Raw genomic sequence first — 72089 nt, forward strand, 5'->3', positions numbered from 1 at the left:
AAAACAAATTCGAGGATTTATTGGCCGGTTGCAATACATAAGTAGGTTCATATCTAAGCTAACAGCAATATGTGAACCAATATTCAAGAAACTCAAAATGAATGTGCCAATAATATGAGATGAAGAGTGTCAAAAATCCTTTGAAAAGATCAAAACCTTTCTTGAAAATCCTCCCATATTAGCACCAGCCCTTCCAGGGATTCCTCTTAGGTTGTACTTAACAGTCACCAAAGAGACAACGGGGGCTATGCTCGCACAAGAAGTAGAAGGAAAAGAAAATTCAATCTACTATTTAAACAAGAAAATGCTCGAGTATGAAGTACGCTACACACCACTTAAGAAATTGTGACTCGCATTAGTGTGGGCCACAACCAAGTTAAAACATTACATGCTCGTGCGTACAGTCTTTGTAGTATCTCGAATGGATGAACTCAAATACTTATTTGAGAACTCTACCCTTAATGGGCGCATATCAAGGTGGATAGTCAACCTAGCCTAATTTGATGTGAGATTCATGCCTTAAAAAGCCATTAAAGGATCCGTGGTCTCGGACTTCTTAGCAGATTTTCCAATAGAGGATTCGACGCCAATAAATGACAATGAATTTCCGGATGAAGACTTGATGGTCACATAAGATGATACTTGGACTTTATAGTTCGATGGAACCTCAAATCAAAAGGGATGTGGTGTTGGAGTGCTATTAGTATCACCTAAAAAAGAGCATGTTCCAATCTCCATAAAGTTAGATTTTGACGTTACCAACAACGCTGCTGAATACGAAGCATGCGTGGTAGGCCTCGAAACAGCTTTGGCATTGGGAGTAAAGAAACTTTGAATATTCGGAGACTCTTCTTTTATCATCAATAAAATCTCCAAAAGATGGAAAGTAAGGAGTGAAGGTCTAGCCCCTTACCAAATTTATCTGGAACCTCTCACCAACTAGTTGGAAAAGGTATAATACACATATCTACTTAGAGAGGAAAACCAATTTGCTGATGCCTTGGCAAGACTAGCCTCAATGGTTAGAATTTCTACAGAAGTCGAGCAAATGCCTTTAACCATAGAAAAAAGGCATAAACCGGCTTACATTTAAGCCATAAAAGACGATGAAGTGGTCCAAGAAGAAGAGGAATAAGAAGAAGAAGAACCATGGTATACATATATACTCAACTATGTCACCAAAGGATAATATCCTCCTCATGTTGACAAAAGAGCAAAACGAGCATTAAGACTCTTGGCTTCCCATTATGTACTCATAGAAAACGAGTTACACAAAAGGGTACCTAAGGGTCAAGTCCTCTTATGTGTAGGGAAAAAGGAAGCCCAAAGAGCTATGAGGATAATCCACGAAGGTGTTTGTGGAACTCATGTTAATGGCAAGATGCTAGTTCAAAAGATAATGCGAGAAGGGTATTATTGGACTACCATGAATAGGGATTGTCATCAATACGTAAAAAGATGCCCTAAATGCCAAATATACGCTAACTTGCAACATGTTCCTCCATCTCTACTATACATTTATACTTCACCATGGCCATTTTCAACATGGGGAATTGATATCATTGGTAAAATTACCCCTCCAGGGATAGGAGGTCACGAATACATTCTAGTAGCAATCGGTTACTTCACGAAGTGGGTTAAAGCATAGTCATATACTAAACTCACTGCAAAACATGTAGCACTCTTTATCGAAAGGAGCATTATCTGCCGATATGGAGTCCCGCATGAGATGAAAAGTGACAATGAAATTCACTTTCAAGCAGCATGTGAAGAATTCCTGCAAAAATATGGTATTCAACACCATCATTCCTCTCTTTATAGACCTCAAGCAAATGGAGCAGTTGAGGCAGCTAGCAAAAATTTAAAGACTATTATCGAGAAAACGACAGAAAATTACAAGGACTGGCCGGACAAACTCCATTTCGCACTTTGGGGTTATCGCACGTCAATCCGTACATCATCAGGAAATACGCCATTCTCCTTAGTTTATGGAATGGATACCGTTCAACCTGTAGAGTTAGAAATACCTTGTCTATGCATTGCATTAGAAAGTAAACTCGATGAAGTCGAATGGACTAGGACAAGATATGAAGAGCTAATTCTACTTGATGAAAAGCGACTAGAAGCTCTACATTATACTCAATCCTATCAAACCCGTATGGCTAAACACTTTAATAAGAAGGTCAAGACAAGAAACATCAAAGTAGGAGACTTTGTGTTATAAGCACTAAGGAAAAATGTTTTGGATCCAAGAGTCAAATTCAGGCCTAATTGGTCTGGACCATATATCGTCAAAACCATCCTATTAGGAGGTGCAGCAAAACTAACTGATATGGATGGTAATGAATTCTCAAACATGACGAACCTTGAACAACTTAAAAAGAACTACCCTTAACTAATTGAGTAGGACACTCAACAGAGCTACGTTTGGCCTGATTCCTTAGGAAAGGATACGTAGGTGTAGACACCCATTTGTGTCTTCCCAAAACCAAACCCAGTGATGAGTACCTTTCACGTCGAATCATAATAGAATGAAGTAAAAGTGTGGAAAGTCTAGTGTTGCGGATAGTTTTAAGTTCTTTTCTCTTCTCTCTGTTTTTGAAAACCTATTTTAATAAAACATCCAATCCAGTTTGGTTGGTCCATGATATGGGTCCAATAATAGTGTAGTTGGATAGGGCTTTAAAAGGGCTTTCCAACGATATATTATAAGCCCAATTCCGATGAATAATGAGGAAGTTATGGCAAAATTACTAAACTAGGCCCGATTTGAGCCTTATATGCGGCCCAATGATCTAGAGGAGGGCCTAGTATGGATTTATCATTCCTAAAGCAATTAGGAATGGTTTAAGTCTTCTAGATTCTTCTAGAAAGTTCTTTTCATTCCCAATTCAATTAGCATTGATAAATTGACTTTTGTTGACTTTCTGGAATTTTAATCAGAATAAAATAGTGTTTTGAGGAAAATACGATTTTATATCAAAAACACTATTTTATCCTCCTGTACGGTTAAATTTTATCTGATTTTAGAAAACGCGTAAAAAAAACTAGTTAGCGCCTAACGGCAGCATTAGCGCATGGCTCTAGCGTAAGCGTCTGGCGCTAATGTAAGCGTCTGGCGCTAACTTCATTTTTTCACGTCAGAACTCTGGTTTGTTTTTCTATCTTTTTGGCTGATTTTCTCTATAAATAGCCTCCTAAAAGCTCCATTTTCAATCATCTACAATCTACAATCATCTTCAACCTCTAATCTACAACTCTCTAATTCTCTCTAAGCTAAAGCTTTCTTTCTCTCTCTTTTCTAAACCACCCTTCATACAAAATTCCGCATTCACAAGACCTAGATACACCTAGCATAATTCGAAGTTGCCTTCGCCCAAGACGTGAAAGGTTTTAATTTCTAAGGGTTTGGTCCCAAATCTCTATTTCAATTATTTAATTTAATTGTTTGATTTTATATTTTCCTTGAAGTTACTAACGTGTGTATTTTGTTATTAGAAAGAGATACGAGGCATCCAAGTAAGTACTTTAATTGATTTATTGATATTATGATTTAGAAATCATGTTTAGGTTGTTATTAATATTCCTAGCGTCATGTTAGGGCGTTTTGATCTTCCTAGTATTATGCTTAGGGAAAAGGTTATAATATCAAATATGCTTATTATGATTCCTGCGATGCTTCCTATTTTCTTTCCTAATATTCATGGTAGTATCATGTTAGGGTTAATATTTGATCTTTAATGTTTAGTGACATGCTAGGATTTGTTAGTATCATGCTTAGAATCTTGCTATTATCATGCTTTAACATGACTATGGCTATTTTAATTATTATTATTATGATTATTATAATTGTGACGATTATTATTATGTTGCTTGATTATTTATTTTTATTGCTTGATCACGCCTTTTATGCATGTTTAAAGGGAATTAGTACTTGTAATCACGCTTAATAAGATAATTGATAATCTTATTTAGGGTTAATTTGATTATAATTCAAGTGATTTCCAATAATAGGTTTATTTGTGCATTAATATTCAACCAACATACATAAACAGGTTTAGGGTTAATCCTATTGATTGCATGTTAGTCAGAAAGCGCACATGAATACGATCAGAATAAAGTAGAGGCCTATTATTAGGGCAGGTTCAATCTGTTTTAGGTTGGATTTGTACCTTCATCCTCGAACTACCAGTCATGGTTCCAGACCTATTGGAGTTGACGATTTCCTGGATCGTTAAGGGGTGTAACCTTCACCCTGTGAACGGCTTACAAGTTCCTAAAACTTTTTGGCGACTCTTTTGCTCTATCTTCTTTCCCTTTGGACGCCACCGTACTTTAGTGTATGATCACAGTGGGGTTCAAGTTTGGGATAATGTTTGAAATATTCCCTACAGTTTTTGGCGACTCCACTGGGGAGGATTTCTATTTTAATTCCTGAAATTTATTTCGGCAATAATTTAGAATGAGTAGATGAGACTCGAAAAGTTCTAAGTATTTCATGTGCGTAATTTTGATTAAATTTATTTTCATATGCATTAAAAAGATCTCATTGGAATGACCATCCGTAATGAGTTAAAACATAGGATTTTTACACGTAGGAAATTTGAGGAACATCTATCACAACTAGGATCAAAATAATGCTGCGCGAAACTGGAAAATTTTATCGAGCACACAAAGCTGCTTAGGCATGTAGGAACTAGCGTCAAGAAACAAAGTCTAGCGCCACTTATTTGACTTTAGCGCTAGGCGACAGCTTCTGTCGCCAGGCGCTAAAGCCAAATTGTGGCGCCGACCTCTGTTTACTGGCGCCAAGTTCTTTCAATACCGAGCCAGAAATATGCGTTCTAATTTTGACCAGTTTTTAGCACTGTTTGCTCGATCCTACTTCTTGATTGAGTTTTTCTCACTTTTCTGAAACCCATATGTGTTCTACATATGGACATAACCCTCTGGGAATTCATGCTCCATCTACCTGATTGAACGCTCTGAGCAACAAAGGGTACATCCGAGAATGTTTAATTCATCAAACCATGGAAGCAAGTTTTTCTAAACTTGCGGTGTCCCATTTACTCGCGCCCACCCTTCACGGTTAGGCTTCCGCGCGGTGCATCTAAACAATTAACCATGGACCCTCTATTGTCTAACCCATATCCTGAACTTTAGAGAACTAGAGCCATGGTTAGGTTGCAAACTCATTGCATCATGTTGTGCCTACTTGACTAATTGTGCATTATTGGTTGTGCATACTCTATGTGTTTTTCCTGGCCGTTTGTTTGACTTGTGCTAAGATTAAATAAATTGATTTATGACTAAAAAGTACTTTGCCTAATCAATTAATAATTGATTTGAATAAATAAAGTTTAATATTTAATCAGAGTTGACTTAGTACGACTTTAGGCATACCCTGTAGAGTAATAATACTCAAAACAGTTTCAGATCGACGCTCCAGTAATGGCGCCAAATTTTAAACTGTAGAGCCACTCTGTGGAGTGTAGCGCCTGGCGACAATCCTGTCGTCTGGCGCTACACTGCAAAGAGAGGCGCCAATCCTGTCGTTTTGACGACAGTTCGGTTTATTGCTCGAGTCATCACCTTATGTCTAATTGAACAGTTTTTTTAGTCGATTTGGTTAATTTTTACTGGTAATTATACCTTGTTAAGTCATTAATTGAGTCTAAGCACTAAGTCCCATAGTGTTACACAAGAGTCAAAGCATGTCACCTACACTCACCATATAAAGCACACACTAATACACACTTTGACCATGTTTAAAGGAGTATTGTATGTGTGTTTTTCCGTCATTTTTTTTAGTGGGGTAAGTCGGATATTAATCCTCCAAATAAATCAACTTGTTTAAACCCTATACTTAATTGCCAAAAATATATACCTTATTTTTGCCAAAAATATGCACCTATTTTTTACTTTTCCTCTTTTAAATCTTAAAGTCAAGGTCAATTTGAGTCAAATAATTAAAACAAAAAATGGTTTGATTTACAGCGCGTGGTCAAGAAAAGAAGGGCGCTTAATCAAAGACGACCTTTTTATCCAAGTCCAACTTTTCGACAAACCCATCGCTCGTAAGAGGAAAGCTAAGACAATAATGGAAACTTAAGAAGAAGTCAATTAGCTCAGGAACCAACTGATTACCGTGACTAAGGCATTAAAGGTTCTGACCCTCAAGATTGATGATCCTGTGAAACAACAACTGTTGAACCTCATGCAAGAGAGTGTGAGCAAACTGTCTAGCGACTACAAGTTTTAAGGGATTAGCTCACAAGGGGTCTCGGTGGAAAAGGATCTTCTTCCGCGGAAGTTCAATGCAAACGACATCCCGAAATTCAAAGCAACCGACAACCCTTACTTCCATTTGATTGCCTTCGAAACAATAATGAGTATTAAGGGTATCAGCAAGAAGGTGTTTCCCTCTCTGTTCTCACTATCTCTCGAAACCGTTTGCCAACAATGGTTCTTTTCTCTCGAGAAATAAAGAACCTCTACTTGGGAGTCCATAGTAAACGCTTTCATTGATAAATACAAATGCAATATTCAAGTTGAGACCGACTATAGGGAACTTGAAATCCTCAAGTAGAAGGAGAATGAAGTTTTTACCTCTTTCTTCAACAAATGGAGAATAAACTCTGCTAAGATGATTGAGATGCCAAGCAACAAAGAATCTGTGAGGTTATTCATAAAAAACCTTCAAGAGAAATACTCCAAGCATCTCAAATACCAGAATAATCTCCATACCTTCAGGGCCGTCTACGACATTGGAATTAATATTGAAGACGACCTGGCTAAGCTGAAAGCTACTAACAATAACTCTAACAGTGTCTGGAAAGGCAAGAAGAATGACAATCCTTCTTCTTCCAAAACCACCTACTTAAAAAATGTTGGCACTTTTAACTTAAGTGAAGTCCTTGCTATGAATAATCAAGGACAAAAGAAATCAGTTAGGAGGAACTTTACTCCTATTGGCATGAGTTATGACACCGCATTTGACCGATTAAATGCAAAAGGTCTTATAACTCCTATTGGACCGTTCGGGGACCCACCAGTCTAGAAGAGGACGGCTAATTGGAACCCTAATGCGCATTGCAAGTATCACCAAGGTAGGGGCCATCTTACCGAGAACTATTGGAAGCTTAAAGAAGCTATCCAAGACTTAATCGACAATAACAATCTACCATTGCCCCCTGCCAGTAAGAAGCCAAGTATTGATAATGTGCCTCTCGCTCACTCCTTGGCCATCTCTGATGAGGAAAATGAGGTTGATCCCTCATCTCTCACCAAACCCGTCGAAGAAATCCATGCTATCGAAGAAGAGGAGGAGATCTTTTTCGACGCCATGGATAACCTTCCAGAATTAGCAAGTAAAGAGGACATACAATTGCTTACACTGTCCATGTTGGAAGGATCAAAATTGCTACGTGAAGCCCTCGAAGTTGTGAAGGAACTTCAGAAGAAGTATGACGAGGTTCCACCCTCGAAAAATAAACCTTGGAAAGAGTTCACACCCATAGGAATGACCTACGATGCGAAACACTTTCCTTTGCAAGTAATCGATAAACCCAAGAAGAGTAATAGACTCTACACTCCAATTGGGATTCCATAGGAACAAATGTTCAAAATACTCTCCGAGAGTGGTGGGATCAAACCTCTCGAACCGAGACCATTTGAATCATTAAAAAGGACAGATAGATTTTATTGTCAATATCATTAATCAGGGGGTCACACTATTGAAAGCTGTTTTAAATTTAAGGATTTAATTCAGAAAATGATTGATGATAAGAGGCTAGTCCAAGTTCCACAAGAAGAATACGTAAATATTAATGGAGTTTGGGACAGCGACGAAGAAGACGTTTACTTGAAAGACAATTGTGGGACTTTTGGGTATAAGAAGATTCATCCATAGACATCCTCACAAGATCCAGGATAATGCAACCTCCTGTTTTGACACAACCTATGCCAACCACACAACAAGTTCCCGTACCTATCATAGAAGACAATGACATTGTCAAACAGTTCAAGAAAACCAAGGTTGAAATGAACGTATGGAAGCTTCTGGCAACATCTCGAGAACACAGGTTGGCCGTAATGAATGCCTTGGATAAGATAGGGATAGATTCTGACACCACTCCTGAGGGGTTGGCTAATTTCCTTACGAGTGATCTCCCTAGTCCTCTCAACTTGATCACTTTTTCTGACAAGGATTTACCTCCAGAAGGTGACAAGCATTATAAAGCATTAAACCTCACAGTGGTTTGCAAGAGAATGAACGTCCCTATGACTCTTGTAGACAATGGATCGGCCATTAATGTCTGTCCACTTAGAACTGCGAGAATGCTAGGCATAAGGGATGAAGACCTAACCCCGTCAACGCAAGGAATAAGAGCTTACTACAATACTCGTCGTCAAGCTCTTGGGAAAACTACTATGAACGTAACGGAGGGAGAGATAGAACATGCTACTACGTTCCAAGTAGTAAATAAAAAAGCTTCGTTCAATCTATTATTGGGACGCCCTTGGCTTCATGACTTAAAGGTTGTCCCCTCATCTCTCCACCATCAGGTAAAAGCCATACTTGGAGGAATTCCCATTCCAATCGATGTTTCACCCATGAAGATTAAAGCTATAGAGAATTCAATAATTAATGTGGAGCACGATGAAGACAATGAAGATCTGTGGAGCTTTAACGAAGAGGGTCTCCTTAATCGAGGAGGATGAAAGGACCCCTCTCTGCCACGACCCCCACTCCAATATGATAGTGAATACTATTCTAAAGAACCAAGGAATTTTCCTGGGATGACCCTAGGAAAGAATAAAAACACTACTACAAAAAACCCTATCGAGTCGCCTCTAAACCATCTTACACAATAGGTACCCCTTTACGTGTCGCCTATGACCTGACGCGTTAGGTTAGTTTATGAGTCGCCTTTTTCATTACAGGTGATGTGTTAGGTTGGTTTATGAGTCTCCTTTTTCATTACAGGTGATGCGTTAGGTTGGTTTATGAGTTGTCTTTTTCATTACAGGTGATGCGTTAGGTTGGTTTATGAGTTGCCTTTTTCCATATCGGCGACGCGTTAGGTGTATTTTACGAGTCCCCTGCTTTTTATGAGGCGACGCGTAAAGTAATTTTTTGAAAAGTATAATTCTTCAATAGCGATGCCAAAAATACATTTTTTTTTCTTTTTTCCTCATTAACATTCACAATTACTGCTATAATTACAACCTATGTAGGACTTGAACCTACATCTATGTGCAATAGCACATTGCTCTACCATTTGAGCTAATAGGCTTTTGAAAAATTCTATGGAAAAACTTCTACGGCTAAACTTCTGTAACACTAGCATTAGAAGTATCAACATAAACATAGACATCCTAGAATAGCAAAGAAAAGTGACAATAAGCTTTGACCATCATGCACCAACAATTGCAGAGAATTGTACCCACTATACCTTTGATAAGACTTCATTACTGTTAAAACCCTTAATTGATTTATTCAAATTCGTCAAACCCAACTCCCGTTGTGATTAAAACAAAGGATTAATAATAATACCAATTATCCCTAATCTAGTATTGGCATAAGCATAATCAATTAAGCATATCAATTACAATTATTGTTAGAGAATTTAAAGAATTAAAACATGCATCAATTATATTCGGGTTCCGCTAGATCTTGGAAAAAGAAATCTACTCACACATATTAACGAAAGAGAAAACAATATTCAATGAAAAAAACATGATTAAAAGGAAATTAAAAGTAAAAGAGAAAGTAAAGATGAATACCAATTACTTGAAAGAAGAAAAGTACCAATTGTTCATGAACAAAGATTAAAACTTGAAAGTGCAAATTAATCTAGATCTAGAGAGAATATTAGGGTTCTAAAAGTGTTTAAAAGCTTCCAAGATAATAATTAAGTATTTTTAGTCGGGATTTACAACAGGTATTTATAACCCCTAATATAAGAAAGCCCGAAAAAAAATAGGAAAATGTAGTCTTCGACACTCCGCCCGGTCTGACCGGGCAAAGCTGCCCGGTCGGGCGCGAGAAACAAAGCCGGCTCGCCTCTTCATCTAGCTTCTTCATGTAATACCTCGTTTTCCCGGGCTGCCCGGGCATGGTTGCCCGATCCGGGCGAACGGAAGTTGAATTCTTCATATTCTCCTCATTTCTCTTCCTTCCTTCGCCCTGGATGCCAGGGAAATTTTTCCCTCCAGGGCGGACCCGGGAAAATTCTCTACCATCTTTGTAAGCTCCCATGGCTATCTAAAATAAGTCCAAATCATCCAAAAATCTTCATGTGCCTACAAAATCAATTAAATAGACCAAGCCACACTAGAGAAGAGAATATTAGCGAGAAGTAGCTCCGTAGAGCTCAAAAACCGTACGGAAATAACTATAAAATAAGGGTAAAACATGGTATAGAACGTGTACGTCACATTTTCAACGCGGAATTCAGTTTTTAATAAAATTAAGTCGTAAAGTCCGTACGAAGGTATAGACACCCATTTGTGTCTCCCCAAAATCAAACCCAGTGATGAGTAACTTTCACGTCGAATCATAATCAAATGAAGTGAAAGTGTGGAAAGTCTAGTGTTGCGGATAGTTTTAATTTCTTTTATCTTCTCTCTGTTTTTGAAAACTTATTTTTAAGAAAACAGCCAATCCAGTTTGGTTGGTCCATGGTATGGGTCCAATAGTAGTGTAGTTGGATGGGGCTTGACAAGACCTTTCCAACGATATATTATAAGCCCAATTCCGATGAATATTGAGGAAGTTATGGCCAATTTACTAAACTGGGCCCGGTTTGAGCTTTATATACGGCCCAATGATCTAGGGGAGGGCCTAATATATTTTATCATTCCTAATGCAATTACGAATGGTTTTAGTCTTCTAGAATCTTCTAGAAGGTTCTTATCATTCCAAATTCAATTAGCATTGATAAATTGACATTTGTTGACTTTTCAGAGTTTTAATCAAAATCAAATAGTATTTAAGAGGAAATTATATGATTTTATCCTCCAGTACGGTATATTTATCTGACTTTCAAAAATGCGTTAAAATCAGGCTTGGCGCCTAACCCCAGGCCTTGGCGCCTGGAACCAAGCCTGGCGCCTGGCGCTAGTGTTGGTGCCTGGCGCCAGCTAGCCAAGGGTGGCGCCAGCTCTGTTTTCTGTGCGTCAGACTCTGTTTTGTTTAATTTATCTTTTTGGCTGATTTCTCTATAAATATCGTATTAAAAACTCTGTTTTCATACACCAATTCTTACGAATATTCACTTACAATTAGTTTTCAATTCTCGATTCTCTCATTCATTCATCAATTCTTTCTTTCTCTTTTCTAACTTAGCTTTTCATACAAAATTCCGCATTCACAAGATCTAGATACACCTAGCCATAAACGAAGTTGCCTTCGCCCTAGACGTGAAAGGTTTTAATTTCTGAGGGGTTGGTCCCAAATCTATACTTCAATTATTTAATTTAATTGTTTGTTTATTATTTTCCTTGAAGTTACTAACGCGTGTATTTTGTTATTAGAAAGAGCTACGAGGCATCAAAGTAAGTGCTTTAATGGTTTTAATTGATATTATAATGTAGAAATCATGTTTACATTGTTATTATGATATTCCTAGTATCATGTCTAGGGTAATTTTAATATTTAATATGATTGTTGCGATGCTTCCTATGTTCTTCCTAATATTTATGATTGTTAGTATCATGTTAGGGTTAAAGATTTTATTTTTATTGCTTAGTGACATGCTAGGGTTTGTTATTAATCTTGTTAGTATCATGCCTAGGATCTTGCTATTATTATTATTTTGCTTTAATATTAACATGAACATGATTATGATCATAATTGTTATAATTTATGATGATTATGAATATTATTATTATTATTATTTTCATGATGATTATTTTATTTATGATGATATTATTATTGTTATGATTATTATAATTATTATTCATGATATTGATTATTTACTATGTTGCTTGATATTATTTATTTATTGCTTGATCACACCTTTTATGCATGTTTAAAGGGAATTGATACTTGTAATCACGCTTAATAAGATAATTAATAATCTTGTTAGGGTTAATGTGATTATAATTCAAGTGATCGCCAATAATAGATTTATTTGTTCATTAATATTCAACCAACATAGATTAAACAGGTTTAGGGTTAATCCTATTGATTGCATGTTAATTAAAAATTGCACATGAATACGATCAGAATAAAGTAGAGGCCTATTATTAGGGCAGGTTCAATCTCTTTTAGGTTGGATTTGTACCTTCATCCCCGAACCCTTATTTGGTTCTAGACCTTATGGAGTTGACGATCTCTTGGATCGTTAAGGGGTGTAACCTTCACCTTGTGAACGGTTTATAAGTTCCTTAAAAAACTTGTTAGTGACTCTTTTGCTCTATCTTCTTCTCTTTTGGACGCCACCGTACTTTAGTGTATGATCGCAGTGGGGTTCAAGCTAGTGGGATTTTAAAGGCTTGATAATATTCCCTATAGAAGGGTAAAATTGTAATTTCATTCTATTTGAATTAGGGATTTTAAACATAATTATGAATACTAATCCAATTAGGATTTAAAAGAACCTTCTAGAATATTTAATAAGACTGCATTCAATCCTATTTGAATTAGGAATGATAATTCATAATAGGACCTCCTCTCGATCATTAGGCCGCATATAAGAACCAAACCGTGAAAGGAACTGTGTCCTTTGAACAAGTGTACTATTCCATTAGTGGGTTCAGAATTATTAGAAAGCTTATATGTTCAGTAAGGTCAAGTGATCAAAATGCCTAGGTGGAGGCCGCTTCCGATCAGTAATATTAATGCATAATTAATATTACAGCTTAATCATGACTGAACTCTTCGGGTCACACCATTAGCAGTAAACAAACCGACTCGACGGTTTAATTTGGAAGAAATTAATTCGTCGCCCGAGTATTAAATATTTAGACGTCGGTAATTCGAGTTTGGAGCGTCGAAACCGAGAGTCGGAGAATCTCAAATGTCGTGCCAAAATTTAGGATTTGGCGAGACGGGAAAATGCTTCAAGTAACAAGTAAAATCCTAGCCACTCGAAAGGCTAGGAAAGCGTGCCCAATAGGAGCGTGCCACGTGGCAGCAAACATGGCAAAACGCCATGTGGCAGCCACGTTGGCAGCGCGCCACTGTGGCGACACATGTGGCAAGGGCCATGGACCTGGGGCGATGGGTCATTGACACGGGCCAAAATAAAATGGCCCAACCGAACCCAACTTGGGGCTCAAGGTTGGGTGACACATGGTTAGTTCACATTGCATGTGAAATGCCTTGGGGACCAAGTGGGAAAGTGGTCTTCACCTAACCATGTGACACTTGTTACTTGTTCCTTGGTTTATTTAACTAAGGATTGAATTCATCAATCTTTCCATGTGGGATCTTTTTATGAAAAGTCCCACATTGAAAGATGAGTGGAATTCACAAGCTATCCTTCCTTATAAATAGCCAAAGCATGGCATGAGAATTGCTTGCTTGAGTAGGAGTTCAATACAGAATTGCATTGGACAAAACTCTTAGACTCATATAATACTCGGGTTTTGGTCGGACCTCGCTAACCTCGAGGAAAGTCACTAGTAGTTTTTTGCGGGTGGATTTTCGTAGGAGGCTCGTGTATTTTCGGAGCTAAAGCTTTCAAGTAAGAGCCCGACTTTGAGGGCGAAGCACGCTTCTAAGGTAAATTCCGATTATATCCTTTTATGTCTATTTGTTATGCTTTATGGTTTTATTAATTGCGAGTGGTTCTTTGGGTCGGGGTTGTTTCCGCGGTAAGTCGGACTTACCAAACCCCAACAGCGGTATCGGAGCCTCGCTCGTTTATTTTTAAAATCATAATATTTTTCAAGGTGTTTTTATGGCTTAATTTTTCAGGTTTTGAGTTGCTAATTAGATTAGTAGCTCGTTTTATATATTTGAACCTCGTATTAAAGCTATCATCAGCCCCGAACCCAGATTTCGACCCAAAAATAGTGAATTTTTGGTGGAAAAGGCGTTCAGGAAATGGTTTTATCCTTTCGCGGCTCGATTTTTAGCCAAACAAAAAACCAAAAATGCACTTTTTGAGGGATTTTTCGTTTTGACGAAATTTTTTTAGTCTTTCTAACATTGAAAATTAATTGCATATTTATGGTGGTTATGTAATTGGTTCAATACATATTTTATATGCAATTTTAAACCTCTTTAGGTATGATTACTTGGTAATTTGTGCTTGAAAGCTTGGTTTTATTTTTCACATAATTGCAAACTAATTGCATTAAGTGTGAAATTGTTTTTCTTTGAGGCTTCCAAGTACTAAAGATTCAATCTTTAATTATGTTAAGTGATTGAAACTTTAAGTTACTAAATTCGATGAATTTTTGTTAAACATTGTTGATTTAATCATTTTTTAGTTGATTGGAATCATAAAGTTTTTATGATAGAAAATTGTTTATCTTCACATTGGAAGATATATTTTTTCAAGGATTTACAAGTATTAAAGTTGGAATCTTTATTGAACTTATGTTCATTTTTCCAACTCCCACTTATTTTGTCAAAAAAATCAAGATTAATTTAAATTAATTGAATTAATAGTGAGTAATTGCCCTCTTATTTTTATTGCACCAAGTTAAACCAATTTAATTAAAGAATGGTTCTTGGGAATTATTTTAGTTGGATGCACTTTGAAAATTTTATTTTAAGTTAGACTTGTTTAAATTTTCATTTTTGCTCAATGAATTAATTCTAAAATTAATTTAGAATTGATTAGAGATGTCACACAAAATCGGGAATTTATCCCGAGGCACAAGCACGCAAACCAAGGCACAATAGCCATGTGTATCCCTCGACCAGCTGGGCTGCTCTTACAACCCGCATATGGCTGCCGAGGGACGAGGCAGCTGCGCTTGGTGCGTGTGGTGCTAGGTGTGTGCGAAGAGTTGTGTGCTGACTTGGTGCATGAGGAGCGTGCGAGTTGGATGCAAGGCGTAGCAGCAGTGCCAAGCTGCATCACAGCACGAAAGGCCGAGGCTACTAGGCAAGCGCTCAGCACTTACGTGCGTGTGAGCGATCAAGGGTGCTAGCCTTGGGTAGTAGATGCATTTTTTCTCTAGTTTTAATTTTGCTTTTTGGCCGTTTTGTTTATTTTAATTTATTTTAATTATTTTAATTAAAATTTTGGAAGTTAGGCCTTGAGTTTTGAGCGACATTGGCAAAATTTATTTTGAAAAATTTTGGGTTTTACCGGCTTAATTAATTGGATTAATTGAGTTGGATGCGGAATTTAGTGGGAGCTTCAAATATTAATTGCGCTTATTTGCATAACCGGTTAAAACAACTTTGACTAGTTTTAATTAGGCGTGTTAATTGAATTAACCACCTAGATTAGTTACTAGTTCTAGCGTGTTTATGCATTGTTACTTGTTTATCGTTGTAAAATGCATGGGCCATTCACAAATAGTGAAAGGATGAATGGAATGTATATTCTCTCACAGGTTTTATGAAATGGCAACTAGTGGGGCCCGATTAGGATAGAAAATACGAACTGTGATCCGTGATGTATTTTTGTAAATCTAAATACGGTCTGCGAACCGTTGAGTATTTTTGTACCTTAATATTTAGATTAGTCCTAATCGTAGATACTAGTAGTTGCATTTAATTTTGGTCAAGTCTTGGAAGACGAAGCCATGAAGTTGCAAATGAAGACGTTTTGAAGATTTGAAAATCTCAAGGGGTCATGCTAGTTGCCAAATGCATCTCTATTTATGTTTTTCGATATATATATGTTTATGTATATGAATTATATGTTAGATGCATGTTTAGGATTTCGAATGTTGTGATGATTAATTAAGTTCACTTAAATCAACCAACATAGAAATCCTAGGTCCCTAAATATTGAGTAAAACTTGTCATTCCAAAACAACACTTACCAACCGAATGAGGGTAGTGGTGGGCTAAGCCAAAGCGAGGCATCACTACTTCTCCAAGAAACGTAAGGCATACTGGGTATGCAAGTTGGTTTTGGTTGTACTCAACGATATGAGTGATGGAGTCCTAACATGCCGTGGCAGAGTGAATAAATTGCTGAGAGAGCATTAGATGCGACAATTAATTCAACCAAGAGTGGCTTGGAGCCATTAGAAAAGCATTTCTTACCTTTGGAGATTGAGTTTTAAGACAAGCCAAAGCATGCTTAACCACTCTTTGTTTCTTCGGATCTTGGAATCGAGTTATTCTCGCCAAATGGGGACAATTTTAATGCGTGGATAAGACGTTTAATAAGATTGAAGATTTGCACGAATACCTTTTTAATTTTCAAACTTATTAATGTTATTTACTTGATAAATGGTTATACTTTGCACTTATATTTGTAGAATTTCAATTCAAACTGTATTGCTTCCCATGATTGGTAAAGGAAATCTTTGAAAATGGTTCTCAAAGAAAAGTAAAGCATTTCTAAAATACAATTCTCATAAATGACTTTTATAAAAAAAAAGTCCAAAAGGACGATTGGATATCATGTATTCAAGATACTAGGTAGTTTTGATAAAACATGAAGTATTGAGTTGCAAACTCAAATTGTCAATATTGACAACCAACATATCTTTTCGCTTAATACATAGATGAGTAGGACTCATTGATGTAGTAATTCAAGCGTGAATTAAAGGAAAAGATGGAACTTTGTTTTACGGCACATTAGATGCTTAATTATGCATAACAAAGTATAAAAGTCAAAGACTCTTAAAGGAATAGTTCTTAAAAGATTATGAGATAAAGTATGATAAGAAATATAGGAAACGAAGAATGAAGAAAAGGAATAAGATTCCATTTCAACCCATGAGTTCATATTATTGTAGTTAACTTAGCAATTCGTTATCTTCACAAGTATCGGATACTGCTTGAGTGTTCCACTTTGAAAGTGACCTCAAACTATTGAAAATAAGCTAAATTATCGACTTACAAGATAAGAATGAAGCAAGTGGTGCTACATCAGTTGTGTAGACGTATGCTTTGTATAAAGACCTTTAAGCTAAGGTCGGAACAAATAAATGGTTATTGTGTTCCATAATCAGCAATTGATCCGTTTACACACGGAAAGACTCGCATTCAAAGCAATGAGCAATAGTTGCAAATTTATTTGAATGTCATGGTTGTCTAAACCATAAGTCAAGAATGCTTGATTATAAACAAACATTTTCTTAACATGATAAACTGGCAAAAGCTCAAAGTCACGGGCATGATTTGCGTTCCAAACATCTATAGCAATGTCACATTGACAAGAACATACTCAAGGCTCTATTAGATAGGCTCTTGATAGTTGATCGATTCGGAATCGTTTTAAGACAAGCAAGTCTTACTTGTTGAAACCGACAAAGTAAAGAGCTATTGTTCTTGGTATAGACAATTGACTCCGAAAGCTAAAGAGGATTCATTTACTTCAACGTTTCACAAAGAATTTGAAAGAATATGGCTATATTCATCAAATGTGAACAAATTTGACCTTGAATAGTTCAAGAGTTCAGTGAAGTACATAATCAACTTGGCAAGATACCAAAACGTCTAGATTAGATCGAGCGATGTTTGCTTGAGCCAAGCGTGACCATCACAAAGTTATGAAATTGAAATTTTCATAAATAACTCCACAAAGAACATAGTGTGTTTTCACGGAGACCTCGATGCCATTTAAAAATGACTCGAACAATGATGAATCACATCCTTTCCTATAAAGTTCTTAAGATTTGCACGAAGGACTAATGTTACACTAAACAAAATGTCAAAGCTAAGAAAAGACGCCATATTCAATTATGGATAGAATTATCTTCTAAATGTCTTTTCAAATATATGTCTAAAACTCTTAGCCGCAGTGGGAGTTCATTGGCTTAATGGGAGCTAAGTGACTCAGTCGGATCTCACCAGCTTAGCAAGAGCTAGGTGGTTGAGTGGGAGCTTAATGGCTCATTAAAGGCTAAGATAGCTCAAGTGGGAGCTAACTGTTTGTTTTACAACGAACTTTTACCCAAAGACAATATACAGGTCTCTTTGTAAGCATTCAAGTGAGACCATGGGCATTCAAGTGGGAGCTAACTGTTTGTTTGAAACTTGATTAATTTGCATAAAGGGTGAAAGACCCATCGATTGCAAATAAGTTTTCCAGTAGAAAACTAACAAATGTGGAAATGTATATGCATACATAGCTAAATTGGATGAAAAGAATACAGTTAAATTCACGGAGTTGATTTTAATAAAAACCTATTCACCAATCTGAATGCTAAAGTCTTTTCGTGATTGTTTTAGCAAAATTACTCATATGAAATATGGAAAAATAGATACCAAAACCGCCTTCCCAAAATAGGATTTTGGAAGTGACTATGGAATAGTCTAAGGGTTTTAAAAATCTAAATAAATGCTAGATTTAAAAGAAAACTTAAGGAATCCGTCATGGGATTAAAGGAAGCATTGCATATAGGAATTGGAACGTGTTTTCTCATAAAGTTAATAAGAGGATTGACTTATGGAGAAACATAGAAATTCTCATGAATAAGAAGTTTAGTGGGAGAAAAAGTAAAGGTCTAACGAGAAGTTTACGAACTCTATTGTGAAACAACAATCAAATGCTAAATGTTTAGATTTGAAAGTATTTTGACAATGGACCAAGCTGAAGGCGATACTTAGTATACATATTGGAAATTAAGTTCTATGGTATAGACATAATTAAATGTTTAAATGAGTAAAGGAATTTACTATATTAACCATGAAGGACTTTGAAAGGCTTTCGACCCATATGTATAAAACTAAGTAAATGTTGGAACTAAGTATAAGCTACGCTAAATACTAAGTCAAACTAGAAAGACTCTAGTAAGAGACTTTCAACCATATCACATAGCGAACAATTTAGCAAAGACTCAGTGAAACTAAATGAGCTAAAATGGCAAATTGATGGAATAAGATTGAGAATTACTCTGCAATTTAATCCATCATGTACGTTGTGACATGGAATCGTCGCAGGACTTACTTGCTTAGAGCATGTGAAGTATGTATGAAGCACTAATCAACCTAAATCTATGTATTAGATCGTTAGATTATGGCCAAGAACATCCAAAGTACTTGGATAAGTAACAGGATGAGTTCTTGACTTGTGGAAACAAATACGATTTGAGAATTGATGTTGCAAGCACAAACCTTAACAAGGATTAGATCCTTAACAAGGAAGTCGTTTATAAGCACGAGCTAACAATAAGTCGTGGCTTGAGAATGGTAACATGGACGTGGATCCATGTGTAATGTGCAGGAATTTAAGGAAAATTTCCATGATCACAAGTGATTAGGGTATCCCAAATCATTGTGAGCCGTTTGGAATGAAACCCAAGCAAAGCATCATCAGGAAGTCTACTAAAATATATGTTGAGAATATTGTTGCCTTAATGGCGATAATAAAGAAGATGTTCTATGGAAAGTTCGTTGCTGAAAGTTAATGATTGTAGGTCGTCAAGTTGAAGGTCTCAATCATGAAAATGAGTGGGAGCCATCACTTGGACAATAAATCCTAAATCACATATAATCCATGACACTCTCAAATTTTATCATCGTATTATGAAAGTGATCTGTAATGAAGATGCTAAGATTAGCAAAGTAGTTATAACTAAACCTATGCAATGAGTGAACGACAACATTCACTATAATTGCATGAAAGAAATCAAGCATATTAGATATGGGTGTGATTTCTATAGATGTTTTATAAAGAGTGATACTCTTAAAACATTCGGAAAAACCATTTATCATAAGATGAACCATTTAGGTTTTGGAGTAATTTAAAATTTCATGCAATTTTATCACTCCGCTTGCTATTTAATTGTGGTTTAGAATTAAATAATGAGTCCATTTGATTATTGGAATATTCAAAATAAGGTATCAAGACCAGTCTTGGTAAGGAAACACCTATTAAGTGAACATTGAATATTATATTCGAAAATTATCCCTAATCAAGGTCATTTAAACAATGGACGATTAATGACCAATTGAGATTAGTGTGTAGTTTGATTTATAGCACTGTTTCTTGTGCTACAAGGACATGATTGTCATAAATCATTTGCACAGGTATTGGTTTAGAACCATACTGGATCAACCTATGAGAATACTTTAAGAGATTAAAAAAAATCGTCAAAAGTATACTTCTCATTATGGCTAACGGAACCTATTTCCTCGACCATGAGTATTGTGAGCTTTCTTATTTGAGTACTAGTTCGCTTTGATGTAGTCAAATGTCTGCCGTAATAGGGGATTATAACGGCAACAATCGGGCGGCTAGGTCCTCTCAGTAAGAGGAGCTACATTACAAGACTGGGAATGTCCCCTTACTAAAATAGGGAAGATGTCTTTGTTGTATACAAGGCCTCTCGTAGAGCGAGACTGTAAAAATGCATGGCCGTGCTCGGATGGATTTTAGAAATCATCTATTTATTGACAGTTGGACTCGAAATCGAGAAAACTTCTAGATGTAATAAGGATGACGAAATAATCTTACCTTATAGTTCATGAAGAGACATTAAGAGACATAGGAAAAAGGATGTACACTAAATGCGCACTTGTCCGGAAGGACAAGTGGGAGATTGAAAGGAATGGTGTCCTTCGAAAAAGTGTACTATTCCGTTAGTGGGTTTAGAATTATTAGAAAGATAATATATTCAGTCAGGTCAAGTGATCGGAATGCCTAGGTGGAGGCCGCTTCCGATCAGTAATATTAATGCATAATTAATATTATACCTTAATCTTGACTGAACCCTTCGGGTCACACCCTTAGCAGTAAACGAACCGACTCAACAAATTAATTCGGAAGAAATTAATTCATCGCTCAAGTATTAAATATTTAGACGTTGATAATTCGATCTTGGAGCGTCGAAACCGGCCGTTAGAGAATCTCAAATGTCGAGCCAATTTAGGATTTAGCGAGACGGAAATATGCTTCAAGTAACAAGTAAAATCCAAGCCACTTGAAAGGCTAGGAAAGCGCGCCTAATATGAGCGTGCCACGTGGCAGCACACATGGCAAAACTCCATGTGGCAGCCACGTTGGCAACGCGCCACTGTGGCAACACATGTGGCAAGGGCCGTGGACCCGGGGCGATGGTCATGGACACGGGCCAAAATAAAATAGCCCAACCGAACCCAACTTGGGGCTCAAGGTTGGGTGACACATGGTTAGTTCACATTGCATGTGAAATGCCTTGGGGACCAAGTGGGAAAGTGGTCCTCACCTAACCATGGGACACTGGTTACTTGTTCCTTGGTTTATTTAACTAAGGATTGAATTCATCAATCTTTCCATGTGGGATCTTTTTGTGAAAAGTCCAACATTGAAACATAAGTGGAATTAACAAGCTATTCTTCCTTATAAATAGCCAAAGCATGGCATGAGAATTGCTTGCTTGAGTAGGAGTTCAATGGAGCATTGCATTAGCAAAAACTCTTAAACTCATATAATACTCGGATTTTGGTCGGACCTCGCTAACCTCGAGGTAACGGACCTAAAAGTCGCTGGTAGTTTTTGCGGGTGGATTTCCGTAGGAGGTTCGCGTATTTTCGGAGCTTAAGCTTTCAATTAAGAGCCCGACTTTGAGGGCGAAGCATGCTTCAAAGGTAAATTTCGATTTTATCCTTTTATTTCTATTTGTTATGCTTTTTGGTTTTATTAATTGCGAGTGGTTCTTTGGGTCGGGGTTGTTTTCGCGGTAAGTCGGACTTACCAAACCCCAACAAACCGGACCCAGTTTAGTATTTCGGCCATAACTACCTCATTATCTATCAGAATTATGCTTATAATATATTGTTGGAAAGCTCTTTTTGATCCCTATCCAACTACACCATTATTAGACCCTTGTTATGGACCAAACTAAACTATATTGGGTATTTCATAAAATAGAGTAGGTTTTCGAAAACAGAAAGAAAGATTTTTATTAAAACTAACTGCAACATTAAACTTTCTACACTTTCACTTCATTCGATTATGATTTGACGCGAAAGGTATTCTTCACTGGGTTTGGTTTTAGGGAGACACAAATCGGTGTATACTGTTAATTTTCGGAAAAAAAAAATTAAATGAAAATATAAAAAATTGCCACTTGTCTTCTCCTTGTTTGTCAATATGCTCGTGTGCGGAGGTTATCAGTGACTTGGAAGAAGGAGTATCCTCACCCCATGAGTCACCTTTCACAGTGGTAAGCTAGCTCCAAATAGAAGAGATAGTGTTGTGGGGAGGATCTTGAGTCACCCATTGTGGGTGCTCTTAGGGCTTGTTCTCTGCAGATTATTTTCAGTTCACTTCAGCTCAGATCAGCTCCAATAAGTTCAGCTAGTTCATTTCACTTCTTAATATCCTTCTCTCAAAAAATATTCACTTCATTTCAACTCAGTCAATCAGAACAGGCCATTTATTACTACTACGATTTTACGAAATCTTACGGTTATTGTTTCAATTAATTACAATAAGTTCTATCCAATTATATTATATTTTTATTGATAAAATTTGTATCTTTGATTATTTGTGCCTCATCTAGGCAACTCGAACAGGGAAGAAAAGAGTGTGGTCCACAAACAAGGCTTATGAGCTTCCGTCCCAGAATCATACTCGCTCCGTCCCCTTTTAATAGTCCTTTATGGACATTTTTCACGGGAATTAATAAATACAAATAAGAATATTTAAAGTACATCGAAAAAGTAAATTGACATTGGGTATGCAAAAAAGTAGAGAGAGAAAGTAACAAATGTATATTGGATAACAAAATTTATATGGGAAAGTTAAATTTGCCCAAATATTGTTGCAAATTGGAAGGAATTTTGGTAAAAATTTAATATTAATGATTGTTGGACAAAGCAAATAGGGTAAACATTTTGGATTAAAATTTGTCCATAAGGGACTATCAAAAGGGGACGGAGGGAGTATGATAACAGGATGAGTAGCCCCTTAGCCTCATAAAATGCATGTTTAACACTTTTTTCTTTTATCAAGTTTGGACTCTTACATGTATTATTTGGTGAGCTAGATATATTTCAACAATTTTTTTAAGATTCTAACGAAGTTATATAAGTTAATCAAGTTAAATTTGCACTTGCGTTTTATCCTTCCATTGACCCATTCGAAACACTCAAATCTATACCTTAGATACATTTCAACAATTTTTGTAAGATTCTAACGAAGTTATATAAGTTAATCAAGTTAAATTTGCAGACTCCTTACTTGCTTTTTATCCTTCCATTGACCCATTCGAAACACTCAAATCTATACCTTAATTGCCAGACACAATCAAATGTGTCAATTGACCCTTAGAGTACTTTCATACAAGTAGAGAACATATAAGTAGGCTAATTAACCATACATATTTTTCTACTAGTGTTATAAATTTATAATAACACATATTGCCATAAACAATCAAATGTATGTGTCATCAATCCATGTAGGATATTTGACCCTTAGAGTACATTTGTACAAGTGAAGAATATATATAAATAGACCAATTAACTATTTAATAACTCACATTGCCATACACAATCAGATGTGTCAATTCATCTAGGATGGTACTTAAGAATACATTCATACAAGTGGAAAACACATATAAATAGACTGATTAACCATCATATGTATCTTTAATAACATAGTAAACATAATAAATTAATCAGGGATATAACACAATTGCTGACCTTAAACCCGATATAGGAAGAATACTATAGTCACTAAAACCAGCAACAGTGAATATATTCTCCCATTCTTGTTTAGTTCGTTCTTGTCCTTCAGTAACGGACATCATCTCCATATCAAATAATAATTGAGCGTCATCAAAGCCTTTGTAATTGTCGGTTTGAGGATCCACAACTATATCAATTATAATCACTTTACCTCCTTGTTTTTTGTTGGGAATTGCCTCTTTGCATTGTTGCAATATCTTTATGCAATCAGCATCACTCCAATCATGCAATATCCACTGCAGATTTTTTAGTAAAATGCACTGTTATTACTCATAATTTTTTTTTCAAAATTATTGATACGTTTTGTGGTTTGACATTATTAATAACAAATTTAATTTTAACTAGATTATAATTCATAAATAGAAAAGAAAAATATAATTACTCCCTCCATGTTTATTTAAGTGTTACACATACCAAATCTGACCGTGTTTTAATAAGTGTTACACTTTTTTTTTGGCAAAAAGTTCCATTAAAATACTATTTATCTTTCCTCTCATGTTCTCAACCCAATCGCACTACTACTTTTTTATTATATCTCTCCTCTCACATTCATTACTTTTCAATAAATTATTAACTCCACAATTTTTTTTTACATTTTTTATACTCCAACTACCCCATCCATATACCTCTTATTTTGTTTAAGTCAATTAAATTGCCTAAAATTATGTGTCGGTCAAAATATAACAATTAAAAAAAATACGGAAGGGATTAGAGATCACCTATTCACCATTAAGTTTAAGCATTACAAACGTAATTAAGTAACATGTTAGCTAATGTACAAATTTGTTTTACAAAAAAAATTAAGGAGAAAAAAAAAGTGAAAAATAAAAAACAAACAAACAAACTGTTGTGGTCCATCTATTTATAAGGTCAAGTTGCATAATATCTATCAATCACACAAATTCACAATTTATGTACGCACATTTATACATATATACATCCACAAGTGCCCAATGCTCATGTTTTTTCATCAAACAAGAAGAAATGTAGTGTTACAAAGTGACATTCCATTTGTCTCACTCTAATTCGAACAGTTTTGAATATACAGAGTTTAAAGTTATGTTGTTGTATTTTGAGTCATTAGTTTTTATTATGATTTAAAAGTAACTGTGAAAATAAAGGTAAATATTAAGCTTGAAAATGGTTCTAAGAACATTAATACTCCACTCCAAATAACATACGTTTTGTTTTTTTTTTTTTTTTTTTTTTGACGAGACATAAGTTGTTATTAAAAAAAAAAAAACAAATGTATTCGTTATTAGAGCCGGCTTTACTTTATTTTTATAAATAGAATACATGATAATTTATACTTATATATTTGGAGAATTATAATTGTCTGATTATTATAACATATCATGGTCTCAGTAGATACATATAGTTCAAATATTATAAACATTGTAAGTGGTGTAATCATAAGGTTTGGACTATCTATAAGTTATCATTACTAAATTATAAAATCATAAGTTATATTAAATATAAACAGAACTTTCCTATGTTAGAATGACTACTTAAATAAATCAATATCTATTAACTATTGCTAAAATAGAGTATGCTGACATCACTACTACTCGTGTGTCGCTCTTTTTATAAATTTTTTCCCGCCTAAATGCAATGATGATGTCAATTTTTTTTGTAGAGCTATCATATTTAACATTTTTGAAATTTAAATATTAGAAGCTTCAACATTACAACTAAACCTATCAATTTGTTGTAGAAAATTGAAACAATTTTAAATAATACAGTAATAAATGACCTCTTACATCGAATTATGTATTAGACGACGTTAAATAAAAACTATGCCATAATTTTGATAGAAAACTAAAATTTTAAATTACATTTTTTAACATAATTCTTATTTATATTCATGTATAATAGCCATTTATTTTTGAAAAAATAAAAAGTGCAAATATGTTTTATAAAAGTCATGCTTTAACCTAGTCTATAATAGCTAATACTAAAGAAATTACCCCGCTGACATCATCACTGCCATGTGTCAGCTTCTTATTTAAAAAAGTCCATCCAAAACTTTAAATGACATCCTTTATCTTCTTCTTCTCCATTTCAAGATAAAGCTAATATTAGAAAAAGCTAAATTAATAATATATTTTCCTAAAAGTTTTTATTACATTATTTACTGACTACAAAATTTCCTATGGAGGTGAGAAAAAATAAATTAATAATACGAGTAATGAAATTGATGGTTGGTCTCATTCGTTATCCTTCTTTCCTATATTAAACTTTTTCTACATACATAAGGTTTTGTGTGAGTCCAGTTTCACGTGAGTCCAATTATACTCTCATCCCCTACCCACTGTCACTGCTCAGTCTCTGCCGGCGACCTTCTCTCTCCCAACCAACCCCGGTGCTGGTGACCCTCCCCCACCTTTTCTGGCTTTTCAAACTTATCGTCACTCTGAATTCTGAAACAGAATATTTGAAGTTATTGCCCCAGAAAAAGCTTCGATTATCTCAAACCCCATTACTCTCTAAATTCAACAAGATTTTAAGAACCCAAATTCTCCGCGTTCTTCATTCATCAATTTCCCATAATTAAAGAAACCCAATTCACAGACCCCCCAACTTTCTCTCTGCTATTAAAACTTACAGGGTGGGTTTTTCTTAATTACTTTACTAATTTCTTTTTTGTTCTTCTTTAATTTGCTCCTGTTCTTCTTACTATAGTGGATACCATATTACCTTCTACTTTGTTCTCTGCTTCATCTCCTATTCTCCTTTTCTATCTCCTCAATGTCTTCCCATCGTTATCAGCGTGCAGTACTACACTGGATGAATTAACGGTGGAGAAATGGAGGGTCTGTGCTTTGGCAAAACTAACCTAATATATATCTGATATATATAACCTAATATCTGATATATATATATCCTAATATCTGACAATTAATGTAATTTCTGATATTTATAATCTAATATCTGACCATTATAATTTAAATTCTGATAATTAAAGCCTAATATCTGACAATTATAATCTAATACCTGATAAGTATAATCTAATACCTGATAAGTATAATCTAATATCTGACAATTATAATCTAACTTCTGACACTTATAACCTAATATCTGACTATTATTGTCTAATTTTTGACAATTAAGATTATTTTTCCTCAAATTTTTTTTTCTCTTTGTATGACCGGACTCACGTGAGTCCGTTCTACACAAAACTTTTACTTCTACATATTATTAGTGATGATGTGAGTTTGTATTTTCTACCCTTTATTAATTCTTTAAAAATTTTATAATGAAACAAAACAACTAAGCTAATATAACCTGAATATAATGCTAACATTTCATATATTTTATTTTAATTGTGAAATTAACTAGAATACTTTTTTTTACGAGAAAATTAACTAAGATACTTAACATTGTCTGTTTAAACTCAATTGATCTAACAAGAGAGAGATAATTATTTATTATTTTTTCTTAAATTATTTATATTACACACATAGGGTAAAAGCTTTACTGCTAAAGCCGCGCATCGCATGAAACTAAACTAGTATAATACTAAAACAGACACTAGGAATGACACATGTCACTTCCTGGTTCTGTTTTTTCCCTTTGAAATCTCCCCTTTTTTCATAATTTTATTTTCCCTTTTTTAAGCCTATGCCACAAACTATAATCTATATATGAAACATTTACAAAATCTTTATTATAATTGTAGTAATTTTGATTCACATACTTTCTATATATGTAATAAAATATTTTTCCTATTTGTTATTTTATATCTCTAAATAATACCTCTGTATGATATATCTTTATATAGAAAAATTAGTTATCCCTACATGTTTTAATAAGTGTTACTGTTTGATTTTTTTTCACTATTCATATAATGACATAAACTTGATTATTTTACTAATATATTAAAAAGAATTGTCGTTGTATAAGACATTGTTGGATTCGTTATAATGTATACTTTTATATTATAAATTTTCCTATGGTTTTATTAACATATAATTAGATAAATTAATGGTCAAAATCGTGTCTCGACATACGTATTTGGTCAAACTGTAACACTTATTAAAATACGGAAAGGATACATCAATAATCAATAACTATATACTAAAAAAAACACGTGTAATGACACGTGTCATCTCCTGGTGTGTCTTTAGGTTTTTTCTTTTTTTTTTTTTTTTTTTTTTTGAAAAAAAATCTATTTAAGAAACAAATCTCTTATTTATATAAAGTAATAATTATGTACATTAAAAAGATCTTTTTAAAAAAATCTTATTAACAATTATAAACTTACAAAGAAAAATAAAAAAAAATATTCCTAACATAAATTGTGACATGGAATAATTTTTTTAATAGAAAATACGTACTTTATTATGTAATATGTATTACAAGATTATATATTTTTTTCTTTGATTTTATAATAGAAGTTTCATGTTTAAATAATGAAATGCAAGTATCAAATCAACTACATATGATAATTTTGTTATTTCTTTGAATAATTTATGATTAGGATTATTGAAAATTACATAACCTAGTGATATTAAAATAGACGGTAAGAATAACACAAGTCACTAATTAGTGTTGCCTTTTCCTTCCAAAGTCATCTTCTTTCTCTGTTTTTTTTTTAGTCAAATATTCTTAGAATAATATTTAACATATTAGTATAACAGTATAACATTCCTATTTGAGCACCATAGTTTTATCATGTAATTATAATAATACAAAATAATTCATGTCATTCGTATTATATAAAATATGTAAAAATTATCACAATAATATTATTTTAAACCATAAACTGCTAATATAATTTTCTAAGTTAAATCATCAAATTAAATACATTTAAATTCTACATGTAAAAATGACAAATTTGTGAAAATTTTCTGTTATCACTTTAAAGAAATATTATATCAAATATGATTTAAATAAATAAATATTCTTTTTAACAAAATATATTACATTCTAGATCACATAGTAAAATACATACATTATAAAGAGCATTGTAAAAGATGCATTGAAACTTTGAAATTTAAATATTTAAGAAATGTTATATTTTTATAGTTATTTATTAATTTTTTTGACGGGATATATTTTTATATTTATTTAATCATGTAATATTGTACTTTTTTTATACTACCTCCGTTACATATTAAGTGCAACAAACTCATGTGCACAATTCCCAAGAAAAAACTTCTTAATGGTTGTTTAAGAAAGTAAGGGGCATATGATTAAGAGCATGAGAGAGGAAATGAGAATATTAAATTATTCAAGGGACTCCACCTTATCACCACTACCTTGCCATTCTCGCGCTGGTAGCAACACCCACCAAGGCACCAAGCCACCATAATCAAACTTACTACCCTCAACCCACCGCCTTCAAGGTCACTGCCCTCAACCCACCGCCCTCTACCTCACTGCTCTCAACCCACATCTCACCACCCTCGACAAACCCTCATTGATGTGTCTATTTTATATTGTATTTTACCCCCGTCCCTTGGTCGTAATTAGTAGTGTTTTTGGTTCTTTAGAGCCACTTTTATTACTAATTGGTGTTTTCTAGTGTTTTCGTAGATTTGGTTGACTTTTGCAGGGATTTATGCTTTTGGAGTATTTTCCCGAGATATTTTGGAGCAATCACGAACATTGGAGAAGCACGACCAGAGTTTATAGCCCAGGGTCGGTTAGAGCCATCAAACCGGTGATTAAGGGCTCGGTATAGGTGATACCGGGGAATTTGGACCGAGTATTCAAGACCCAAAGAGGAAACCCAGATTGGCCCGAAGAATTGGAGCCCAATCGAAGTCCAAATAGTGGCCCGAATGAGCCGCCCGGCCAAAAAGGCTAGCGCCCGGAGGCGCGCCCGGCCGGGCGGGAGAAGCTTAGTCTGGAGCCCGGTTACGCGCCCGGCCGGGCGCGAGATTAGTATTAGAGTCAAAAAAGGCGCGCCCGATCGGGCGGTGCCTCGCCCGATTGGGCGCGTGTTTTATTAGTTGATGTTTAACGTAGTTTTAATTTGTTTTAGCTTAGGATTTTTGTACGGAGTATAAATACTCCTCCGTAATACGTTTTGAGGATCTCTACTTCTTCTCTTCTTCTTCTTCTCTTTACTCTTTCTTTACTCTCTTAATTATTCTCTTAGAATTCTTTCTCTAAACTTTTGTCCTTAATTCTTCCATTAATTCCAAATTACTTTTGGTAACAATTTCTTCCCCTTTAATTTCAGTTATTTTATTTACTCCCTTGATTATGCTTTTACTTATTTATTTGATTAGTTTAGTCATGATGATTTGTGAGTAGTTTAATTTCTAGGGTTTATGGGGATCTAATAAATAATATGAAGGGGTAAATTATTGTTGTTGATTATCAATGCTAGATTAATTTCCTGTTGATTGATTTAATGCTCTGTGACTAGATTAGGCCTATCTTTTATGCATGAGTTTGACAATATTGATTCAAGAATCGAGAGATGAGAATTAATGTTTAGGTCTAGTTTCAATAGGCAAGTTAATTTATAAATGGTTAAGTCAAGATTCGAGAGATGAGATTTAATACCGGTAAATTAATTGTGTGATTGTAATACACAGAGAGAGCCCATTACAATCTGGTTAATTGATGCATTGATGATTGACTATTATTGATTTTATTTTGATATTGCATGATAATTTCTTGTTGGATTGTTTTAATGTTTTACAATTGCGGCTTGTAAAAGTATAGCAATATTAAATTGATGAATCGAGCAGATGTTAATTTGATATTAAAGGCTATTTTCAATAAGAACTTAGATCTAGTAAATTGCGAGAGCCTGTTGGATCTATGTTGATTAATAAATTGCGAGAGCCTGTTAATCATCTTATTTATGCAATGTCAATGATTGATTACTATGTTTTACCTTGGAGTATTATTTATTGGTGAACCTATGCCCTAGATCCTTCCATATATTGTTTTCTTCCTATTCTCAACCTTAGTACTTTAGTTTCATACTCAAACATAAATATTGGTTACTTAGATAATTTAGATTATAATAATTAATTAGGAGTAAAAAGACTTGTTTCCCTGTGGAGATCGACCCTACTTCCCTATCTACTTTAGTTAGAGGATTTAGGAATTACTTTTGATTAGGGGATACGACTTTACCCTGTTACTCATCGACCACCGCCTTCAACCTCACCATCCAAACAACCACGTACCATCGAACACTCCGACAACATTGTCGGCAATTGCAAGCCGCAACGAAACACTAAAAACTTACCTCCCCACCCTACATCTACCCGAAAATCCACCTCACTCACCTCGAAATCACCTATAACCGATCTAAAATCAACCCACCAACCCCGAAACTATCCCACCTACCCTCAAAATCAACAGATCTGACTAGAGCGGGGAGATGGGCAACGGCTGGAAGGGGGTGAAGGGAGCCGGGTCCAATTAGCGCTAGAAGGGAGTTGCTTTTTTATTAGGCATGAAAAAAGGACAGTTAAGGATGACGACAATGTGGTAGTTGTGGTGGTGGTTGTGGTTTATGAGGGAAGGGAGAGGAAACGTGGTGGATGTGAGAGAAGATAACGAAAGTTGGTAGTTGTGGATTGGTGGTGGTGGCTCAGAGAGATGAGAGAGGAAGTGTGTTGGTGTTGGAGGCTCAGAGAGATGAGAGAGGAAGTGTGTTGGTGGTGGACTGGTGGTTAGAAAGGAGGAGAGAAAATATGGGTTACAGATTTAAATCTTAATGAGGGATGTTAAGTTAAGTTAGTCAATGTATTAAATTGGATTAATTATTTAACAATATTTGATTTAATGTATTAATTGAACTTTAGTAAGGGTATGTTAGTAATTTCAGCCAAAAAAATTTACTAAAAATGGAAAGTACTAGTTTGTTGCACATAATGTGTAGCATCCCTTTTTGGCAAATATTGCACATAAAGTGTAACGGAGGTAGTATGTAGTATGTGGTATAAACAATATTGAATCAATTAAAGTTTTAAAATTAAACAAATGCAACAATCAAGATAATTTAATTTATATAATACTTTATTAATAAAATTCAAGAAAATATGTTTATTCTATCATGGTTTGACATACGAAATTGAGTACAAATGGACAAACTTTATTATAACCCTTTTATTGTTGTGTAGTGTTTATAATAATTTTGTTGATTTTGTACACAAATTATTATGTATATTTTTACATAAATAATGCTTAATGTATATTTTTGCATAAAAAAGATTGATATATATTACTATATATTTTTATTGTTATTTATGATTTATTATTATTTATGATTAACATAACAATAAATTAAGTTTTAGTAATAACTGCATATGACATGGATCCTAAGCTAGTTGTTCATGATTACGTGTTGATAATATATGTAGGCCTTTATATAATAAAAATAGAGGAAAATGACGTCTTGTACCTTAAGTAGGATGGCATCAGTGCGAGGAATAGCCTCAAACATATCACCAGAAACAAAGTTGACGTTACTACCATCCTTTTGTAACACTCCAACCACTTGTGGTAACTCAAGTACACTGCACTTCAACCATGGGAAGGCCTCAGAAATGGCCTTAGCCGTGGCCCCGTTACCGCCACCGACATCGATCAATGACTCAATTCCCTCAAGTAAGCCTTTAAAAAAGTTATTGGTTACCACCAAGCTTGTAACAAAACGAGAATCACTTTCCATGGCTTGGTTAAAGAAATCATTAAATTCCGCATCTTGGCCAGCTAATTCCCAAATACTCTTCCCATGAGCAATCCGGAAAGGATATATACCCTCACTTTTGAACCAACTACTTAAATGATGAGATGATTTTATAAGCCGTGGATCAAGCATTCCAAGGGCAAAGGGAGCTTGCGAAAGAGGGTGATCTTTCAACAGTAGTTGGGAGCTCAATGTAAGAGCAAGTCCTTCTTCGCCGTTGGCTAAAGTTTTCATACAGAAGAATTTGGAGGATACAAGAAGGCGCATCAAGCGCGAAAGAGAAGTAAATTTGTCAGGGAGAATAGGAAGTGAATTGGCAAGCTCTTTAAGAGTCATTGGTTTGGCATGTTTATGAATGGTGTCTGGAATGCCAAGTTGAATAGCACATTTTAAGGCCATGGATTTATGAAAGTAGAAAACATGACTCCATATATGTGCTTGAGCCTCTAGTAGTTGCTCTTTTGCTTCTTCTTCGGAGTAAATTGCTGAATCCATTTTTTTTTTTTTTCTAGAATTGATTGATATGTTGGTAGCAAGTGTGGATACCAATAACTTTATAATGACCTGAATATAACTTTATCTATAACTATTACTACAGTAATTACTGCTTACACTATCTACCGTCGGCTTCTTATAAAAATTTTACCGCCAATACTATTAGTGACATTATTCAACCCCCCCCCCCCCCGCCTTTTCGTTCCAGATAAATCAACTGTTTGGAAAGCTTTTATGATTAGGGCTGTACACAGTTTGGTCTGGACCGTAACCAAACCAGACCAAACCGTATTTTAGCGGTTTGGTTTGGTTTACGGTTTATAAAATTACGGTTTGGTCTCGATTTTTTTTGTAAATATGGTTTATGGTTTGGTTTGGTTTTGCAAAAATTACAAACCAAACCAAACCGTAAACCAATAAACCGTATTTTTATATTTATATAATTTTTCAATAATTTTTTTTTATATTATATTAAAAAAATTAGAGAATAAATAAAAAACCATGAAAAATAATAAAAACTATATCGTCAATACTCTATAATTAATGACTATAATGTAGTACTCATATGAATATCTTTTATCGTTATGTATTATTTTTATTATGTGTTAGCACTTGATATTTTTATTGTAACTTTGTAGTACAATTTAATCCGTTTGGGCTACTTATTTAAACATTATTATAAATTAGTGAAGTATTATTTGACAATTTTTGAAAAACAAAAATATCATCTCATCATAAACCGCAAACCAAACCGCACCAAACCGTATTATTATGGTTTGGTTTGGTTTGGTTTGGTTTGGTTTGGTTTGAAAAATTTACCAAACCATATTTTGCGGTTTGGTTTGGTTTGGACTCAAACCGCACCAAGCCAAATCATGTTCACCCCTATTTATGACTAATAAATTACACTACAATCAAGTACACATTATTAAATCAGACACTAATTAAGAATGACACATGAATGACACGTGTTATTTCATGGTGATGTAATTTCCCTCCAAATAATAATTTTCAATAAAATAAAATAAAAATATTTGTAGTTAGTTTCCTAATACATAAACTTATGCATTTTAACTATTACATACAAGTATTAAAACATTTTCTTTTTCTCATATTTTATACATTTTTAATACCTTGTGAATCAATTCATTATTTATTATATTTTTTTCTTGTAAAGGAACATTATTTATTATATATATACTTATATTGTTATTATAATTATTCAACATATGTGCATTGCACGAGGTTTAATCTAGTATCCTACTAGAAACAAAAGGTGGTTGCTCTTTCATTTCCCTTTTTTTTTCCTCCTACACAATTTTTTAGCCTTTAAAAACAATCTTCATCTTCTACATTTTATTAGTAATTGTATGAGTATGGATTACCTGTTCTTTATCAATTCTACAAATTTTTTATAATGACACAAAAACTACTAAATTAATGCTAACATTTTATACAATTTATTTAATAAGGAAGTGAATTAGAAAATTTAATTCATGTCTTTCAATTCATTTTAGCTCAAATTATCTAATGAGAGGGATCACATTTTGTGATACATAGTAATATAGTATATGTTTTGCTTAGATTATTTTTTGACGACATGCGTACAGGAAAAAAAAGTTATTGTCAAGGTTGTGCATTGTATCGGACTAACCTATTATATATGTATTATTATAATTTATAATCTTTATTTTCCAATTTCTAGTACTTCCTTGGATTTTTTTGTTTTTTATTTTTTTAGTGAGGCCCCGTTCACTTCGCTTTATTTTTGCTGAGCTGAAATTATTTTTACTGAAACAAAATTATATTTGCTGAACTTAAATTATTTTTATTGAACTTAAATAAATTTTACTGAACTGAAATTATTTTTGTTGAACTGAAATTATTTTTACTTTTTTTTTTTATTATAATTCTTCTTTAAGAATATTGAATTTTACTGAACTGGAATTATTTTTACTGAACTGAAACTATTTTTACTGGATTTAAATTATTTTTACTGGACTTAAATTATTTTTACTTAATATTATTTTTTAAGGTGAAGTGATCAGGGCGTTACAATTTTCAAATGTGGTCATTATTACCCTTTGTTTTACTCTTTTTTTCCCTATTTATTTTACCCTTTTTAATTAACCTTTTTTTCCCTCCCTCGCTTTTGTATGTGTTATTTTTAGTGTTACAAGTGGATATGATGGAGAAGAAGCATTGGAAGCACAAGGAAAGAGCTAAATGTCACGAGGGAATGCGGAAAGAGCAGTTAGGGGTGGGTTTTAGTTGTATTTTATTAAGTTGTTTAGTTTGGTTGTTGTTGTCGGGGTAACAATTTTATGCTTTGTATTGGATTAAAGCCACAACTTTGGCTTTAGTGTGTACTGCATACTTTGACCACTTATGGTCTATTAAATGAAATGCAATGGAGTTATTATCATTAGTTATGCAATATTTGTGCAGATTAGCAACAATTAGATACTAAACCTAAAGGAACGTACAAATTAAATTTCATGAAGCATATATAAAAGTTGAACCTCCCATTCTCTGTCATTTTTTACCACCAGTTTATTCTCGATTATGATTGGCTTGTACAAATCTTTGCAAGTTGCAATATGTGAGATCCTCATCTTTTATGGTGGGCTCCCGTACTCGATTGTGATTGGGTCGTACAAATCTTTGCATTATATTATAAGTGATCCTCCATTAATCCATTATGGGCATCCAGTAAGAAAAATTCTCCTCCATGAGTTTAAACATGTCACCTGCGTCAGTGACAGTAATATCTCCATCATGAATCACACACACAATAAACAAATATATAAGAGAGCGTGAGGGATAGATCAAATAGTTAGAGCTTCCCTCACGATTCTAGGAGGTCCCGGGATCGATTCTCACCCCGCCCTTGTGGCTTTCTAAACACCAAAAAAATAAAAAAAATAAAAAATAAAAAAATAAAAATAATATATATATATACATATATATATATATAAAAGTAAAAAAAATAAAAAATTGTTGAACCAAGCTGTAATACCATTGTTAGGAATTATTAGTATTTTCCCTCTTCGTGTAATAAAAAACGGAAATAAAAAATACGAATAATAAAAATAAATAAGGAAAAATCAATTTTAATGATCTCAATTATATGTGATTTATCTAGAATAATCTCAACTTTCACTACTAGAAAACACATTTATTATAATGACAAAATTTAGGCCATTGCAAAATAGTTTATTTGCAACGACTGTAATTTTGACGTTACAAATGTTTATGCTAATCTTCGTTAAGCGGGATTGAATATCAAAATCTAGGTTATGGATCAACTAAATAAAACCGCGAATGAAAGTAATGTGAAAATAAAGAAATGACACAAGTAATTGGTGACGTGGAAAACCCAAAGAAGGTAAAAACCGCGGGTAGAATGAAGATCTACCAAACTTTCACTATGGAAAAAGATGAATTTCAAGATTACAATGTATGCTCGATGTATGTTTAGTAGCTAAGCTTTGATGTCCCTTATGTCAATGGAGCTCGGCCTTTTATAGGTGATAATTAGGGCGAATTCTGGCCTTTATGAAGAGATAAGGTGCCTCCCCTATTTCTCGGAAACGTATTTCAAATAATTCCCTCTTGTTGAGCCCACTAACTGCTTTACCCTACTGAGGTTAGAATTGGTCTTCCTAGAAAATAGGAGGGCAGTTGTTGCAAATTTCGTTCATCGAAGGCTGGTTCCCTTTCGTCAAGAATTACCTCTTGTCGAAGCTTAGTCTCTGTTGCTGACCTAGGTTGATTTCTATTGACTTTTGTTGACTTCCCTTATCAAAATTTACCATAACATTTTATCCCTAATTGCTAAACATGGACAGATATGTACATTGTTGGCAATTACTAAAATAAAAAATTTTAAAAGAAAAATATTTCAAAAATTACAAAATTTAATAAACCATTTACTAAAGGGTAGAATCGTACTTCTTGCACTTTGGTGCTTTTACCTTGAGAAGTTATTTCAACTTCCCACTCCTCATTTAATCGTACATTTTTGCCTTTATTACTACCACACATTTCTCGCTCCCCATGAATTACTGCACTTTCTCTCTTCTTTCTCTCTTTTGCGCGGAAGTTCCCTGGTGATTTCCGAGGCGGCGAATGGCTTGCGATTCTTGGTTTTGTGCTTTTGTTAGCTTCAATTGATAGGTAATTACTTCAATTATTTGCTTTCGTAGTTCAATTTAGCGAATATCAAGTAAAATTCCCAAAACTAGGTCTAGGTTTTCACTTCGAATTGTTGAAAAAAGGGGGTCGATTGTTTAGAAAGAAAAATGGTGACCAAATAGAAGTTGTAAATGACTCCTGTTCTAAAGGATGAATTGGTGAAGATGATTGGGTTTCCTGAGAGTGTTTTTGCTTACATTTCATGAAAGGGTAAAAAGGTAAAACATTACCCCAAGGGTTTCGTCATATTTCGGTCTTGGTTCTTGGAGACAGTGGCTATGTTTCCATTCAAACCTCTGACTAGATCTTTCTTTGAATTGTTGGGGATAAGTCCCGGGCAGCTTATGCCGTCTGGGTGGAGGATTATTTTGTTAGTTTTGGAGGAGGTTACCAAAGATAGTGAGGATCCATTTACTTTGAAGGATTTGATAGAAGCTTATGATATAAAGATGATGAAGGATTGTTTTGTAAGTTTATTTAAGAAGAGGGAACCTTTGGTGTTGAATACTAATTGTAATGACAGGGGTTGGGCTTATTAGTTTGTCTATATAAAAAAGATTTTGCTGGGTGTTGACGAAACATAGATGACGGAAGGATAGCCGGAGGATGGTAAGGGATTTTTTTGGTACTCAGGTTTCTTAGAACTAAAGTTTTCTAAATGTTTGATACTGCTTTTGATTGTGCAGAGCTCAGTCTTGATTTTTTAGAATCGTCGGACAAATCTGCTGCCAAGGTTTAGCGATTTCTCAAAGTCGAAAGTGCAAAAAGGACCTTTGAGAGGACGAAGCGCCCTCTAGGTGAATCGTCAGGTCAAAAGCACATAGGTTCACCAAGCGCATCTCAGAAAGTCCAAGATTCAAGAAACAATGTCTACTCGTAAGTTTTGACTTACTTTCGTTAGTCGTTTTATCATTGTCGTTATCCATTTTGTTTATTCGTTGTTCGTTATTTTAGAATCTGCAGCGCAGGGTCTTCATTGGGGGCGAAACATGTCTCAGGCAGAACAGGATGCTCGGATGAGGAGGAAACGAGGACTACTTGCAAAGGATTCGTCCCCGCTAGGACAGAGAAGCTTTATGCTTTGTCGCCGCAGGGAATAGGGTAATGTACCTAAGATGATATTGGTGTCGTCGTCCCCTCTGTCAAAGTAACAGAAGGTTGATGATGCTCCGGCGGTTCCCAATGTGGAAATGCGCTTTCCTACCAATATTCTTCACCTTGGCTAGACGAATCGTCAACCTATGTTTCCCCCAATTTAACCAGCTGCTCTTTCCTGGTTCCCGTGAACATTTGGCTGGGACATCTACTCTTGATATTGCGTCGGAGGCTGCCTCTATTCATCTGAATGTAAGCTTTTCATCTCTTTTCTTTTTTATCGTTGTCACATGAGTTAATGTATGATCTATGTTGGTATTTTTGTTCTGGGCAGTGTTTGCAAAACTCATTGGTTTTGAGGGATAGGGTGATAGGAATAGCTAAGCAGATGAAAAGGTTGGACGATGTTTCAAAAAACTATGAGGCTAAGACCAAGACTGCGACGAGGCAATTTGTCACTCTGAAGGAGTTAGATGAGATGATATTAAAGGTGAAAGGTTTAGAGTGCAAACTGGAGGAGCAAGAGAATAATGTAGGAGAGATGTAGACACCTAATTGTGTCTCCTCAAAAGCCAAATCCAGTGATGAATACCTTTCACGTCATTGATTATCAAACGAAGTGAAAGTGTGAAAAGTCTTGTGATGCGGTCATTTTTAATAAAATACTTTCTTTCTGTTTTCGAAAATGTACTCTATTTATGAAAATAGCCAATTCAATTTAGTTTTGTCCATGATGTAGGTCCAATAATAGTGTAGTAAGATGGAGCTTGAAAAGACCTTTCCAACGATATATTATAAATCCAATTCCGAAGAATAATAAGGGAGTTATGGCCAAAATACTAAACTGGGCTTAAATCGGATTTTACTTCAACTCAATTATCATGTAGAGGGTCCAAAGCCTTAATCCCATTCCTAAACTAATTGAGATTAATTAGAAGCTTCTATAAGTTTCTAAAAGATCTTAATTATCTTTTTTTTTTTTGTTGAAAAGATAAGATTAAGGAATTCGAAATTGAATAAAACTTCTCTTTTTGAGAGTCATCGTTCTGTGCAAAATGAAAGATGTTATGATATTATTTTTGTGCCTCATAATCTTTATACAAATCTTATTTGGTTGGATAGATCTTGAAATTATCTTTCCAATGATACATTATAATATCAATTTCGAACTATAACGAAAAAGATATGAAAGAAATACAAAACTCTATCCAAAACTGACACCCTTCCACTATTTTGGCCATATGTTTTATTCTAATTTTTTTTTTTTTAATTTGATTCAAATTGAATTGGAAATAAGACTTCAAGAGATTTTCAACAACATATTATATGTCGTATTTTGACTTCTGGACCAAAAGTTACACAAATATTCATTAAAGGCGGATTTACACTAATTTAGTGTAAAGCGCACCTCATAAGGAAACCGTTTTTGCTTCCTTATTTTTGTTCACACGTGCTTTGCCATTTATTTAAAATTTACAAAACTAATTATTTTCTTTCTCTTCTTTATTTGTTTCAGAATTTTCTCTCTAGCACTATTCTTGTGAGCTTCTGGAAAAAGTAGAGCAGGGGTCAGCAGAGCAGAGCAGATTAAATTTCAACAGAGCAGAACATAGCAGATTCCAAGATAGTAGAGCAGAGCCGTGCCGAGCCGAGCAAAGCATATTTCAACATTATTATTATTATTATTATTATTATTTTTTTTTTTTGAAGAAATATTATTATTATTATTATTAATACTATTACTATTATTACTATTATGACTATTACTATTATTAATATTGTTATTGTTATTGTTATTGTTATTATTATTATTATTGTTGTTGTTATTATTATTATTATTATTATTATTATTATTATTATTATTATTATTATTATTATTATTATTATTATTATTATTATTATTATGTGCATATACCATTGATTTAGGTGAGTGAAAACATAAATGAATTTGTATCATTTTTAACATATGTTAATAGTAGAAAGATAAAATACCACAGTTTACTTATATATATTTCACAAAAAATTTTAAAATAAAATGATTTAATGAGTAACAACAATTTTACTTATAAATATGTCTTAATAATATATTTTAACCCTTTAAAATAATAATGATGTACAAAGTACTACTTGAAACAACCTTTTTTTTAATCGTTAAATTATATGGAAAGATTTGAAAAATAATTCAACTCAATGAACTAACAATCAATACCGACATAAAATGTTTCTACACATTGTGATTCTAATATAAAATGTTTATAAAAAAGAAATTACTATTATTATTATTTATTTGAAAAAATTGTTATAATTATTATAAATTATTAATTAATAATATTATTATATATTAATTCTTAATAGTTTGAATTATCAAATATTATTTTTGTTAATAATAATTATTATTATTAATTATTAATTGTTTTTATGTTTAATAAATATTAATTATTATTAATATTAATAATTATTAAAATTATTTTTGATATTAATAATTATTATAATTATTCAAAATAAAAAATTATTATCAGCAATACCATATTAATTATTATTATTGAATATTATTTTAAATTAGAGCAGAGCAGATCGAATTTCTTATGAGTAGAGTAGAGCAGAGCAGATTTCTTATGAGCAGAGCAGCGTAGATTTGATTTGAGCAGAGCAGAGCAGAGTAGAGCAGCTCTAAAGAAAGGGGTCTCTCTCTCTTCTTTCTTCCTCAAGTGGCGATTTCATTCGAGTTCTTCGCCGTGTTCAACCTCTCTTCAAACGACGATTATTTTCTTGTTTTTCAGTTGCAAAGTTGTTATTTAAGGTTTGTTTACTTAAATTTTTCAGATTTTTGTTAGTCTAAGTTGTTTTAATTCTTCGATTTTAGGTTTTTTTATTTTCTTTCTTTTTAATTTCGTTTTTTGTAGTGTTTGATTGCAATGGTGAAGAAGAATATTACAAAGAAGTCGTCAGATGATGCTGAAGGTGTGTTTTCTTAATTTTTTTTAAAAAAAATTTCAAAATTTTCAACTAAATTTTCATATTAAATCAGTTCTTATATGTCGAATTACTAGTGCATGTTATTTTCAGAGTTTGCACTTGCTTTTTTTTTTTTTTTTTTTTTTGCCTATTTTGTATGCAGATTATGATAATAGGATTTGAATTTTGAAGTTAATGTCACTAGTAGAAAAAAAGCATTAGGCACCACCCATATGGCATCGGTTCAGCCTAAACCGGTGCCAAAAACCGGTCTAGAATTGGGCGGCTTTTTACCAAAAGAGAAAAGGCACCGGTTCAGCCTGAACCGGTGCCAAAAATAAAAAAGGCACCAATTTGAACCAGTGCCATTCAAACCGGTGCCAAATTCAAAACAAAAAAACCGCGTCTTTTCCTCTTTTCTTCCTCTCTTTCTCTTTCCTTCCCTTCCCTTCATTCGTTCATCCCTTAGCTTCTTTCGTTCTCACTCAGAGTAGTCGTGCCTCCACCTTTTCCCTCCACCACAGCCGCCACCTTCACCGGCGCTTTCAGGTGTCGAAAACCACCGCCGTGAATCTCCCTGCCCTGCCTGCCCTCCACCGCCTTTCTCTGTGCGAAACAAACAACAACAGCTGCAGCGCGCACCGCCTCCACCTCCACCAGCGCGCACCGCCTCCACCTCCACCAGCGCGCACCGCCTCCACCTCCACCAGCGCGCACCGCCTCCACCTCCACCAGCGCGCACCGCCTCCTCCACCAGCGAGGGTCTTTTCATAAACAAACAAACAACAACAGCTGGAGCGCGCACCGCCTCCACCTCCACCAGCGTGCACCGCCTCCACCTCCACCAGCGCGCACCGCCTCCACCTCCACCAGCGCGCACCGCCTCCACCTCCACCAGCGCGCACCGCCTCCTCCACCAGCGAGGGTCTTTTCATTCTCTCATCCCCTTAGCTTCTTCCACCTCCAACTAATTTAGGGTAAGTTCATCTTTTCAAGTTAATTGGTTCATCTTATTTTAGATTAAAATTGTGCTTAGATTGTATATGAAATGCAAAGAAAATTAATGGGTTCATCTTATTTTAGATTAAAATTGTGCCACATTGTTGGGATAAAAATTGTATGTTTGTGCTACATTGCTGGCTGTGAAATTTGTTTATGATGCCTTGTTTTGGGGAGTTTGGTTTTTGATAATTGAATTAGTTTAAGGATTTATTACTGAATTTTGTTGCTTGGATTCGATTTCAGCTGAAGTTCTTGCTGTTGGACCTGGCCTTCGTGACAAGACGGGGAATCATATTCCTGTTGCTGTCAAAGAAGGGGATACCGTGAATACGGAGGAACTACAATGAAGCTTGGTGAAAAAGAGTGAGTTTATTTTTCTCCATGCACTTTTCTTTTTGTTCCAGATGGTGATTTCTTAGTCAAATTATTGTGATTGAATGCTTTGACTCTTGATCCTCGATTGAATATATTAGTAATTTTGCATTACCTTGTTCCTTAGTCGAGTCTTTGTATGTTTTAATGTGTATATTAGTGACCTTGCTTCTAATTAGTTGTGAATAAATTAGAAAATTGTGAATAAATTAGAGAATTGTGATTACATTATAGATTTGTAAATAATTTAGAGAATTGTGATTAAATTAGAGAATTGTGCATAAATTAGAGAAATAGTGATATTGCCACTTAATTAGTTGTGAATAAATTAGAGAATTGTGAATACATTAGAGATTTGTGAATATATTAGAGAATTAGTGACGTTGCTAATTTTTGTTTTTTTAATATATAGTTTCATATGTGAATTGAAGCAAGAGTTTAATTAGCTTGAGGACTACATATTGAGCTCAAGTGGGTAGTTGCTATATTGGTATGACTACTAAACTTTACTTACCTATATTTCTTTCTATTCATCCATTTAATAAAAGTTTATTCATGAAATTGCAACTTGTGTATTGTTTAATTGCAAATATATACAACAATATATAGAATACTTGAATTGCATCATCATATGCCTAGATACCCGTTCAAGGCTTTCTCATTAGGAGAAAGTCTTGAATAGTCCCCGGTTGGGACTGTTCTTGAATGTGTACTCTCACTTAGGTGGTGAATGTATGTTTTCTTTTCGATTTTAAGGAACATCTTGGCTTACCATTTCCTCACTATGTTCTATGGGTACATATGTGGGTAATTAATTATCTACATCGTGTACTTGGAGAACTAGGGGGAAATGCTGCCGGATTTTCCTTAAAATTGGAAAGTTGACATACATTCACTAGTGAGAGTAGACATTCAAAGATGGGTTAGGTTGGAGTGATAAGAACCCTTTGGAAACATGCATTTTTTCACTATATGAATGGTATATTCACGTTTTGTACTTGAATTTGATTTACATAAAATATGTAGCACTTACACATTATAATTATATGGTGCTATATATATGTTTAGAGACAATTTACTAAATGGAGAAGGATCGTGGTTGGATGTATGGTAGACGCGATACATTGGAATTTTGGAATGGGGTTCAAGAGTTTTGCGAGAGGGCTTTAGCTTATCAACGCAAACTGGGAGGCAAAGGCCTTTATTGTCCTTGTGTTGATTGTAATTGTGTGAATGTGGTCGATAGTGTTGAAATCATTAGAGATCATGTATTATGTCGTGGGTTTAGGCAATTATACCATGTGTGAATTTCGCACGGAGAAAGTGGAGAGTACAGTGGGGATCTTGATCGGAAGGATGTGCGTGTTAGAAGCACTGAGATTCATGTGGACGAGGATTACGAGAATGATGAGTATATTGTTGATAATGGTGAGGATGGAGCCGATGAAGATCAGGCGGATGAGGTCGAGGATGAACAAGTGGATGAGATGTTGCAAGGTGTTGAAGGTGAAGTGTTTGAATTAGTATCAGAGGCTTCCAAAAGCCTTTGTATCCCGGGTGCAAAAAATACTCCAAACTATCGGCCGTGCTAACACTTTTCAACATTAAGTCGAAGCATGGGTGGACGGACATCAGTTTTACTTCTTTGTTGACCGCATTAAGTGATATGTTGCCTGATGGGAATGAAATTCCTAAGTCTTATTATTACGCAAAGAAGCTCATGTGTCCCTTTGGTTTGGAGTATAAGAAGATACATCATGTCCTAATGACTGTATTTTGTATCGAAATGAGTATGAAAAACTGCAGGAGTGTCCACGATGCAAGCGGTCGTGGTACAAGCGCATGAGTTGCAATCCTGGCACGGAGGGACCTCCTGCTAAGGTGTTGTGGTATCTTCCCATTATTCCAAGGTTTAAGCGTCTGTTCTCAATACCAAAAGACGCTAAAAACTTGAGGTGACATGCAGAGGGAAGAAAGAAAAACAGAATGCTGAAGCATCCAGCTGACTCTCCACAGTGGAAGAACATTGATTTGAAGTTTGAGGAATTTGGTAATGAAGTCAGAAATTTAAGGCTTGGGTTGTGCACGGACGGGATGAATCCATTTGGCACTCTTAGTACCCAACACAGCACATGGCCGGTACTTTTAGTGATTTATAATTTGCCTCCTTGGCTGTGCATGAAACGTAAGTATGTAATGCTTTCATTGCTAATAACTGGTCCTAAGCAACCTGGAAACGACATAGATGTTTACCTTGCGCCGCTTATTGACGACTTGAGAAAGATGTGGGACGAAGGGGTTTCCGTTTCCGATGCTCATCAGAACAAGATGTTCACATTGCGTGCTGCCCTTATGTGGACCATGAATGACTTCCCTGCATATGGCAACTTGTGTGGGTACAAGGTCAAAGGGAAAAAAGCATGCCCCATATGTATTGATGACACATCAAGCGTATACCTGACTCATTCTCACAAAGATGTCTACCTACGGACTCGAAGGTTCCTTAGGCGTGATCACCCGTACCGTAGGCAGAAAAAGGCATTCAATGGAACCGTAGAAGAGGATACTACACCTAGACCATTGACTGGTGCTGAGATTAGTGCTCGGGTGAAAGGGATACGAACGGTGTTTGGAAAATCAGAAAAAACTGTGGTCTCAGCTGCTCTGTTTAAGAAAGAATCAATCTTTTGGAAGCTGCCGTACTGGAGAGAACATGACGTTAGGCATTGTCTTGATGTAATGCATATAGAGAAGAATGTGTGTGATATTCTTTTGGGGACGCTTATGAATATCCCAGGCGAAACAAAGGACGGAAAGGGTGCACGGTTAGATTTGAAAGAGATGGGGATTCGTCTAGAATTGTGGCCTCAAGAAAAGGTTAGAAAGGGGAAGGAGCCGAGAATAGAAGATGAAAGTGTTTCGAAAAAAGGGAAGGAGAAGAGCAAGGGAAAGGGAAAGGCCAAAGATGCGTCAAAGAAGAAAGTTAAGGGTAAAGGGAAGGATGAAAAGAATTATTTACCCCCGGCTTGCTATACATTGTCAAGGGTAGAGAAACGTATGTTTTGTGCATGTTTGTACGACATTAAGGTTCCATCAGGGTACTCATCTAACATGAAAAGATTTGTAACCTTAAATGGAGAATTGAAGCTGACAAGTATGAAATCCCATGATTGTCACATTATGATGCAAGTATTCCTACCGATTGCAATCCGTGGTATTCTACCGAAACACGTGCGGGAAGCGATTACAAGCCTTTGTTCGTTTTTCAATACAATTTGTAGCAAAGTTCTTGATCCTTGTACACTAGATGCTTTGCAAGCAGATGTGGTTGTGACTTTGTGCAAATTTGAGATGTATTTCCCACCCTCATTTTTTGACATAATGGTTCATCTGGTTCTTCATTTGGTGCGTGAGATTAAGTTGTGCGGTCCAGTGTTCATGAGGTGGTGCTACCCTTTTGAAAGACACATGGGTACATTACAAGATAAAGTACGGAACCGAGCTCACCCTGAAGGAAGTATAATGCAAGGGACAGTGGGTGGCGGACTACATAGCCCTTGCTCAACCTATTGGTCTTCCTACTTCTCGACATGAAGGTAGACTTGATGGTGATGGCACAATTGGGTCGAAACGAATGTCACCAGACCGAGATCAGTTCTTACAAGCACACCTTTATGTGTTGCACCATGTTTCAGATGTGCACCCATATTTAGACGAGCACATGGCTTGTTTGCGTGCCGAATTTCCATCCAAAGATGAAAGGGCACTTATGCAGTTGCATAATAAGAAATTTGTTGATTGGTTTCGTGAAAGAGTAATGAGTGGATTGAATGATACTAATGTGACCGATACAGTACGGTGGCTTGCGTACGGTCCTCGGGTTGATGTTCGTTCATTTGAGAGATATGACATCAATGGGTACACTTTTTGGACCGAGGCTCGTGATTTGAAATCTTCCTCCACCCAAAACAGTGGTGTAACTCTTGTGGCATCGTCAAGGGAGTTTGCAAGTTCTAAGGATAAATCACCTGTCGATGCAGAGTTGTCATACTATGGTCAAATTCAAGAAATATGGGAGCTTGATTATTGTGACTTCACGGTTGCTCTTTTCAAGTGTAAGTGGGTTGATAATATCAGGCGTAACGTCAAACATGAGGACTTTACTCTTGTAGATCTTGGCCACTTGAATGATAGTGCGGAACCATTTATCCTTGCATCTCAAGCTAAGCAAGTGTTCTACGTAACTGACCCAATGGATTCAAAATGGTCTATAGTGCTAGCTGGCAAAAGAAGAATCCTAGGCATTGAAGATGTTGAGGATGAGGAAGAATATGATGCGTTTGATGATTCGACACATTTCACTGTTCCTAGACCTGTTGTACTAAATGACATAGACAACGAAGCAGGTTATATGCGATCAGACCACAACGAAGGAATTTCAGAATGATGTAGTTTGATTAAAAGTTAGTAATGGTTTCATTGCAAATATAGTTTAGTTATCATGTATACAGGAGCATAAGTAGGTGAAAATAATATATATTTGTAGTTTGAAATGCCTAAGTGTACTCATAATCATGCATATACATGGTTATAGGACCATAAGTAGGTGAAACTGGCATAAATAGCTTCTACTTAACCCAACTCCTTTGTTTTGTGTATGAACTAACATTTATTCATTCTAACAACCTATTTTCCATATGTAGATTGAAATTGGCATTTTGTACTCATTATCATGCATATACAAGGTTATAGGACCATAATAAGTAGGTGAAAATGGCTAAAATAGCTTCTACATAACCATAATAACTATCATGCATATACTTTACTATACACTAATATTGTTTTATGATTGCTTTGACACGTGCTTATATCTCATGGCGGACGATCATGATCCTCCTTTGGTAGAGGACATTGACGATGATGAGTATGAGGACGAGTACAAGGATGATGACTCCGATGATAGTGATGTGCCTTATGATGTGAATAAGGAGGATGACTTGGGTGAGCCAGAGGATCAGGCTCAAGATGAGTTCGAGCGTAGGCTTGACGATTTTGAAATGTTAGCTGAACGTGCACCGGCCATTGTAAATACAACACGTGAGATTGTTGGTGAGAACCCGACTCCTGAAAGTCAAGGCTAAGGACAAGATGAAAACAACATAGGTGGTGGAGGGGGGGAAAAGGCACCGGCTGAAAGAAAAACAAGGGGTTCGACGAGAAGTTTTAAGAAACCGGACTGTCCCATGGTCTTGGAGTATGACAACAAAGGCCAACCCGAGCCCAAATGGCGTCGACAATATGCTAATCAAGTTGGCATATGTTCGCGAAAAATCCCCATTACACTTGTAATGCGGCAAGTACCTCCGGGTTTGATTCAAGCATTTTGGGATGATACAAGGGTAAGTGTGTTTTTGGCACATTTAGACAATTTAAGATACCTTAACCTTATGGTTGTTACTAAATAGAAACTAATAATCGGTTTTAATTTGTGCTTGCAGAGACAGTTTTCTATTCCTAATGATCCCGAGAAGAAAAGGGTGTTTGTCTCTTTATTAGCGGAAAGATTCAGAGGCTTTAAGACCAAGTTGACTAATCGGTGGATCCACAAGAAGAAGAAGGTGCAAACAAAGAAGAAGAATGCCAAAGAGGATGACCGTCTCCCGTGGCAAATATGGCCGACCGTGTCAAAAGATGATTGGGAAGAGTTCGTTAGAATGAAGAGTCAAAAGAAAGCCATTGTAAGTTTGTGTAAATCTGATCTCAATTGAATAATAGCTTGACATTTTTTGTATTAATGAGACTAACATTTTTTGTTTTGTAGGAACTTCGAGAGCAAAATCAAGCGAATGCAGAAAAGAAGGAATACGTCCATCGTATGGGTCCTAAGACTTTTGCTGAAAAGAGACCTGAGTGGGCCGCTTCGGGTTTATACCCTAAAGCGCTTCTAGTGGCATCGAAGGAACCCTCTAGTTCCACGATCACTACATTGGTGAGTCGTGCCGGTGATTTATTTTTTTCTCTCCATTCGTTTGATAAGAAAACCGGAAAATGGTTCATCAAGGGTCCGGAAGCCAAAAAACTGGCGGATAAGCTTGTAAGTTACCTATGAATTGTTGAAATTAAGTCACTTTTGCATCTAATCACTTTAAAAACCATTAACTGTTTTATTGACCTCATTTTTCCTTATGCTATAGCTTGAGCACACTCAAGAGATGGTGGAGGGCAAATTTGAACCAAGTGTGGAGAATGACCCTTTCACCATGGCTTTGGGAAGGCCATACCATCCAGGACGAGTAGTAGGTTCGGGAGGGTCATTGCTTGGATGGAATAAGGTGATGTGTCCCGAATACACAAAATAGGGTAGATCTCAAGCCAGTGTTAACTCACCGGGGGAGTTGGAAGCCAAGGTGGCATCAATTAAGGAAAAAGTACGCAACGAGTTAGTTGGTGAATTGAATGCTTGGGCGAAGCTGATGAACTTACCGGCTTTGCCGTTCCTCACTAGTACCCCGGTTGAATCATGTTCTGAACCAAAAGGACAAGGAGAAGGTGGTAGACATGGAGGAGATGAGATACGTGGTGAAGATGTGCCACCTGAGGTAAAATCAAATGGGTTATTAAAAGTTTTAAAATACCGAGTTAATTGAGATTTGAGGTGCAATGATTGATGTACTGTTGCAGGTTCCTACTCCTACACATAAGGACTCGAGGGAGCTTGAAAATTCAACACCGCATGAATTACCAGAGTTACAGGTGATTTGTAACCCTCTACCTTAATGAACCGGTTTGTTATATCTATGCTGTTGTAAAAGTCCTATTTAACTATCTTATTTTTATATATATACTTGTGTAGGAAGACACCCGGTGTGCACTTCTAGCCCCGGGGCATGCAAATAGTACCGCGTTGAGTTTGGTGGCGTATGGTAGTGCCCAACCGACGACGGGTGCTACGGCAGGGCCACATCATTACTCGGTTGGGATCGATTCAGTGGTTGCGGGGTTTGAAGACATCCCACTACCCGTACCGATAGAGGAGGTTAAGATAACAATGCTTTGGCAAGCTGTAGGTAGCTTTGTTGATTGGCCACGTGCATGGGTGAAGTTGATTAATAAGGAGATAAATTATTTACTTACTTGCCTATTTTCTTCATTTCTCAACTTATAAACTCCTTGCATCTCAAAACAACTCATAATCACATATTTATAAGTGTTTTTCATTTGAAATTACATTAAAATCGCTAAGTTCTAAGGTTTTGGGTCCAATTCATCAAACTAAAGCCACTTTGAGCCGAAATGGCTACTCACTTGCCTATTTTCTTCATTTCTCAACTAATAAACTTATACATTCTTAAACCATATAATAATTACATATTTATAAGTGATTGTGAAATGAAATAGCATAAAAGAAGCAAACTTCTAATGTTTTTGGCGCATTTCATCAAAATAAAGCCAATTCGAGCAGAAATGGCTACTTACTTTCCTATTTTCTTCATTTCTCAACTTATAAACTCCTTGCATCTCAAAACAACTCATAATCACATATTTATAAGTTTTTTTCATTTAAAATTACATAAAAATTGCCAAGTTCTAAGTTTTTGGGTCCAATTCATCAAAATAAAGCAATTTTGAGCCGAAATGGCTACTCACTTGACTATTTTCTTCATTTCTCAACTTATAAAATCCTTGCATCTCAAAACAACTCATAATCACATATTTATAAGTGTTTTTCATTTGAAATTACATAAAAATCGCCAAGTTCTAAGTTTTTGGGTCCAATTCATTAAAATAAAGCCAATTCGAGCCGAAATGACTACTTACTTGCCTATTTTCTTCATTTCTCAACTTATAAACTCCTTGCATCTTAAAACAACTCATAATCACATATTTATAAGTGTTTGTCATTTGAAATTACATAAAAATCGCCACGTTCTAAGTTTTTGGGTCCAATTCATCAAAATAAAGCCAATTCGAGCCGAAATGGCTACTTACTTGCCTATTTTCTTCATTTCTCAACTTATAAACTCTTTGCATCTCGAAACAACTCATAATCACATATTTATAAGTGTTTGTCATTTGAAATTACATAAAAATTGCCAAGTTCTAAGTTTTTGGGTCCAATTCATCAAAATAAAGCCATTTTGAGCCGAAATGGCTACTCACTTGACTATTTTCTTCATTTCTCAACTTATAAAATCCTTGCATCTCAAAACAACTCATAATCACATATTTATAAGTGTTTGTCATTTGAAATTACATAAAAATCGCCAAGTTCTAAGTTTTTGGGTCCAATACATCAAAATAAAGCCAATTCGAGCCGAAATGGCTACTTACTTGCCTATTTTCTTCATTTCTCAACTTATATACTCCTTTCATCTCAAAACAACTCATAATCACATATTTATAAGTGTTTGTCATTTGAAATTACATAAAAATCACCAAGTTCTAAGTTTTTGGGTCCAATTCATCAAAATAAAGCCATTTTTAGCCGAAATGGCTACTCACTTGCCTATTTTATTCATTTCTCAACTATTTCAGATTTCCAATGGAAGCAAAACTTCAAAGAGAAAGAGGGTGGAGAAGCCTAAAAGAATTGATCAACCTAAGAAGAAGCTAAGTGAACAACGGTCCAAGAGTGAACAAGCGTCGAAGTTGCACTCTTCGAAAGGTTCACCCATGCCACCTACTCCACTTGTTGAAGACATTGTTCTTCAATCGCTCTCTACTGACATGACCTTTCTTCACAACCGTGCTTGTCATTTGGTCGATCCCATGGAATTTGCACTTCCTAAGGCAATGTTCCACTATGATGAGGATGCAATTGCATGGATCAACAAAGAAGATGTGAAGGAATTTCTACGTGGTGCAAAGATTAACATTTCCCTCATTCAAACATTCATGAGGTACTTCAATGCCCACATAATCTATACTTTTTTCAAGTTATTCAAATTGATGGTGATTATCCTACATCTGATAAATTATTCAATGTTCATGCACGCAGAGCACTACAGGAGCACTTAACTGACACTGATTCTCCTTGTAAAGTTGGGTGGTTATGCCCCGAGCAGTTATCCACTACTAAAATCATAGGCAACCCCCATGACGTGTTGTACTATGTTGAAAAGAGTATAAGGGAATCAGCGCGTGCGGGAGATAAGTTCATATTCGCCCCATGTTATAGAGAGTAAGCCTAACCATGTCAAATTCAATCGATTTGGCCTCATTATATGTTGAGTCCTAAATATTAATTACCTTGTCTATTGTGAACTTATGTAGGGAGCATTGGAGCCTCATGGTGATTTGTAATTCCACTAACACAATTTATCACCTTGATTCAGCTCGATCATCGGAGAAGTGGCTCGTGAAGTCTATATTGCAAAAGTAAATATATATAGCAACCTAGTGATGATTATTGCTAATAATAACTAATTTAGTAATCATTCGACTAATCAAATTTGAATTTACTTTTTTATACTACAGTGTTATGAAGAAGCTACATTGTCGTGCTCCAAAGGGTCTAACATGGAAGACACCATTGGTAATTGACATGATATTGTGATTATCTTGGAAATCTATGGTAGTAAATATTTTCTCATTTCCTTTGCATGTTTCAATGATCTGATTTGTTTGTCATATGCTAGTGTGCACAACAAGAGAATGGACTTGATTGTGCTTTGTATGTGATGAGATTCATGCTTGACATTGTGACTCATTGTACGGACACTCAACAGCTTGATGAGGTAAGTCCTAAAACTTATTGAAATGCTATATTGATGTGATTTCTAGCCTTAGACACCTAATATTATCCAACAATGACATGTTATGAGAAACAAAAAGGCTATTTCACAAGAAAGGTAGAAAATGGGCTGAATAGAAGTCATATGGGCCATATTAGGGCCATTTTGTGTTAATATGCTCTTTTGATGTGATTTCTTTCCTTATACACCTATAAATAGATAATATTGACTTGTAATGAGATAAATAAAGTTCATTTAATAAGAAATGTAGGAAATGGGCAAAGTAAGGTCATATAGGCCATATTCGGGTCATAAACCTTAACAAAATGCTCTCCTATACAATTTTAGGGCTTACACACATACAACTATCCAATATTGACATGTTATGAGAAAGAAATAGTTCATTTGATAAGTAATGTAGTAAATGGGCTATATAGAAGTCATATAGGTAATATTTGATAAAATACATATTGTTTGCCTAATTAATTATTTTTAAAATAATGTTTTTGTATTTCAAGTTTTGCAAGGTCCAAAATGATGGTCCGTTGACAATCAAGGAGCTTAATGAAGTTCGTGACATGTTGGCGTCTTTTATCACCTTCAACATGTAAATGGCATTGTAATTGTAAATTATTCATTATATATGTACTTACTATTATTTGTATATGTAAGCAACTTTTTTTTTTGTATTGCGTTTGGGAATATTTATATCTATATATATAATTGAATTCTTGTTTCTAATATTATTTTTGTATCTAGCTTATTGTAATAATTAATAATATTAGTATTATTAGTTATTATAATAATAAAATTATTAATTATTATATTTAATATAATTGCTGGAATTACAGGTTATTATTATTGCATGTTTTTTTTAAATATTATTGCACGATGGAAAAAAAAAACGAAAAAAAAAAATTGGTTAATAGGCACCGGTTAGGCAGCAACCGGTGCCTAAACTATTTACCACCCAAAAGAAAATGGCGGGAGAGCAGTTTTAGGCACTGGTTTTTCACCCTATGCACCGGTTAACCGGTGCCTATTACACCCTATGGCACCGGTTTTGAACCGGTGCCAAAAACCATGTTTTTGGCACCCCTCACATAGGCAGCGGTTCAAACCCGGTCTAAGGCACCGGTTTGCCAATTGCCTTTTTTCACCTAGTGTGTGTTTATTTTTGTTTTAATTTTTGGTTTATTGTATTTAATTGGATAAAAATTTCTTATTCATGTGTTGTTATGTATTAAACAACTTTTGCATGTTATTTTTTGCTTTTTTTTAAACGAAGACAATGATAATTTGTTGGGGTTTTGTGAGTTCGACTCACCGCGGAAACAAATCCAAAAAAAGGACCGCACTCGCAATAAATAAAACCATAAAGCATAAGAACTTAAAGATAAGATTAGGATAATAATTATACCTTTGACGCATGCTTCGCCCAACCTCAAGGGGCTCTTACTTCGAAGGCTAGCCTCGAAATTACGATAACCTCCAACAAAAGTCCACCTATAACTCGAATACCGATTAGGGTCCAATGCCTTGGAGTTAGCAAGGCCCGACCTAAACCCGAGTAATTAATGAGTTCAAAGGTTTTCACAATGGTGATGCCTTTTTCAACTCTTACTCAAGTGAACAATCCCAAGCCATGCCTTGGCTATTTATAAGGAAATCTTCCTTGTGAATTCCACTCATCATTCAATGTGGGACTTTTTCATAAAAAGATCCCACATGGAAAGATTAATGAATTCAACCCTTAGTTAAATAAACCAAGGAAAAAGTAACAAGTGTCACATGGTTAGGTGAGGACCACTTTCTCACTTGGTCCCCAAGGCAACTCACATGTATTGTGAGCTAACCATGTGTCACGAAACCTTGAGCCCCAAGTTGGTTCGGTTGGGCCACTTCCTTTTGGCCCGTGTCCATGATCCATCACCCGGGTCCACGGCCCCCTTTTGCCACATGTTGCTACCACCGTGGCGCGCTACCAACGTGGAAAGCTGCCATATGGCGCGCTGCCAATGTGGCGCGCTGCCACTTGGTGGCTGCCAACATGGCTGCTGTCACTTGGTGGCTGCTAACGTGGCTGCCACATGGTGCTGCCACGTGTAGTGCCATATGGCGTGCTTCCATGTGTGCTGCCATGTGGCATGCTCCTATTTAGCGCCCTTCCCTAGCCTTTCGTGTGGCTAGAATTTTATTTGTTACTTGAAGCATTTTCCCGTCTCGCCAAATCCTAAATTTTGGCTCGACATTTGAGATTTGGTTCTGGCGCTCGTTTCGACGCTTTAAACTCGAATTACCGACGTCTAAATATTAATTACTTGGGCGGCTCATTAATTCCTTCCGAAAAAATTCGTCTCTTCGGCTCGTTAGTTCCTTGGGTGTGACCCGAAGGGTTCAGTCAAGATTAAGCTGTAACATTAATTATACATTAATATTACTGTTCGGAAGCGGCCTCCACCCACGCATTCCGATCACTTGACCTCACTGAATAATTAGCTTTCTAGTAATTCCGAACCCCTTATCGGAATAATACACTTGTTCGAAGGACATTATTCCTTTCATAATTGTATTTATTTGTTGTATGTGCATTAACTACTGCATGTTATTTTCATAATTTTCTTCTTTTTTATTTATCAATGCTTAGATTTTAAGTAGAGTATGCTAATTGGAATTGATATTGGTTTGGTTGAGTATGCTAATAGGAAGTATGTCATAGTGTTTAGAAGGGTCAGTTTATGCACATTTTTTATTGTTGGAATTGATCTTGGTTTTAGGTTGAGTATGCTAAGTATGTCATTGTGTTTAGAAGGGTCAGTTTATGCATATTTTTTGAAGTAAAAAGGGTCACTTTGTGTTGTTAAAAGGGTCACTTTTCTTTGTTAAAAGAGTCACTTTTTTAGTTTATAGTTTTGCTAGAGTAGCTTATGAAGAGGATGGTAGTTGGTAGTGGTGGCCCTTAAATAATTAATTATCCCCCTTTCTCTCTCCTATCCTTAATTACACACCCTTCACACTGTTAATCATCATTATCAAATTTTGTCTTGGAAAACGTGCAACAAGGTTTGTTGCACATAATACGTAATGGAGGAAGTAGAACACTTATCTTAGATAAGCGTTTCCAATGCTATGTGCCAAATAGTTAGAAAAAAAAGCAAAAGGGAACGCTTACCTTATGATAGGCGTTCCATATGCCCATAAAAAAGAACGCCTATCTAAAATACCAGTTCTCTTTTCATTCCCTTTTTTTCAAAAAAGAAAAAAAATATTAAAATGATTGAAATTATACAGAATCATTAATTTCAAATTCCAGAAATACTAGTATTCTGGAATACCGAAAGTAGATAGATCTTAAGCAAGAGAACTAACTCTTTATTAATTTTGATCGAGAATTTACAAATTGACTAATAAATTAAGATATCCATTCAATTCAATAATAATATATACATAACAACAAAAAATGAAATCAGGTAGAAAATCTATGTATTATAATGAAATTCATAGCTTCAATTTAGAATATAATGCCAAAAACAATCTCCAAATTCTAAAATTATCCCAGCGGCCAGTTTATATGACGGAATCAATTGTTGTTGTATCAAGCTCCTTTGCTTCAAATCCACGTTATTTAAGTCTCTGTAAAAACATAAGTGTATTAGATTTCAAAGAGGTTTAGCTATACATGCACACAAATTCGGTAAACTTGAAAGAAAAAAATTGATTGATTTTTTTTTATAAAATAACAATGTATAGGATAGCTCCTGCTGAACTATCGCCCATGCCCCAAGGTGCACACTCACTGTCGAGAAAGCAATTAAAGGAGGGCTCACTAGCCCGGCAGAGTCAGCCCGGCAGAGTCAGCCCGCAGGGCTGACCAAGCTGAACTCTCCATGAAGGAGATGGTACGCCTATAAATAGAGGGTAAAATATAGCGGAAAGGGGGTAAGACAATCAAGTCATTATACTTTCTACATCTTTCTAAGTACACTTTCTCTCTCTAAACACTGTCTAACTTAAGCTTCGGAGGGGGGTTCCTCGAGCCACCCCCGAGGGCAGTTTACATGTGCTTCCTTATGTAGGTAGTTGACGGGACCCAGTTCACCCAGCAGAACCCTTGGATCCGCACCTGGAACAATTGGCGCTAGAAGGAGGGGTAGGATCATCTAACCTGAGGTTCACCAATTGAGCTAGGGACTAGTTAACTAACCACCATGGCCGGAGAAGAAAATGTACAGACACCCATGTCTAAAACTAATGAGACTAGCCAAACACCACAAAAAACACCCCCAGTAACCATCGATCCAAAAGGATCCACCGGAAACCCCAAGTCGACCATCTCGCAGAAATCTAACCCTATCGGATCGACATCAGCTGCTGCTAAAGCGGCGTCGAAACCAGTAGACCCGGTGGGATCCAGCTCCATTTTCAAATACGGAATGCCGTTAACAGGCGCGAACAACGAACTCATTGTTTCAGCCCTTGCAGCCCTAAAACAGCAACCCGTAAATATGCCAGCCATTCTGCAGAACATCTCTAAGTGCAGTAAGGAGCAACTGGCTGTAATGACTGCGGTCCTCACCAATATGGGTAAGGGGACAAGTCCGTCACCGACAGCGGCAGCTGCGGAGCCCGTAGCGAAAAAGTCGGCGTCCTCGACCCTCACCCCTAAGTAGAAAGAGCTCATTCAGCTGAGGAAGAAGGTATTGGAGCTGGAAGCTCGTAACCTGAATCGAGAATGGAGTGTGGAGGAAATAACCCCTGCTCGAATCAGCCCGGAGAAGCGAGTCCCACGCAGCAGGTCACCGACCTTAGAGCGAGGACCCAGCCCGGAGAAAGACAAACGAGCGCGAATCCAGGTTGTTCCAGATGATTCCCCATTTTTCCGGGAGATTCTGGAGGAACCAGTGGAGAAAGTAAAGATGCCAAGCTGTAGATACAACGGAACCACTACACCGAAAAGCCACATGTCAGCTTTTGAGAACCATATGGTACTTTACACCATGACAGACTCAGTCTGGTGTAAAGCTTTCCCGCCTACCCTAGAGGAGCTGGCATCGGAGTGGTATGGAGCCATTCTCAAATGTTCCGTATACTCGTACAGCCAGTTGAAGAGAATTTTCATGGAGCATTTCATAACCCTGGTAGACCAAACCAAGATGACAACAGAGCTGATGTCGTTGGTTCAAGGGAAAGACGAGCCCCTAAGGGAGTTCATCACCAGATTGAACAAGGAGGCAATAACCATCCCAAATACAAGCTAGGAGGTAGCGCTACTAGCAATGCAGAGTGGCTTACTACCAGGATCACTGTTCAGAGCGTATATGGGGCGTAAGAGCCTCAAAAGACTTGCTAAAGCGTTGGGCAAAGCGCACGAGTTCATCAAAGCAGACGAGACTGACAGAGCAATGCTGGGTAGGAAAGCACCAGGTGACTTGGTTAAGCGAGCAGAGGTCACCCGGGAAGAGAACACACCCAGGGTGGACCAGCCGAGCAGGGCTGAGCAAAACCGCAGAGAAGCGGACAGGGCAGTAGGACTGAGAAGGTTAGACCCAAAGAGAGGGCCAAGGCCTGGGAGGTTTGACCAATTTACCCCATTAACCCATTCCAGGTCTCATATATTCAGCGTGAACAAAGCTGATGACAAGTGGCAGAGACCCCCGAGGATGGTTGACAGAAATCGTGATACCAGCAAGTGGAGTGACTTCTATAGGGACCATGGTCACACCACTGAAGAATGCACACATTTGAAGGACAACATAGAAGACTTGGTCATGAGAGGATACTTGAACAGTTTAAGCAGCGCAATGACCCTCCCAGAAGGAGGGATGAGAATAGAGCGGGCCGTCCTGACCGCAGAGGAGGTCATAAGGGCCCAGCCGAAGACAGAAACATAGATGGCAAGCTAGAAGGTAGGGCGTATGTGATCAGCGGGGGACCAGTACACGGGGGAAAAGTCAACAGAGCGCGGGCTGACCTGCGGGCGATGATACATCAAATAAATGACAATGATAAGCGTAGATGACCACCTCTTCCCCCGCAGCCGCAGGCCACGTTTGACGAGTATGACCAGAAGCGCATAATTTACCCCCATGATGACCCGTTGGTGGTGACAATAAGAATCGCAAATTGGGAAGTGGGAGAATACTGATAGACAGAGGTAGCTCAACCAACACCATATACATCAGTGCGTTCAACGAGCTGTAGTTGGACTGAAAAGACCTGAAGAGGGTGAGCTACAAAGTAACCGGGTTTAATGAGTCAGGGCTTACCCCGGAAGGTATAATCGAACTCTCAGTCCGAGTAGAGGAAAGATTAAGAAGGCGTGATGTCTGGGCAGAGTTCCTCGTGATAAACTCCCTTCACCCTACAATGTGATCATGGGAAGACCACTCATCCACAAGATAGGCGGGGTGGTATCCACCTATCACCTTGCCATGGCCTACACAACTAATGAGGGACGGTCAGCAAGGCTCAGGGGAAGTCAGAAGACATCCCAACAATGTTACATAACCGCCCTAAAGTAGCCTGCAAATACCAGACAACAACCTGGTTCTGAGAGAAGGCCCACTGAACAACCTGAGAGGAAGTCGAGGAAAAGGAAGCGTGAAGAATATCACAGGGAAACGGATAAACAGAAGTTAGCAATGGAGAACTTCGAGCCTGCAAAAAAGGAAATGGCCAGGCCACTTCCCAGTGGGGAGCATGTCACAGTCGAGCTCACAGAAGGTGACCCCTCAAGGACGGTGAAAATTGGGAAAGACATTGATCCAGGAGTAGGGGTACACCTCATAGAGCTACTGAGGAAGAACAAAGACTTTTTTGCATTTTCCGCAGATGAGATGCCCGGAATTGATCCAGCAGACATGGTACATAGGCTGAATGTGAAAGAGGATATTAAGCCAGTCAGACAGAGAAAGCAAAGCTTCTCCATGGAGAAAAACCAAGCAATCCAGGAGGAGGTGGAGAAGCTCCTAGAAGCAGGATTCATTGAACCTTGTGACTACCCAGAGTGGTTAGCTAACGTGGTCATGGTAAAGAAAGCAAATGGCCAGTGGAGAATGTGTGTTGATTTCACAGATCTTAAGAAGGCCCGCCCGAAGGACTGTTACCCACTGCCGCGGATAGATCAGCTGGTAGACTCAACCAGCGGGCACGCCGTGCTAAGCTTCATGGACGCCTTTTCAGGGTACCATCAGATCAGCCTTCATGAGCCAGACAGGCAGAAAACTGCATTCATCACAGAAGGGGGGGTGTATAATTACATAGCTATGCCCTTTGGGCTGAAGAATGCTGGGGCAACTTTTCATAAGGCAATGGATAGAGTATTCCTTCACCAGAAGGGTAGAAATGTTGAAGTATACGTTGATGACTCAATTGTTAAGAGCGTTACGCAGGCTGGACATATCATGGATCTGGAGGAAACATTTGCCACCCTGAACAAATATAAAATCAAACTCAACCCGAAGAAATGTGTCTTTGGAGTGAGCTCGGGAAAGTTCTTGGGTTTTCTGATAAGCGAGAGAGGGATAGATGACAATCCAGAAAAGGTCGAAGCAGTCCTCAGCCTGCCTGAGCCTAAGTGCATCAAGAATATCATGTGGTTGACAGGAAGAATGGCCGCGCTGACCAGGTTCATCAGCAAGTCGGCGGATAAGGCCCTGCCGTTCTATCAGTTATTGAAAAGGAACAGAGAATTTAAGTGGGGGGCTAAAGAGAAAGAAGCCTTTGAGGGCATTAAGGAGCATCTGACTAAGCTCCCAACAATGATCAGCCCGGAGCTGAGGGAAAAGCTGCAGATGTACATCTCTGCGTCAATACAGACAATCGCAGCCGTTTTGCTGGTAGAAAGACAAAAGCAACAAAGGTCAATATACTTCGTGAGCCACGTGCTAATCGAGGCAGAGCAAAGGTACCCATTGGTAGAGAAGCTAGCCTTCGCAGTGGTCACAACAGCAAGGAAGCTAAAGCCATATTTTGACGCGCATGTAATAGAAGTCCTCACAAACCACCCGTTGGAGAAAGCATTACAAAAAATGGATGCATCGGACATACTCTTAAAATGAGCAATTGAGCTTTGTGAGTACGAATTCGAGGTCAAACCTAGAGCATCCATCAAGGCACAAGCTTTAGCAGACTTCACAGTGGAAGCTTCCTACAAGGAGAAAGAAGATGATATTGGGGTCTGGAAGGTGGAAGTGGATGGGTCCTCGGCCCAAACGGGGAGTGGAGCAGGAGTCATAATGACATCTCCAGAAGGAAACGTATTCGAGTATGCCATAAAGTTCAAGTTCAAAGCATCGAATAACGAAGCTGAGTATGAAGCGGCGTTGGCAGGCCTGTGTATGAGCCTCACAGCTAGAGCTCGCAAAGTACACCTGCAAATTGATTCTCAGCTCGTTGCAGCCAACTGTAGGGGGCGTATGAGATAAGGGAAGCCACCATGCTGAAGTACGTAACCAAGGTAAAGGAACTAGCAACCCAACTAGTCAACTTCCAGATAAATTTGGTCCCTAGAGCAGGAAACTCTCAGGCCGACGCCTTGTCCAAGTTAGCCAGCTCCACTTTACAAAGCCTAACAAGGACAGTGATGGTTGAAGTACTAGAAGAAAGCAGCATTGCCGAAAAAGAGCAGGTAAACTGCATTGGAAGGTAGAGAGCCTGGTTCTCAGACGTCTTGGCGTACAAAGTCCACGGCTCACTGCCCGACGATGAAGTACAGGATAAGAAGGTGAAGAAAGACGCTAACTGGTATGTCGTGATGAACAGGGAACTCAACAAAAAGGGCTTCTCAAAACCACTGTTGGGGTGTATTCCAGAGTGGGAGCAGGAGGGCATTATTGAAGAAGCCCACTCCAGAATATGCGCCAACCACATTGGTGGAAAAGCATTGGGAGTAGAGGTCCTCAGAAGGGGGGCATATTGGCCAAGTCTCGCACAAGACGCACTAGCATATGTGAAAAAATGGAACAAGTGTCAAAAGTATTCACCAGTCGTAAATCAGCCAGCAAACGATCTAACTCCAATCCTTAGCCCGATCCCGTTTTCTCAGTGAGGAATGGACATATTGGGACCTTTCAGTACTGGGTCAGCGGGCAGGAAGTATCTCATTGTGGCGATAGATTACTTTACAAAGTGGATAGAAGCCGAACCCACTAAGTACATAAAGGCAACCCAAGTTAGGACATTCAGATGGAAAAACGTCATCACAAGATTCAGGGTGCCATAGTGTATAGTCTTTGATCACGGGTGTCAATTTGATTGTGACACCATAAAAGACTACTTGGGGGACATGGGCACAAAGTATGAAAGTGCCTCAGTCTGCCACCCACAGAGCAATGGTCAAGCAGAAGCAGCAAACAAGATGATCTTGACTGCCCTGCTGAAGAAGCTGGAGGAGTATAAAGGCCAGTGGGCAGATCTAGTCCCAGAGGTCTTGTGGGCAAACAGGACCACTGAGAAGGAGTCAACTGGTAAGAGCCTCTTCACCCTGGCCTACGGGGCTGAAGCAGTTGTCCTAGTGGAAGTACATATCCCCAGCCTGAGGATACAACACTATGAGCAGCAAGGAAATGAAAAGCGTATGCTGGAAGAGCTAGACTTTCTTCCAGAAGTAAGGCTGAAAGTAGCTCTCAAGTTGGCAGCCCAGAAGAGCAGGATTTCAAAAGCTTTCAACAAGAGGGTCAAGCATAGGGAGCTTCTGCCCGGAGACTTGGTCCTTAGAAGGACAACAACAATGGGAAGAGGAAATCAGCATGGAAAGCTGTTAACAAACTAGGAAGGCCCTTTCATCATTCACGAGCAAGTTGGACCAGGAGCATTCCTCCTCGCAGATCAAGAAGGTCAGGTCTTAAGAAACAATTTCAATGCGGATGTGTTAAAGAAGTATTTTGTTTAAACAGTCTGAAAAAACAAACATAGTTGTTTCAAGTCTGATAAACTTTTATTCAGCCCATGTTATGTTAATTAAGGCATTTGAGCCATTTTTATTAAATGAAATACAAGCCTCTACGTGAGGAGTATGCTGCGTAAATTTGTTTAATATGTTATGCCCAAGCATCATATGCTAACATGCAGAAGTCAAATAAAGACAATAACAAAGTGTTAGAGGCAAGAAGCACTCTAGCGCAAAGTGGCAAAGCAAACGCGTCCCTCCCTAAAACTTCACCTCACCTGCTCACAGCAAAATAGGGCACCACCTCGGGGACGCCTGAGGGGGAAGCCTGACACGTTCAGCTTGAGCAAGAGAGAAAAGGGGAAAAGAAGAAGATGAGCTATGTGGGCAACACTAAGGCTCTCTTAGTCCCACTTAGCTCATCTTTTTGAGGGGGAGAGGAAAGGAGAAGACAACCAGACAACAAGCCCTTACGAAAAGAAGTAATTAGGCAAAAAAGGACAAAGTCGCAGCATAAACAAGCTGGACGACATAAATAAGTCGCAGCGTAAACAAGCTGAACGACATAAATAAATCACAGCAAAACAAGCTGAATGACAACTCACAAAATGACAAAGTCGCAGCATAAACAAGCTGAACGACATAAATAAGTCACAGCAAAACAAGTTGAATGACAACTCACAAAATGACAAGTCGCAGCATAAGTAAGCTGATCGACACAAATAAGTCTCAGCAAGGAGGCCCAACCTATGAGGCCCCACCAAATGCAATAAAAATGCTGAAGCACTAAAAGATCTGGATACTGCTAAGAAATGCATAGTTCCAGGAAAATGTGCAAACAATAAAATAAACAGCAGGCAAAGCAGCAGAAGAAGATCATAAAAATCATACATTATAAAGCTGAACCCCTGCCCCCCATGGCAGAGTAAACATTCAGCAAGACAGTCGCGAAACAAATGAAGCTGAGCCCTCGTCCACCAGAACAAGGAAACACTTAGCAGGTAAAGTTAGGAGAACACAAATTCAAGTTAATCTGGGCAGACCTAGCAACTAAAGACAAAGTATTCAGGAATTACACAGAAAAACATAATCTTTGGCAGCTATACACCCTAAAGATAGTAACAAAAACTTCCTAGCTACAACAAATGTGGGTGAGGGAAACTTAGAGGAACCGCTGGAGTAGGAGGGTGACAGCCGCCATAACCTTTATTGATCACCAGTCAAGGACTCCACTCCAATAGCTGCAGCAACGTCAGGGCAGAGAGGCACCTCCAAGTTCAGCAAAGCCTGGTTGGGAATCTTACAGCCAGAAGCACAAGGATGATCAGCAGGGAAGTCAAATAAGCCAGCCTCACCTGCAGCTTCAACCTTAGCCTAGAAAGCGCTGAATCGAGCTTGCTGCTCCTCACCTTCACCATATAAGCTGCTAACGCACTGAGCCGCACCCTCCCATCCACCATCATGGCGATCAGCCAATAGCTTAGAAAAAGCAGGAGAGAGCGCAAAAGATCTGAGAGCCTCTTTCCTAGCAGCTTCCAGCTCAACTGTATGCGCAGCTCGCAAATATGCAATTTCCGCCTCCAACGTCTTCACCCTGGCCTGAGAGGTCCCCAACTGTTCCTCGCAGCTCTTCAACTTGGTCTGAGTGAGCTAAAAATTCTCCTAACTGGAGCTGCAGGGCATCCGCCCTCTCCCTTAGCGGAGTTAACTCACTCGCCATGGCATCCCTCTCAACCTGAGCTCGCTGGACCTCCAAATTCATGTGAGAGAGAATTATGCCCTGATTCTAATACTCCTTCTCCACTTACATCAGAGCGTTGGACAAATCTCCCACAGACATAACCAGCTGCAAGAAAAGTAGAGGAAAAGGAGGGTGAGCCAAAGCGAGAGTTAACAAAAGAAGTTAACAAAATAAAATAAAAGTAAAATAAAATAATAGCAACAAATAAAAAAAAAGGCTGAAACAAGAAAGAGAAAGACCGAAAGTAGAAACTAACCTTCTGCAGGTCATGGCAAGCCATAGCAGCTGGGAGGCTGACTAAGCTACGCGTAGAATTCGCAGGGAGACGAACCCCCTGAGTCAAACGGTACCCTAAGGTACCACCCTTCTGAGGGTCATCCACAAACAAAGATTCATCAGCGTTCACATTCATTAAGGGCCGAAAAGGAGCATTCTCAGCTCCAGCAGGACAGAGTATGGGGCGGAGATGAACATCAATAGAAACCTCAGCAAACTCAATAGCCCCAGTGGGGCGGAAAGTCCCTCCATCAGAAAGTGAGGTCGCAGACAAAGGATTCTCAAAGGCATCGCTCAAGAAATGGTGAACACAGCGGTTAAGTTCATTGGAATTCTGTCTTCCCCACCAGCGTTCCCACCTGGAAGCCTAGTGTAGGTAGATGTGGAGGCAAGAGGGTCTGGACCAGGAATAGTGCGAGCCTTTTTCGCTTCTGGCTCATCTCCAACAGGGGAAGAAGACATCAGATCGTCCTCCAAGTCAATCACTGGACGACCTTGCCGGCGAGAACCCCCTGCTCGGGAGAGCCCACCCCGGGAAGTGCTTTGGAGCCGCCTTCTCAACCCGTAGGGATGCAGCGCAATTCTAGGAAGCTCCATGATAGACTCATCAGGGAGCTTAAAATCAGTGGCTGCAGTAGAAGGAACAATAGTGTCCTTCGCAGCGGTAGTATCATCAAAGAGCAGAACATGCTCAGCAGAGGAAACGAGTTTTTCACCCGCAACAGTAGTCTCAATCCCCTCAGAGGGAAACTGGAAAACACTGTAAGAAAAATCATTGGCAGTAGCCTTTGGTTCATTGGAAGCTTGATCACGTTGCCTTCTGGCAGCAGAGGTTTGAGGTGCCACCAGGCCGAAAGTCGCGACAGACTACTTCTCAGGGGAAGCAGCAGGTGCCACTAACGCCTCAGAATCTGAAGCCTCCTTTCGAGGAGCAGGGCGAGTCTCACGCCTACTCCCAACAGTAGAGGACGAAGGCCCAGGCTCAGCACGGCTGGACCCAGCGCACTCGCCAGTAGCTGCTGTTCCAACAACAGCCAGCAGCTCTGCGGGAGCCAGGCGCACCTCACCCTTCAGAGAGCCCGCAAACACCTCCAGCGTATCAAAAAGCTGAGGAGGATTCTCAGGAGTGGCGGTCAAAGGGTCCTTCCAATTATCAGCCAGCTCGAGCATACGTTTGTCCAACTTGTCATAGCCTGAAAAGCAAAACGGTAGAAAAGTTAAAAAGACGAGGAAGGAAAAGAAAGGGCAGAAAGTAGAAAAACTTACCAGATTCATGCGTACGACACAAGCGCATGGGAGAAAGCTGTTCATTGCCCACAATGTAGATGGAGTTGGGCAACCAGACCTTGGGAAACTTGGAGTCACCAGTCCCCGCTCCCTGTAGAGCCTCAAAAGCTTCTGTCTCACGGGCAGGCTTAGAGGGGGAAACGGTGACCCCGACCATGTTGGTACGAATCGCTCTAAATTTGCGCGGGGCAGCAAAGTTAGAAGGCACCCTCACCCAGAAGAACTTGCCAGTCCAGTCCCTGAAACGTCCAAGTTTTGGGTAGGATAAGACCCTACTCTCCTTGGGAGCAACATAGTACCACCTCGACTCAGTCCTAGAAGCATACCTCTTTAGGCTCATGAGAGACTTGAATAAGTGCAGGGACTCAGGATACCTTCGAAACCTTAGAAACCATATTAGGAAAATCAGGGTGTGAAGGGAAGCAGGGTGCACTAGAGAGATACAGATATTGAAAGCACGAAGCAACTTCTCTAGGGTGGGGTCCAAAGGAAACCTCAAGCCCAAATCTAGCTGCGAGGCAAACACAGTAATATGACCTTCAGGGGGAGCCGATAACTTCGCACCATCAGCGGGGAGAACCAACTTGTAACCCTCCCAAAAACCATAGAACTTCTGCCCAACAAAGGCCAGATCCAGCCTTTCAGTATCCTTGCGCCAACCGGAATCCAGCACACAATTCTTGGGCCCATAACACTTGTCGTCCAGAAAGAATTCAGTTTTGCCCTCCTCTACGGGCTCCACAACATAAATGGGCTGACAGTCGTAATATGAGCGGTCACCAGGAGACTTAGTCATCCTTCTTGATTGAACTGCTAGGGAAGGAGACGGTGATGGAGTCCTAGTATTTCCACCTTGCACTACATAATGATCAAATCGATGCATGTCAGCCATGTCATCAAGCCAAGCAAAATTGTTTAAAGGCTGAACATGGGGAATGGGGCTAACAAGAGACACGTCAAGGGGATTAGCCTTGATAGCATTAGCTAACACTTTATGGCGCATGGCGCGCAACCTCAAGTGAGTAAGATGGGATAAAGGAATCCCATCCAGCGTGAGCACTGGCTCGCAATAAAGATCAAAGAAATCAGGGCGGGGCTTGCGCTGGAAAGGGCGAAATGCACTACCCTCAGCGGGACGACTACTGCCCGACCCAGATGCAGCAGCAGGAGTCGCAGCAGTACCCGTCCCGCTCGCAGCGGGGGGAAATTCAGGAGGGATATTAGTTCGTATAGGGGTAGGAGAAGAAGAAGGAGAAATAGGAGAAGTGTGCACAGGGCGCTCACCTGAAAGAGATGATTGGGAAGAGGAATCCGATCCAGTGGTCGTTTGAGGCTTACTCATGTTCTGACTATCAGAAGAGTTAGACATTATGAAATCTACAAGGAAATACAGGCCCGCAAAGGAAATAAAAAGCAATGGGGCACCAGAAAATCAAAGAATCAGTTTAGGAACAATGAAGGAATAAGAAGAAAAAAGCCAAGAACGCAAATACAATAATAAAGAGAAGAAATGGGAACAACAACAATTGAGAAGAATAAAAAGTCACAATCTTGCGAAGAAAAAGCAAAAAGAATAAAAAATGGGGTAAGTACAAACAACAAAAGGTACAAAGTAAGTACCTTTAAAGAAAAAAGTTGCAGAAGCAACAGAGTACAACAACAATGGAGAAAATAACAACCCAGTAAGATGAAAGTTCAAACATGCAATTAAGAAGAACAAAGAAGAAACAAGTTAGTGAAGAAGCAAGAATTAAGGAGGGAAACATCAAATAATGTTAAAATTAAGACAAAAACAAAGACGAAGAAGCAAGAACTTACCATAACAATGGAGGATAAAGAATGCTTGAAAGAGGAAGAGCAAAGAGCGAAAATTTTGAAATGACAGATTAATGAAGAGGGAAGATGAAAAAGTAAGAGGAGTAAAAGAAATAAGTGAAAAGAGGGGACAGTGAAATTAATACGAAGTAAATGGGCAGTTAGACGCAAGGCAAAGCCAAACCGCCATGTCACTTCAGTAAAACCAACCTAACAGCCCGGATCGTCAACACGTGTCCCACTCATGCAAATACGATTCCCGCCCCCCCCCCCCCCCCCCCAAAAAAAAAGTGAAAAAATCCTTCAGCGGGAGTGATCGAAAATCCTCTCTACAAGATCGTCATTTCTCAAACATCAGCGGGATTGATAAAAAATCCTCTCTGCAAGATCGTCATTTCTCAAATTTCAGCGGTTGTGATCGAAAATCCTCTCTGCAAGATCGTCATTTCTCAAACTTCAGCGAGAGTGACCGAAAATCCTCTTTGTAAGCTCGTCATTTCTCAGACTTCAGCGGGAGTGATAAAAAATCTTCTCTGTAAGCTCGTCATTTCACAGACTTTAGCGGGAGTGATCGAAAATCCTCTCTGTAAGCTCGTCATTTCTCAGACTTCAGCGGGAGTGATTGAAAATCCTCTCTACAAGCTCGTCTTTTCTCAGACTTCAGCGGGAGTGATTGAAATTCCTCCCCACGAGATCATCATTTCTTAAGACTGGAACCAACGTCACCATACAAACAATACGGCAATAGACTCAACAGTAATAACACTTGGCCTCCTAAGTCTCCAAGGCGCATCAACACCTTAGAGACTTGAGGGGCTAGGAGTGTGCAGGTTAATTCAACCAGACGACCCGTTGAGTCATGGCCGATAAGGCTACACCCTCAGAACAGCTGGCATGAAAAGAACCTCACGTCATCTCTTGAGGGGCTAGTTGTAGGGGATAGCTCCCGCTGTGCTATTCCTTCCAGCTGGGCTCAGTTAAGAAGAATGTTCCTACAAGCAAAGAGTCGGCATGAGTGACCTCATACCGCCTCTTGAGGGGCTAGTTGTATAGGATAGATCTTGCTGAACTATCGCCCAACCCCTAGGGTGCGCACACACTGCCGAGAAAGCAATTAAAGGAGGGCTCACTAGCCCGGCAGAGTCAGCCCATAGTGCTGACCAGGCTGACCTCTCCACAAAGGAGATGGTACGCCTATAAATAGAGGGTAAAGTACAGCGGAAAGAGGGTAAGACAATCAAGTCATTATACTTTCTACATCTTTATAAGTACACTTTCTCTCTCTAAACACTCTCTAACTTAAACTTCGGAGGGGGCTTCCTCGAGCCACCCCCGAGGGCAGTTTACGTGTGCGGCCTTGTGTAGGTAGTTGACGAGACCCAGTTTACCCAACAGAACCCTTGAATCCGCACCTGGAACAAACAATAGTATAATTATAAAAATTCCATATCCATTTCACACACAATTCATCAATAAAACAAAAATTGAATTCCCATTATCCTAAGAATCCTATTAATATGATAGAAGAATATAATAAAAAAACGATGAAATAATTATTACCCTTTAAATTATTAAAAACAAGAACTAATAAAATCTCATATCCAAAATTAAGTTAATATTGCTCAAAAAAGTGTTAATTACATCCGTATCTTTTGAAATTCAAATTTAAAATTCTCTTGCTAAGTAAGACGATACAAACTAAACATCCTACGGTGTGGATATGCAACGAAGGTGATGAAGTTCTACGGTGGTGTTAGTGGCGATGATGGCACTGATATTGGTGCTAGCGGCGCTTAGGTTTCTCCGGAAAATCATTACCTGATGAGAACAAATCTGATTATGATGAGTTTCATGGGAACCGTTTGCCACGGAGAAAGAAATTCGAGGGTTTTGGTTTGGGCTTGGAGAACCTCATGGGTTCAGAAATGGTTTTGAATTGAAACTCGAATGAAAAGGGCGAAAATGAATTAATTGAAAGGTGGAGAGAGGAAGTATATAGAGAAAGAAAAACCTCTGCATTTTATTGGAGAAGGAAAAAAGCATAGAGGATCTAAGAATGAAGACAAGTAAAGATCCATGGAAGAAGAGAGGTTGTAGAGAAAATGGAGAAAGAGGCGGTAGAAGCTAATTAAGGGACACTAGGAAGTTAGGAGAATTAGGTTTTTACTAGTGGGGTGGTTGAAATAAAATATAAATTGACAAATCAAGGAACTGTTAACATAGAACAACGTTCTGTAATGTAAATCCATATTTTATTTTATTTATATTTTAATTATGGTAAACAAAAATAAATTGTTCCTACTTAGGGGTGTTTTATTTGATTCAACTTATAAAGATGTTCTCTATCAAGGCATTTTATTTACTTTTAGAGAAAGCCTATTGTAGGGAATATTTCAAGCATTATCCCAAACTTGAACTCCACTGTGATCATCCACTTAAGCATAGTGGCATCCAAAGAGAAAGAAGATAGAGAAAAAGAGTCGCCAACAAGTTTTAGGAACTTGTAAACCGTTCACGAGGTGAAGGTTACACCCCTTAATGATCCAAGAGATCGTCAACTCCAATAGGTCTGAAACCATGACTGGTAGTTTGGGGATGAAGTTACAAATCCAACCTAAAAGAGATTGAAACCTGCCCTAATAATAGGCCTCTACTTTATTCTGATCGTATTCATGTGCGCTTTCTGACTAACATGCAATCATTAAGATTAACCCTAAAGTTGTTTAACCTATGTTTGTTGAATATTAATGCACAAATAACACTATTATTGGCGGTCACTTGAATTATAATCATATTAACCCTAAACAAGATTATTAATTATCTTATTAAGTGTGACTATAAGTACCAATTCTCTTTAAAAATGCATAAAACACGTGATCAAGCAATCACAATAACAAATAAATATAATTAAGCAACATAATAATAATTATAAATAATCATAATAACAATTGTAATAATAATCATCATAAAAATCATAATCATGTTAAAGCATAATAATAGCAAGATCCTAGGCATGATACTAATAAGATTAATAACAAACCCTAGCATGTCACTAAACATCAAAGATCAAATATATAGCCCTAACAAGAATTCTAAAAAGGAGTAGATTTATTCAATTTCAAACTATTTGAAACATAATTATCAATCCTAACTCCATTAGGATTTAAAAGAACCTTCTAGAGTATTCTAGAAGAGTATAATCAATCCTAATAGCTTTAGGAATGATAATTAATAATAGGCCCTCCTCTAGATCATTGAGCTGTATATAAAAACCATACCTGGCCAGTTTAGTATTTTGGCCATAACTTCCTCATTATTCATCGAAATTGGGCTTATAATATATCGTTGGAAAGGTCTTTTCAAGCCCCTTCCAAATACACCATAATTGGATCCTTATCATGGATTAAACTAAACTGGAATGCACATTTTTCATAAATAAGGTAAGAAATGAAATATTTTCAAAAAAAAAACAGAAAGAAGAGATATTTTAATAAAAACATCCTCATCACTAGACTTTTCACACTTTTGCTTAGTTCGATAATCAAGTGACATGAAAAGTATTCATCACTGGGTTTGGTTTTGGGGAGACACATTTGGGTGTCTACAGAAGCCCCCACTTTGACTGAGTTTGGAGAAACGCAAGTTTCCAAAATAAAAGTCAAAGTAGTGATAGGGACGGAGAATGATTTAGAACGTTCTGCGATCCTAAATCATTCTTGTAATGCCTATACCTGCAAACTAGCCCGTGGGCACCTCAATCATCTTAGCGGAAGTTTCCCTCCACTTATTAAAGAAGGAATTAAAGCCTTTGTTCTCTTTCTGTCTTAGCATCTCGAGTTGTCTATAATCGGTTTCGACTTGAATATTACACTTATATCTATTAATGAAAGCGTTTACAATAGCATCCCAAGTAGAGGTTTTCTCTTTATCAAGAGAAAAGAACCATTGTTAACAAACGGTTTCAAGAGATAAGGAAAACAAGGAATGAAAGACTTTCCTATCAATCCTTTTAATGTTCATTATAGTTTCAAAGGCTCTTAAGTGAAGATAAGGATTATCTGTTTCCTTGAATTTAGGGATGTCAGTGGCATTGAACTTCTGCGGAAGAAGCTCCTTGTCCACCAAGACCCTTTGCGAACTGATGCCCTGGAATTTATAGTCATTGGATAGCTTTCTCAAGCTTTTCACCATAAGATCCATTTGTTGTTGCTTCATAGGATCATTGATTTTGAGGGTTAAAGCCTTCAACACCTCGGTTACATTAGTCAATTGATTCCTAAGTTCATTGACTTCTTCTTGACTTGTCATTATCTTCTTAGCTTTTCTTTTTTGACTCACTGGTTTATCAAAAAGTTGAACTTGAACAAATGTATTATCCTTGATTAGTCGCCCTTCTCTCCTTGACCAAGTGTTGTGGAAAGGGAAATTAGGGATATTCACTGTTCATTATTTGACTCAAACTCTATTCAACATGCATAGATGAAAGAAGGTAGAAAGAATGAAGGTTGTGATATGGATAAAGCATGTAGATAATTGAAAGATGATGTAGATGGAGAGATATGAAAAAATTAGGAATAGAATGTACCCCCAACTCAAATGACGGAACAAACCCACTCATGCATGAACCTAAGACATGGTCATGGTGTATATACATATTAGTGGGTGCTTTATTGTGAGTTCAAGTGACATGTTAAGACTCGTGTCATGACCATGTGGCTAGACTATGTGACTAGACTCGAACAAAGACTAAGTTAAGACCTCACGTATATGCATTAAACTGGACAGGCTGTGGTATT

The 72089-nt window shown here is 37.3% G+C and overlaps 2 protein-coding genes and 1 long non-coding RNA gene across 5 annotated transcripts; 2 read left to right on the forward strand and 1 right to left on the reverse strand.

The window, feature by feature from the left end:
* Positions 1-23427: 23427 nt before the first annotated feature.
* Positions 23428-33021, reverse strand: LOC110713806 (trans-resveratrol di-O-methyltransferase-like). Its single transcript, XM_021892246.1, has 2 exons — positions 32148-33021; positions 23428-24006 (listed from the first exon to the last, which is right to left on the reverse strand). The coding sequence occupies exons 1-2, from the start codon at positions 32928-32930 to the stop codon at positions 23701-23703; spliced, it is 1089 nt and encodes a 362-aa protein (XP_021747938.1). The 5' UTR covers positions 32931-33021; the 3' UTR covers positions 23428-23700.
* A 3780-nt stretch (positions 33022-36801) lies between these two features.
* Positions 36802-39923, forward strand: LOC110713837. 3 transcript variants are annotated; one of them, XR_002510076.1, is made up of 4 exons: positions 36802-37109; positions 37814-38003; positions 38082-38474; positions 39739-39923. It is a non-coding gene; the product is annotated as an uncharacterized LOC110713837 (long non-coding RNA). The 3 variants fall into 3 exon arrangements; XR_002510077.1 differs by lacking the exon at positions 39739-39923 and adding an exon at positions 38557-39161 and having other exon boundaries at positions 36802-37736; XR_002510075.1 differs by lacking the exon at positions 39739-39923 and adding an exon at positions 38557-39161.
* An 8132-nt stretch (positions 39924-48055) lies between these two features.
* LOC110713693 lies at positions 48056-49736 on the forward strand. The gene is made up of 5 exons (XM_021892149.1): positions 48056-48289; positions 48373-48645; positions 48746-49150; positions 49233-49304; positions 49405-49736. The coding sequence occupies exons 3-5, from the start codon at positions 49025-49027 to the stop codon at positions 49714-49716; spliced, it is 510 nt and encodes a 169-aa protein (XP_021747841.1). The 5' UTR covers positions 48056-48289; positions 48373-48645; positions 48746-49024; the 3' UTR covers positions 49717-49736.
* The last annotated feature ends 22353 nt before the right edge of the window (positions 49737-72089 follow it).

Source organism: Chenopodium quinoa, unplaced genomic scaffold (genome assembly GCF_001683475.1).
Source record: "Chenopodium quinoa cultivar QQ74 unplaced genomic scaffold, ASM168347v1, whole genome shotgun sequence".
Taxonomy (NCBI): domain Eukaryota; kingdom Viridiplantae; phylum Streptophyta; class Magnoliopsida; order Caryophyllales; family Amaranthaceae; genus Chenopodium; species Chenopodium quinoa.

Excerpts from the sequence above, each read along its gene's own strand:
- LOC110713806 (XM_021892246.1), bottom strand. The coding sequence starts at position 32,930 with ATGGATTCAGCAATTTACTCCGAAGAAGAAGCAAAAGAGCAACTACTA. Across the intron at positions 24,007-32,147 it reads CTGATGCCATCCTACTTAAG|TGGATATTGCATGATTGGAG; the intron begins GTACAAGACGTC and ends AAAAATCTGCAG.
- LOC110713693 (XM_021892149.1), top strand. The coding sequence starts at position 49,025 with ATGAACTTACCGGCTTTGCCGTTCCTCACTAGTACCCCGGTTGAATCA. Across the intron at positions 49,151-49,232 it reads GTGAAGATGTGCCACCTGAG|GTTCCTACTCCTACACATAA; the intron begins GTAAAATCAAAT and ends GTACTGTTGCAG. Across the intron at positions 49,305-49,404 it reads ATGAATTACCAGAGTTACAG|GAAGACACCCGGTGTGCACT; the intron begins GTGATTTGTAAC and ends ATACTTGTGTAG.